Below are 72,089 nucleotides of genomic sequence, written 5' to 3' on the forward strand. Positions count from 1 at the left end.
GAAAAGTGGTATGTCCTGATAGGAGGCCTAAGTAAAAAGTAAAAGCACTTACCCTTCATATTCCATTTTTCAGCACTTTTGCACTTTAATTGCACGGCTTGGCAACAAACAAGCGCCACTACAGGGATCTTCCTCCTAATACTACCCCATACGGGTAAGTAACCACGTGCTTTAGCGCCACTGTCATACATCCCCTTATTGAAACATATTTAGATTTGAGAGTTCTCAGTGGTTGATACCTTTTAATGGCTAACAGAAAAAATGGTGACAAATTGCAAACTTTTGAGACTACGCAGGTCTCTTCATCAGGCTAGTATAACACAAAATCTGAAGAGTCACATATTTATATGTAGCACCCTGAGGATTCGGCTGCTACAGGGGTATTGCACCTCAACCCAGAGGTGTGATATTCCACTCCCGGGTAAGGATGGAGTGTGGAACTGAGCTCGGTAGGCTGCATGCACTACATACATCCCATTTCCGGGGAACAGGCCGACGGTACTCCCACTTAGAAATGTGCAGGTACGACCGAGTCTGTTCCTGGCTGGAGTGGGAGGGGGGTGGTACATCCCAAGTAGTGTAGGGGCAGATAGGGGGAGCAGCCTGGGTAAAGATAGGAGCTCATTGGGTGCTGGTCACCTGAGCTCACACATAGAGGGTGTATATAAGGTGGGCACCATCAAAGAACAGGGTCAGTCTGTCAGCCTTTGCAGAGAAGTAAGAAGCAGAGGAGCAGAGCAGCCCCAGAGAGAGGGAGAGGAGAAAGCAAGAGAGACCCAGAGGGGGAAAGAGAAGAGAGGACTCCGAGACCCCAAATCCAATCCACGGGTGAAGAGTCGGCATCAGGGTACCGGAACCCAAGCTGGTGGGGGCAAAAACTCACCCCAGCCAGAGACCGGAGGCCGTGGGCAGCGTCTGCCACGGCCACCCACCACATCCACCACGAAGGCATACCACGTGGAGGGTCAGGGAACCCAAGGCCAAGGGTCTCCCAACAGAAGGCCCGAGGGAGCTGGACCTGGGTGGATCACTAGTGGGGACGGCCAGAGAAAGGACAGAAGGAGAGCTCAGGGTCACGCTCCGGACTCGCTTGAGGGTTGGCTGGATCCAGGACCTGGTGGATGCAGCACGGCTCGGGAGGTCACTTGAAGCTGGAGTGACCGGAACATCAGCAGTGAGTAAATACCCTAAACTGCATAACCCGACTCTGTCTTCCTTTAACACCTATGCTGCACCACCACAACCCCCATCCTCTGCACCTGACCCCCTGAGGCTATACCCCACCCGTTGGGGGTTATACCACCAAAAGCTGCACCAACACCATCAGCCTCAGCGGACCCTGCTGCAGCGGCGGCCATAGTGACCGCAATACAACGGGTGGCGTAGTCGACATTAAGAACTTAATAACATCTGTAGGACTGCCACATACAACTGAGTTTGACACCCTGGGCACGGACCGGGTCACAGCCACTCGGAAGACTACAACTCCCATCTGATCCGGCTCCGGATATTCCCCCTAAAGAATATGGCCCAGGGGGCGCGTCAACTTTGGCGTAGTCGGCAGGATTACGTGCCCGCAACACCCGGGTACTGCGTGCCTGAAGAAAAGAACGAGTTTACCTCAAAAAGAAGTCTCCTGCCGGTTCCGGAGGGTCCCCGCCATCGGACCCCATCACCAGTCGATTCCAGCCGGTTGTCCGCCATTAACAGCGTTTTCCCGCCATCTGCAGAGTTTCCCGCCACTGGGAAGCGATTCCCGCCATTTCCAAAGGTTTCCCGCCTTGGAAGAGCGGACGCCATTATGGGCGTGCCAGAGGGTGGTGAGAGGCCGCCTCCCATCGTGGGCCAGGACCGAAAATGGCGCCAAAAGTGGAAACCGCCCCCACCAACAGAGACTGTGATGCTAGAGGTGTCTGTCAGCGTGAAAGAACTGCCCCTGGAGCTGACAGTCACCAAGTGGCCCCGGGACCGCCCTAGGGGTGGGAGGAGACGAAAGGAGAGAGAAAAGATGGGTGCCGCCTGGAGCAGTCTAGAGCGAGCGCACCCGGAGGCAAGAAGCCTGGAGAAGAGTATCGGAGGAGCTTACCCGGAGATGGCGAGAAAGCAGAGCAGCACCGGCCCGTTGGCCAGGAGCCTGCTAGAAACCGAGGAGGGAGAGCAGAGCAGCACCGGCCCGCTGGCCAGGAGCCTGCTGGAGACGACTGCAGGAGAGCAGAGCAGCACCGACCCGTTGGTCAGGAGCCTGCTGGAAACAACGACCCCACTAGGCCTAGTGGAGGTCCTAGCACAGCTCCCCCGAGACCGGGAGTGTGCACAGACCGCTCTGGAGGGCCTCGCAAGGAGGATGGCCCGGGTGCAGCGAGAGACGTTGGCGGAGTGGAGCCGTGAGATGGCCCAGCAGACCGAGACCTGTCAGCGGAGCACGCCACCCGAGACGAGGAGACAGACCGCCTCTGAGGATGGCGCGGGAGGACTGAAGGCTGGAGACGGCGCCGAGAAGGGAGCCGAACGAGTGGAGGCAGGTAAAGGGGACGTCTATACCCCAAACCGGGAAACCGCGTACCTGCCCCAGCTCCCCGTCACAGAGCCCGAAGTCTATCCTGCCGTGCCCGTCGCTGCAACGTCACCGCCGCCGACTAGGCCTCAAACGGGAGCCGCGACCCCTGTGACGTCACACGCCTCGACCCCGAGCGTGACCAAGCAGGAAGTACCACCAGCCTGGTCGCAAGGCCTAGTACCCCCGGGCGCCGCAATACCAACAGCGCCCCCTACCTCCGCGGAGCCCCCGGCCTGGTCGCAGGGCCAAGTAGCCCAGGGTGCCGCCGTCCTTACGGTGCCCTTCACCTTCCAGATACCCCAGGCCTGGCCGCAAGGCCCGGGCAACCCGGGCGCCACCACCACCGCGCCCATAAGACCAAGAGTGCCGCATCTGGGAGAGGACCTGTACGCCCAGCATACGTGCCCGGATGGGCAGCCATTTATATGGCCACCGGAGTTCCACCATCCCCGACTCCGGAGAGAGAGACCCCTGGATGAACCCCTGATCCCGGCTCCAAAGCCCGTAAAGAGGATCTCGCCCCCGCTAGCGGAAGCACAGTTTGAGTGGGACCCCACCGGAGAAGATCTTATGGGGTTCACTCAAGAGACTCGGGCAGCTGCAGCGGAGCGTGCTGAGTGCTGCCGCCAACAGCTCGAGGACTTTGAGAGGGAGCGGAGAGAGAGGCGGGTCCGGGAACAGCAAGCTCAAATAAGGAGCGCGGAGCAGAAGAGCCGGGCCAGGAGAGACCCCCGTGCAGCGCATAGTCCCCGCACCACCGGGACTGTGATAAAGTTTAACCTGCAGCATGGGTGGGGCTTCATCCGAGACCACCACACCCTAGGCGACGTCTTTGTGACCAGGAGAGACGTTGAGTCCCACCTACCGGAGGGACACAGAGGTCGTGACCTTTACATCAGGGACGAGGTCACCTTCACCCGGCACAAGTGTGCCAAAGGTCCCTACGCCCTCCATGTGCATCGCCTGACGGAGGAAGAGCTGCGGTGTGAGGAGGAAGAGCAAGAGGACCCGGACGGGTCTGAAGCCAAAGGTAACCATAAAGCAAGAGCAGGAGGACGCCGTCGCTAAGTACAGCGAAGCAGAAGCTGTATATAGTTGCCCGTCGGGGCACCGTGAACTGGAACTGAAACTGAAATTGAAACTGTTGCTGTTGCTAATATAGTCCCCGTTGGGACCAGCCAAAAGTGAACTGTTAACCCCGTGTGTCCCTATTCCCACTGACCGAGGACTGAGAGCGGTCATTCCTCCCTAATACCTGGCCGAGGACTGAGAGCGGCCATAATCCTTGTATATAGTTGCGCTTCCTAAAGCGCCCCCTACCGGTTTTATAGGAAAACCAGTTTTCCAGAGAGACTGTCGCACTTTACCCGGTCACACGTTGCACAGTGACCGGAGGAGGAGCCAGAGGCGACGAGAATGTTTTAATATTGAAATATATATATATAATGTTTTTATATGTTTTATATGTTTATGCAAAAAGTTGTATGTTTTTGGTGTTATGTCTTACAGCCCGAGGACGTGCTGTGATTTACCAGGGGGGAATGTAGCACCCTGAGGATTCGGCTGCTACAGGGGTATTGCACCTCAACCCAGAGGTGTGATATTCCACTCCCGGGTAAGGATGGAGTGTGGAACTGAGCTCGGTAGGCTGCATGCACTACATACATCCCATTTCCGGGGAACAGGCCGACGGTACTCCCACTTAGAAATGTGCAGGTACGACCGAGTCTGTTCCTGGCTGGAGTGGGAGGGGGGTGGTACATCCCAAGTAGTGTAGGGGCAGATAGGGGGAGCAGCCTGGGTAAAGATAGGAGCTCATTGGGTGCTGGTCACCTGAGCTCACACATAGAGGGTGTATATAAGGTGGGCACCATCAAAGAACAGGGTCAGTCTGTCAGCCTTTGCAGAGAAGTAAGAAGCAGAGGAGCAGAGCAGCCCCAGAGAGAGGGAGAGGAGAAAGCAAGAGAGACCCAGAGGGGGAAAGAGAAGAGAGGACTCTGAGACCCCAAATCCAATCCACGGGTGAAGAGTCGGCATCAGGGTACCGGAACCCAAGCTGGTGGGGGCAAAAACTCACCCCAGCCAGAGACCGGAGGCCGTGGGCAGCGTCTGCCACGGCCACCCACCACATCCACCACGAAGGCATACCACGTGGAGGGTCAGGGAACCCAAGGCCAAGGGTCTCCCAACAGAAGGCCCGAGGGAGCTGGACCTGGGTGGATCACTAGTGGGGACGGCCAGAGAAAGGACAGAAGGAGAGCTCAGGGTCACGCTCCGGACTCGCTTGGGGGTTGGCTGGATCCAGGACCTGGTGGATGCAGCACGGCTCGGGAGGTCACTTGAAGCTGGAGTGACCGGAACATCAGCAGTGAGTAAATACCCTAAACTGCATAACCCGACTCTGTCTTCCTTTAACACCTATGCTGCACCACCACAACCCCCATCCTCTGCACCTGACCCCCTGAGGCTATACCCCACCCGTTGGGGGTTATACCACCAAAAGCTGCACCAACACCATCAGCCTCAGCGGACCCTGCTGCAGCGGCGGCCATAGTGACCGCAATACAACGGGTGGCGTAGTCGACATTAAGAACTTAATAACATCTGTAGGACTGCCACATACAACTGAGTTTGACACCCTGGGCACGGACCGGGTCACAGCCACTCGGAAGACTACAACTCCCATCTGATCCGGCTCCGGATATTCCCCCTAAAGAATATGGCCCAGGGGGCGCGTCATATACACAGTAGGGCACAGAAATAATGCAATAGATGAGACAGGTGACGTAAAGCAGAGCTATCATTATGGGAGAGGGATAAACAGTTATGGACGTAAATATTGGAATAGTTCATAGATAAGGACTGTGAAAGTTTTATTGTCCTGTGATTGAGGTCTGCTCCGGGGCTTTGATACCTATTAATCCCATCTAATCTGCTGGAACTGTAAACTGCTGCATTTTTGACCCAGCGAAAGTCAGCAGCATCAAAAACTCATCGTGTGAACACGGCCTAACAGCGCCAGCAGCTTTGTATTCCTAGACGCCCAGCTAAAGTCTGGCCTCCATAGGAGACTGTTATTTGCATTAAATACTAAAAAGTAAAAAATACATGTGATTTTTTGTTTTGTTTTCATTTTTTACTTTTCTTTTTTTATTTGAAAAATTAAAGTTTATATCAGCCGCAATCTCTTAGTTGAAAAATAAATGTAATAAAGGCATATTTGTCACAGTTGTGTCTGTAAAGGTCCCATCTATGGAAATATACCATATGGATATTGTAGAGATAAAAGACTCCACAGCTGCCGGCTTCCAGTCTCTACACATTATATGCTAAAATGTATGATGTTCATCAGAACTACAACTCCTCCTGCAAAAAAAACAAGCCCTCGTAAGGAAATGTCAATGGAGAAATAATAAAGTTATGGGTTTTTGAAGAAAGGTTAGGAAAAACAATGAGCCGGTCATGAAAGTGTTAAGGACGCAGATAATATGAAGTCATCCCTTTAAATGCATAGGTGACAGAGTTGACCCCGCCCCCTGCTACACAGTCTGACCCCGCCCCGTCCTGTCTGTGACCTGACCTCACTCCACAGACTCCGGCCCCGCCACTGACGTCACCAAGGCAAACCCCGCCCACTAAATCACACACTTCCTCTTCCTTCCCCTGCAAGGCCGAACACCCGCCCCTCTGCGTAATTGTCATCTGGAATTCACCAATCAGAGCCCAGAATAGGTTTTCCTCACTCGTCTAACAGCCAATGGGCTGCCGGCCTGTTGTGCAGGGGGCGGGGACTAGAGGCGTGTGCAGCCGGGTTCGGAGAAACAAAGAGAAAAAAAAAAAGAGGGAGTGGAAAGAAAGGAAAAGTGGAGCGGCCGGGCGCAGGCGGAGGAGCCGGTGCGGGCGGGAGGGCGATGTCTGCGGGATCCATGAGTTGATTGTCCGCAGTGTGAGCGCGCTGTGATCGCCATGCCGGGCGGCGGGGGAGGCGGCACTGCGGCCTCCTGGAGCCCGGAGCTGGAGGAGATCCGGGTGAGGCTAGCCGCACTGGAGGCCCCGGCGGAGGCTGAGGAGGAGGACAGGCCCGGGGAGGAGGAGGCGGCCGTGTATCCCGAAGAGCTGCTGCTGCTGGGGGCGCAGTACCCGGAGCAGGCCGCCGTCACCGTGCGCAGGAAGAGCGTCAACACCAACGAGCTGGTCCCGGTGCCCAGCTCCGAGCACGTCGCCGAGATCGTGGGGAGGCAGGGTGAGTGCGCCCGGAGAGGGGGCCGAGATCGTGGGGAGGCGGGGTGAGTGCGCCCTGAGAGGGGGCCGAGATCGTGGGGAGGCGGGGTGAGTGCGCCCGGAGAGGGGGCCGAGATCGTGGGGAGGCGGGGTGAGTGCGCCCGGAGAGGGAGCCGAGATCGAGGGGAGGCGGGGTGAGTGCGCCCGGAGAGGGAGCCGAGATCGAGGGGAGGCGGGGTGAGTGCGCCCGGAGAGGGGGCCGAGATCGTGGGGAGGCGGGGTGAGTGCGCCCGGAGAGGGGGCCGAGATCGTGGGGAGGCGGGGTGAGGGGGCCGAGATCGTGGGGAGGCGGGGTGAGTGCGCCCGGAGAGGGGGCCGAGATCGTGGGGACGCGGGGTGAGTGCGCCCGGAGAGGGGGCCGAGATCGTGGGGACGCGGGGTGAGTGCGCCCGGAGAGGGGGCCGAGATCGTGGGGACGCGGGGTGAGTGCGCCCGGAGAGGGGGCCGACGTCGTGGGGACGCGGGGTGAGTGCGCCCGGAGAGGGGGCCGACGTCGTGGGGACGCGGGGTGAGTGCGCCCGGAGAGGGGGCCGACGTCGTGGGGACGCGGGGTGAGTGCGCCCGGAGAGGGGGCCGACGTCGTGGGGACGCGGGGTGAGTGCGCCCGGAGAGGGGGCCGACGTCGTGGGGACGCGGGGTGAGTGCGCCCGGAGAGGGGGCCGACGTCGTGGGGACGCGGGGTGAGTGCGCCCGGAGAGGGGGCCGACGTCGTGGGGACGCGGGGTGAGTGCGCCCGGAGAGGGGGCCGACGTCGTGGGGACGCGGGGTGAGTGCGCCCGGAGAGGGGGCCGACGTCGTGGGGACGCGGGGTGAGTGCGCCCGGAGAGGGGGCCGACGTCGTGGGGACGCGGGGTGAGTGCGCCCGGAGAGGGGGCCGACGTCGTGGGGACGCGGGGTGAGTGCGCCCGGAGAGGGGGCCGACGTCGTGGGGAGGCGGGGTGAGTGCGCCCGGAGAGGGGGCCGACGTCGTGGGCAGGCGGGGTGAGTGCGCCCGGAGAGGGGGCCGACGTCGTGGGGAGGCGGGGTGAGTGCGCCCGGAGAGGGGGCCGACGTCGTGGGGAGGCGGGGTGAGTGCGCCCGGAGAGGGGGCCGACGTCGTGGGGAGGCGGGGTGAGGGGGCCGACATCGGGGAGGGGGGCGGCCGACATCGTGGGGGGGGGGCGGGGAGAGGGGGCCGACATCGGGGGGGGAGGCGGGGTGAGGGCGCCCGGAGAGGGGGCCGACATCGGGGGGGGGGAGGCGGGGTGAGGGCGCCCGGAGAGGGGGCCGACATCGGGGGGGGGAGGCGGGGTGAGGGCGCCTGGAGAGGGGGAAAGGGCCGAGGAGAGAAGGAGGGGGCCTGGGGAGAGAGGGAGGGGGCCGGGTGACAGGAAGAGAAGGGGGTCGAGGGAGAAGGCCCATAAGGAGAGGGGGAGAGAAGGGGCTGAGGGAGGGGGTCCGTAAGGGGAAAGGGGGGCCCGAGGAGGGGGAGAGGACCCCTAAGGAAAGAGAAGGCGAGGGGGGTCGGGGAGAGGGTAGAGAAGGAGCTGACTGGGGAAGAGAAGGAGGGAACTTGGGGGGGGGGGGGGGGGTGGTTAGGATAGAGAAGGTGGGGGTCCCGGGGACATGAGAGGAAGGAGGGAGGGGGAGATAGATTTAAAATAAAAATGGTGGAAACTGGCACAAAGCTTCTAATTATGATGATTATTTTCTTTACATAATGGTATAAAAGTTGCAAAATTTTCCGTAACAGCCGAGCGGCCACCATTGTGGCTGATAAGAGAATCCAAAGCGTGCTGGAAGTTGTGGTGTAGACGAGAGCTACTGCAGAGGCCCCAATATGTCACATGTAGGGGGGCAGCATAGTCCTGACCTCACGTTGTGGATTTCTGCAGCAGATCTCGGGCGCTTGTGGCCTCTGTCATGGGTTTTGCCCGATGGCCTCTTGTTACCGCGGCTCGGTGATTCCCGCTACGTTTTTCCCAAATTCTTTTGTCTCCTCTTCATATTATTTTGGTCACTGGCATTAACTGGGTCGAGGGGGCACATTTTGTCATAGACTGGAGACCTTTAGAAGGTTCTGTTTCAAAACTTAAAAGGTGCCCCCAATCTCACTGCAGCAGTGATGTCCCGTAGTGACTGATAGCAGAGATTGGCAGCAGGGGTCATGGGCTGGGGGCTTCATCACGACACTGTAGAAGGGGATCGGTCCCATACAGCCCCCACTTTAATGGTTCAGTAAACCCCTTAAAAGACTATTGAGAACAAAGTTCCTCTCTCTAGTCCCAGGTCTATGATGACCGAATACTTCTCACAGCTGAGGTTCTGCTACAGCTGTATCCAGTCTAAAGAAAAAAGATCCTCTGGAAATTCCAAATTTACAATTTTTCCCCCAGGGAAATTGTTTTTGTACCGTGTTAGCCAGTAGATAGAAAAATATTTAGATTTGAGAGTCCTCAGTGGTTGATACCTTTTAATGGCTAACTGAAAAGATGGTAACAAGTTGCAAGCTTTCAGACTACTCAGGTCTCTTCATCAGGATAGTATGATGGCCTCACAAGTCTGAAGGGCATAACACTGGACCTAGTCACAGGACAATAAAACCTTCACACTCCTTAACTGCTAAAATATTTATAGCCAGAACGGTTTATCTCTTCTGCTTTCCGTCACCTGTCTCATCTATTGTATTATTTCTGTGTCTTATTGTGCATAAATATGTGACTCTTCAGATTTTGGGTTATACTAGCCTGATGAAGAGACCTGCGTAGTCTCGAAAGCTTGCAACTTGTTACCTTTTAATGGCTAACTGAAAAGATGGTATCAGCCACTGAGGACTCTCAAATCTAAATATTTGTAAATTTTTCCCGGCAATGATACAAATATGTGGACCGCAATTGGGAACCTTGAAAACAGTGTTGAATTGAAAGATGCAGCGATGTGTGCCCGCACCCGGGGGTCTGCGTGTAGATGAGGGTGGCTCGGGGAAGGGTCGGCTGCTGAGAATTCGTTGATCATTCACTTAGGATGAGATGATGTCATCGTAGTTTTACAGCATGACATCGTTCTGCTGCCCAGAAGTCGCCGGCTCGTATCATTGATGATGAGATTTCCCGGACTGATGACCCATTCCCTGTAAATGGATAAAAATTGTCTCAAGGACATGGGAATTTTTGATTCTATAGTTTGCTGCTCTTTGCTTATGTTACCGGCCACCTCTATCAGTTTTCATCCTCTGATGCTTTATTAACCCCTTTAATATTTTCTTTTTTCTTTCCCCCTTAGGCTGTAAGATCAAAGCTCTGAGGGCGAAGACTAACACCTACATTAAAACTCCGGTCCGAGGGGAAGAGCCAGTATTTGTCGTCACTGGAAGAAAAGAGGACGTTGCCATGGCCAAAAGAGAGATCCTCTCGGCAGCCGAACACTTTTCTATGATCCGAGCATCTCGTAACAAAAACGGCCCCGCCGTAGGCAGCACTCAGTGTACCCCCAACCTTCCAGGTCAAACTACAGTTCAAGTGAGGGTACCCTACCGGGTGGTCGGCCTCGTGGTGGGGCCAAAGGGAGCTACCATAAAACGCATCCAGCAGCAAACCCACACCTACATCGTCACTCCAAGCCGAGACAAAGAGCCGGTATTCGAGGTCACCGGGATGCCGGAGAACGTAGACCGGGCCCGGGAGGAGATAGAGATGCACATAGCCATGCGCACCGGCAACTTTATCGAGCTGAACGAAGAAAACGATTTCCACTATAACGGTACCGATGTGAGCTTTGAAGCATGCGGCCTGGCATCCAACTGGTTAAACGCCAACGCCACCGCTCCAGGCCGAAATAAAATGGTCTCCAACTATCGCAACGATAGTTCCAGTTCTTTGGGCAGCGGCTCTACAGATTCCTACTTCGGAAGTAACCGGTTGGCTGATTTTAGTCCAACGAGCCCGTTCAGCGCAAGTAATTTCTGGTTTGGGGAGACCATGCCCGCCATGGGCTCTGAAGAGCTCACCGACACTTCTGCCTTCGATCCAATACCATCTCCTTCCGAGACTATCTGGGCTCCTTTCGACCCAGCAAATTCCCTCTCCGGCTTTGGAAACGAGGTCAGCGCAAAATCTCAGCGTCGTGGCAGCATGTCTCCCACTTTTGCCGAGGGTATGGAGTACCCTCTCCCGAGAAGTATTAGAAGTGACCTTTCAAGCACAAACGAGGGTGGGCTTCCCATCTACATCCCAGCCTTCTCCAATGGTACCAACAGCTACTCTTCTTCCAGCGGCGGCTCCACTTCCAGCTCTCCACCCGAGACACGGCGGAAGCACGACTGCGTCATCTGCTTCGACAACGAGGTCATCGCCGCCCTGGTTCCCTGCGGCCACAACTTCTTCTGCATGGAATGTGCTAACAAGATCTGCCAGAAGGACATGCCCCTCTGCCCGGTCTGCCAGTCTCCGGTCAACCAGGCCATACAAATACATTCTTAAATGTATCACAGATATTTATCTCAAAACAAAACACTCTATAGCAATCTTCCTCTAACACGTATATATAAATCTATATAGTCGCATATATGGAACAGGCGAGAGTCAGGCTAAATATAGAGAAAAAACTGCTGCTACCACCTTCTTATAAAAAGTTACCGCATGCCCAGGATGACTTTGGTGGTGTCCAGCTAATTGGCATTAACATGTTCGATGTCGGTATAGTATACACGGTAAATTATGATTTCCGGTTAGTTTACATTCACAAATATGTTTACATAGGTGGAAACAAGCGTCTAGATTTCTATTGTCAATTCCACTGCCTTTAAGAAGTAATTAAGACAAGGAATGAAAAGAAGCCGCTCCTCATCTGAACGTCCCGTTATAATTCACTGATGACCGATCTTCAGTCAGATCCAGAGCTGCATTCAGAATTCTGCAGGTTGGCGGCTCTGGCACGCCCTGCTTAGTTTAGTGTCCGCAGTTCTAGCTCTGGACATCGTTTTGCTTTTATTAAACTCGTGTAAAGTTATTGTACTTACATCAGTAAAGAAAATATGACTATAGTGTACGATTGGTTGGGACAGCCTTATAGGAAAGGTGGCAGCCTGCAGAACTCTGAATGCAGCTCTTGATGTGATGAGAGCCAATTCACAATATTGTTTAATTCCACAACTAGAGAATGGGGAAAAGTTATGCCAGTCAAGAAAAAAAAACTGGCAGTGTTAGACATTCTTTAGAGAAAAATTTAGACAGGAAATTATGAATAGAATGTTTTCTACCCATTGATTTGGATCAGCTTCAAATTTTGGAAGAAATTTTAGGAGTAACAAAACTCTGCAAAGTTATGAATCTTTGTAATCTACGTCATCACCTTATTCCTAAAATTCCATCCTGAAAGTCCTGTTTTATCTGCCTTAATTTATGCGCTTCAGTAGCTGATTTGAACTACAGCCGTACCAAGAATCTGTCCTCAATTGTGAAACCCACAGGGTGAGTGTGAATAGTGGTTGAGAAGCTCACACTGGAGGACGGCTCCTTGCAGATCAAATCAGCTTCTCTAAGTGCATGAACGAGGCAAATAAAACAGCTCCATCAGCGCAGAGTTTGGAAGCAAAATGAGGGATATTACAAATATTTATAACTTTTACAAAGGTTCAGTAATTTATAATAAAAGTTTAATCTTTTAAGTACCACCAACCCCAAATATGGCCGCCTGATCCCCCGACCACTTATTAAACATTCAGTGTGATTATAAAAGATGTTCAGATTTGGAGATGAGCGTCAGAAACTAATGTGGCAGTATTTGCAATTTTTTTTTTTTCTGCCCCCACCACCGTGGGGCGCTCTAGTGGAAACACTACCACAAGGACTGTATCGTTTGCCAGTTTATAGAAATCTCTGGATTTATTTTGAAAGCTTTACAATGCACAACGCAGCTAATAGCGGAGCCTCCATTCCTTCTATTAGTCTGATCAAGTCATTCAATCTGTCGGGGAGAAGAGAGAAAAAAAATTTATTGTAAATGTGAATAGTTTTTATGAGCCAGCCGTGACTTGAATGAAAATTTAGCTTTATGTAACCAAGGGAAAGGCTGGGAATTTCTTGACTATATTCTCCTATATTATATATATCTATAATTTTTATTTTTTAGAGACACTACTTGACCTGCTCTGTAATAAGTGAGTTACCATCGGCACCATATTGTGAATTACGGCAGGTGTAGTTCTATATTTTTATGTTTTTAATTTTTACATTTCAGCCTGTGGATTTATTTAGTTAAATCATTTAAGTCCAGAATATTTATTTTTTTTTTTTGTGGCTAGACCAACAACAAAAAAAACAAAAAAAAAATAAGGATTTTTATATTTTTTAAAACTTTATTTTTCTTTTCCCTTTTTTATTTTTTTTTCACAAATACAAAACTGAAGCTGTATAGTCCGTGTTCTGACTATTAAATATAAATCTTTATTTTTTATTTCCACTTGAAGTTACATTTCGTATAAATATATATATAAAAAAAAAGTTTACAGATTTATTGTTCTGGGATTATTTTTATTTTAGACTTTTTTTTTGGGGGGGGGGGTTCTAATATTTGCCTTGATGGCATATTATTATTATAATGTATTGCAAACTTTTGATGCTAATCGCTTGTAGAATAGCGCGAGTCAGTATTGGAACATTTTAGCTGCCGTCTTAGCAAGTTCGCACGAGCGTTCGCCAAGCATGTGTTTTATATATTTTAAAAAAAATAATAATAAAAATCTATTATTGCATCGTACACGGCAACTAACAAGCCAAGGAGTTACCCGATACATTAGGTGCGTGTACCATTTATATTAACTACAAAACGTTAGTAGGGAAAATCTATTAATATAGTTTAGTATTTGCTAATTTTACTACACTTTTGTTATGTATATGTAGGGACGTCTAGGGATTATAAATTCAGTTTGAGTAAAGGTTAAAAACCATATATTTTATGATAAAGGGCCTTTAACTTATTACGGCCAAAGCACTGATATTATATATTTGCTGTAAAGAGAATTATAAGAGTTTTATTTTTTGGATATTAAACGTTAATAAAGACATGTTTCCATTAACTTATTTCTGCCTTTTATTGACGCTGTATACTGCACCACATGGGACACGTCCTCTATATACTACACCGCACGGGACACATCCTCTATATACTGCACCACATGGGACACGTCCTCTATATACTACACCACACGGGACACATCCTCTATATACTACACCACACGGGACACATCCTCTATATACTACACCACACGGGACACATCCTCTATATACTACACTAAACGGGACACATCCTCTATATACTACACCACACAGGACACATCCTCTATATACTGCACCGCACGGGACACATCCTCTATATACTACACTAAACGGGACACATCCTCTATATACTACACCACACGGGACACATCCTCTATATACTACACTAAACGGGACACATCCTCTATATACTACACCGCACGGGACACATCCTCTATATACTGCACCACATGGGACACGTCCTCTATATACTACACCGCACGGGACACATCCTCTATATACTACACCGCACGGGACACATCCTCTATATACTACACCGCACGGGACACATCCTCTATATACTACACCGCACGGGACACATCCACTATATACTACACCGCACGGGACACATCCACTATATACTACACCACACAGGACACATCCTCTATATACTACACCGCACGGGACACATCCTCTATATACTACACCACACGGGAGACATCCTCTATATACTACACCACACGGGAGACATCCTCTATATACTACACCACACGGGACACATCCTCTATATACTACACCACACGGGACACATCCTCTATATACTACACCGCACGGGACACATCCTCTATATACTACACCGCACGGGACACGTCATCTATATACTACACCACACGGGACACATCCTCTATATACTACACCTCACAGGACACATCCTCTATATACTACACCACACGGGACACATCCTCTATATACTACACCGCACGGGACACATCCTCTATATACTACACCGCACGGGACACATCCTCTATATACTACACCGCACGGGACACGTCATCTATATACTACACCTCACGGGACACATCCTCTATATACTACACCTCACAGGACACATCCTCTATATACTACACCGCATGGGACACATCCTCTATATACTACACCGCACGGGACACATCCTCTCTATACCGCACCGCACGCACGGGACACATCCTCTCTATACCGCACCGCACGCACGGGACACATCCTCTCTATACCGCACCGCACGCACGGGACACATCCTCTCTATACCGCACCGCACGCACGGGACACATCCTCTCTATACCGCACCACACGGGACACGCCCCCTCTATGCCGCACCACACGGGACACGCCCCCTCTATGCCGCACCACACGGGACACGCCCCCTCTATGCTGCACCGCACGGGACACACCCTCTATATACTACACTGCACATTATCTACAGTTGAAAGCAGAAGTTTACATACACTATATAAAAGACACATCTCCATGTTTTTCACAATATCTGACATGAAATCAGAATAAACCTTTCCCGTTTTAGGTCAATTAGGATTACCATAATTTTTAATATTTGCCAAATACCAGAATAATGAGAGAGAGAGAATGTTTTAAGGCATTTTTATTACTTACTGCAAAGTCAAAAGTTTACATACATTTCATTAGTATTTGGTACCATTGCCCTTAAACTGAATGACTTGGGTGAAACGTTTGGGATCTCCTTCCACAAGCTTCTCACAATAGTTGGTTGGAATTTGGGCCCATTCCTCCTGACAAAACTGGTGTAACTGATCCAGATTTGTAGGTCGCCTTGCTCGCAGCCTTTTCAGCTTTGCCCATAAATTTCCAATAGGATTGAGATCAGGGCTTTGTGATGGACACTCCAAAACATTGACTTTGTTATCCTTAAGCCACTTTGTTACCATTTTGGCAGTATGCTTCGGGTCATTGTCCATTTGGAAGACCCATTTTGGCCCAAGCTTTACTTCCTGGCTGATGTGTTGAGATGTCGCTTCAGTATTGCCACATAATCTTCTGGTGATCAGCCTGTGGCCCTGCTGAGGTGTTATGGAAGCCCAGGTGGCTTTGATAGCAGCCTTCAGCTCGTCTGCATTGTTGGGTCTGGGGTCTCTCATCTTCCTCTTGACAATACCCCATAGATTCTCTATGGGGTTAAGGTCAGGCGAGTTTGCTGCCAATCAAGCACAGTGAAACTGTTGTTTTTAAACCAGGTATTGGTACTTTTGACAGTGTGAACAGGTGCCAAGTCCTGCTGGAGAATAAAATTTCCATCTCCAAAAAGCTTGTCGGTAGAGGGAAGCATGAAGTGCTCTAAAATGTCCTGGTAGACGGCTGCGCTGACTTTGGTCTTGATAAAAGACAGTGGACCTACACCAGGAGATGACATGGCCCCCCAAACCATCACTGATTGTGGAAACTTCACACTAGACCTCCAGCAGCTTGGATTGTGGCCTCTCCACTCTTCCTCCAGACTCTGGGACCTTGATTTCCAAATGAAAATTGGAACTCTGGGACCTTGTGGAGTGTGTCAATGACTGCCTTCTGGACATCTGTCAAGTCAGCAGTCTTCCCCATGATTGTGGAGCCTACTGAAACAGACTAAGGAACCTTTTTAAATGCTTAGGAAGCCTTTGCAGGTGTATTTTGTTAATCTTTTAATTTACTGAAATAATGACTTTTGAGTTTTCATTGGCTGTAAGCCATAATCATCAACATTAACAGAAATAAACACTTGAAATAGATCACTGTTTGTAGTGACTCTATATAATGAGTGTCACTTTTTGTATTGAACTGAAATAAATTAACTTTTTGATGATATTCTAATTTAGTGAGATGCACCTGTATGTAATGCCCACAATAGCAAAGGGAAAAGCAAACAGTGGAATTACAGTAAATTATTATACAGTGTGAATACGATTCAACTATACTGGGTATTAATAGAATTGTTTTAACACTATTGTTCTGTTATTACAAGTAAACAATTTATCATTCGTGATATGTTGGACCTATCTTCTCCATCTGAAGTGCGTCACAGTACTATCGGGCCCGTCACAATCGTCTCTCTGTCACTCCAAGCAATACGGACCGTCATACAGGCCCTAACTGGAGTTTACAATACTCCGCCGCCAGGCCTTTATCGAGTCACTTTGCATTCCCATCATGGTGACCGCCTTCGTCCCCTGAAGCATGGCCCCAATCCACTTTGTACCGTATGTCTACAACAGAAGCTGCGGCTCACACGGTCGTCCCGCTTCTGTGGCCTGGTTGTCTCTCTCAGCCTTGGCCCTGCTCTGGTCTCCCATCTCCGGCTCTGGTTACTTGGTTCTTCACTCGGATTTGGTCACTCGTAATGGCGGCTGTATATCAACTCCGCTGCACCCAACGGTCGACCTGCCACATGTCCAGGTGCCGGCTCTCCCCCTTCACTGCCCTGGGAATTTTATAATCCCTAACTGTGCCACAGCTATCTCCTGACCCAGTGTCTCCTCCAATCTATTCACTTCACTTTTCAGTTTCTACTAATGTAATTCTCTCTGTTTTCTCTTTTCCTATCATCTTTGATCAGCAGATGCCGGTGATCGCTTGCAGACACCCAGTTAGGCATTAACTGTGAATCTTCTCACTTGTCCATCTCTTTACACTCCTACCTTCTTTAAACTCGCCAGTCCTCGAGTGAGAAAGATTGGGTCTCGCCTTAGATGCTCCTTGGGACGGCCCCAGCATTGGTAATATCCGGCACTGGGGTCACATCAGGATGACTCCTCTCCTGGAGTCACTCTCTAAGCAATACAGACCAATGTACAGGCCCTAACGGGAGTCTACGATACTCCGCCGCTAGGCTGCAAGTCCCGTATCGATAAGTCATTTTGCACACCCGTCATCCTAGTGTCCCCTAAAGCACGGGCCTCATTCCCCTTTGTACCGTACATCTACACTAGAAGCTACAGCTCACACAATAGTGCCTCTTCTGTGGCCTGGCCGTCTCTCTCAGCCCTGGCCCTGCTCACTGAACTCATCTCCCGGCTCTGGTGACTCGGCAGGGGATCTCATTACTTGGTTTTTCACTCAGGTCTTGTCACTCAGGTCTGGTCACTTGTAATGGCAGCTGAAAGCCCACCTTCAAACAAAGGGTTTGACCACCAGGATCGTATACATGTATAATTGAATAAATCAGGACAAAATTACACTGTTCAATGTCAATCAAAAGGCAAATAAAAAAAAACGTATAACGAACAATATCTGAAAATACCATAAATTTTTATTGATGCATAGAAAATTCCAATGGCAACAAATATATTCGTGGTGCGCCAAGAAAGGCACCACAGATATCCACATGAGGAGGAAGCTTATAAATAACGGTACAGACAATCAAGAGGGGTGTAACAAAGTATCCGCTCAAAAATTAATATATACTTCCTATGTCTGGACCATAGATAGGTGTTAAAGTGCACAGTGCATTGTACAATTTCAGAAAAACCATCCCACACCTAAATACATATACAAGTATGCTACCACTACTCACATGTCTTAGTCAGTCTATGGTGCCGCCGCCCCTACGCACGTTTTGGCCCTGTGCCTTCTTCCGGGGGTATGGCATTATTAGGATCGGTATCCCTTAAGTATTGCATACTGCCCAATAGCAAAGCCATCCCACAAACACTCCCAGTGATAGGTGCGTAACACGTACACCTAAACCCCAGCACTCACATTCGGGTACGTCTAGTCAGAACACTAGATCACATGGGCGGAATCCCGCCCACTAGGTCACATGAGTGGGAGTCCCGTGACATCACAGATCCGCCCACCGTGAAATAGCGTCATCGGCGCCATAGCCATGCGCACTAGTGCAGTAAACCACACACACACTGCGCATACACCATAAAATCCTAGTGACGCCAGAAAGACGCATCGCCATCAAACACACAGAAGGATGCCAAACATCTCACAGGTAAGGCGATTGTTCTTATAGCAATGAAAGCTGAACGTAATGTCCCTGTAATTCACATGGACAGAAATGTCTAAACAGAAACGGGACTAATCAACGGGATGACCATAAACAGTATCCAAACAATAAGATGTGTAAAGAATAAACATAAAAAAAGTATACACTATAAGAGTCCTTGGTACACAAGTTCAAAATATTCAAAATAAATCTAATAAAGAAAAACAAAACAACAACAACAAAAAAATAATAATTTGTTGCCATTGGAATTTTGTATGTTTTTAATGATTTGCTTCAATAAAATTTATGGTATTTTCAGATATTGTTCGTTATTCGTTTTTTTTCCTTTTTGATTTGAAAGCCCACCTTGCTGCACCGCACGTCCAATCTGTCAAAGGTCCAGGCGCCAACTCCTCTTCACTGCCCTCCTGAGCCTTTTATAATTACACCTGACCTGGTGTCTCCTCCAATCCCGTCCCCAGGGAACATGCACTTCACTCTTCAGTTCCTACTAATGTAATTTTCTCTGCATTCCCTTTTCCTATCATCTTTGACCAGCAGATGGCGGTGCTCGCTTGCAGACACACTGTTAGGCATTAAATGCTTGAATCTTCACACCTGCCCATCTCCTTATATATACATCATATAGGAGACACTGTGACTGGTGAATATAGTAATGCCACATGCCACCTAAAATGAAGTACACTGTACCCCCTATTGCGATCATGTATAGATCCTTCCGCACCCTAGATATATATTATATATAGTGCCCCCTACCTGGATGAAGTAGGGTACAGCTAGTTTATTCAGCATATAATGAACTGGTTTGCAGTTCAGAAGTCATAAAAAGATGGGTACGTATTCGTAGGGAGCCAGAGTGGCCGGTTGTCACCAAACTTTCCTCAAATCTGATATAATAATACTTTTACTGAACTTTTTTTTTTTAAACAATGTCAAAATATTCTATAACGTGATTTTAGTAGTCGGTGCTGTTTTACTGCTATAGAGCTCCAACTTTGCATTCATAGGGCTGAATTAAAAAAATTCTGTCCACCTGCTTTCACCACTAGAGGGAGCCTATGGCATATGGTTTTATATAGTACATTTCTAAGCTCCACCTAGTGGTGGATGCAGAGATTCCAGTCTGTCTCTGCAGAAGCTTCTGAGTTCTGTATATTTAAAGTGCTATAAAAATAAAGACATTGATCAACACATAACTATGAGCCTGTATGGTGTAGAAATTCAGAGATTCACTTTAAGTCTGCAATATTGGTGATGGAAACATGTTATTACTACTTTATGTAGATATAAGTCTGAAGCCTTTGTAGTGAACTCGTCGTCTTAAGTCACCGCTGAGTATTTCACCTGCTCCGTGTTACATCCTGCACTGCTGACCTAGTTCTTACTCCCTTCTAATGTACCAATGGCTTCCTGCCAGCTGTGCATTTATTGACGTGTTTTACATCGACATCAGATTGCTTTGCACAGTTTTACCATGTGATGGTATGTGTCATACAGCAACGTCCATACATAATTTACTCTCAGCTCCCTATTAATGCCCTGAAGATCAGAACATATTGATTTTCTTCATCTAAAGTGCTGCAATCCAGTGTAACAAAAGCCATACGTGCTGACGGAAGACGTCACTGACTGCTTTACAGATCACTTACCTAATGGACGGCACATCTCTTCTTTTGTATACCGGGGTAGGGGGTAGGCAAGAGGCAGTATTCATATAGAGCCCCCACTGCACACATAGTGCACAGATACCAAAAGCACAAAACCTTAAATTGATGTACATGATAGTATAGTACTTATATTCTTGTACATAGGAGCAGTATTATAGTAGTTATATTCTTGTACATAGGAGCAGTATTATAGTAGTTATATTCTTGTACATAGGAGCAGTATTATAGTAGTTATATTCTTGTACATAGGAGCAGTATTATAGTAGTTATATTCTTGTACATAGGAGTAGTATTATAGTAGTTATATTCTTGTACATAGGAGTAGTATTATAGTAGTTATATTCTTGTACATAGGGGGCAGTATTATAGTAGTTATATTCTTGCACATAGGAGCAGTATTATAGTAGTTATATTCTTGTACATAGAGGGCAGTATTATAGTAGTTATATTCTTGTACATAAGGGGCAGTATTATAGTAGTTATATTCTTGTACATAGGGGGCAGTATTATAGTAGTTATATTCTTGTACATAGGGGGCAGTATTATAGTAGTTATATTCTTGTACATAGGGGGCAGTATTATAGTAGTTATATTCTTGCACATAGGAGCAGTATTATAGTAGTTATATTCTTGTACATAGGGGGCAGTATTATAGTAGTTATATTCTTGTACATAGGGGGCAGTATTATAGTAGTTATATTCTTGTACATAGGGGGCAGTATTATAGTAGTTATATTCTTGCACATAGGAGCAGTATTATAGTAGTTATATTCTTGTACATAGGGGGCAGTATTATAGTAGTTATATTCTTGTACATAGGGGGCAGTATTATAGTAGTTATATTCTTGTATATAGGGAGCAGTATTATAGTAGTTATATTCTTGTACATAGGAGCAGTATTATAGTAGTTATATTCTTGTACATAGGAGCAGTATTATAGTAGTTATATTCTTGTACATAGGAGCAGTATTATAGTAGTTATATTCTTGTACATAGGAGCAGTATTATAGTAGTTATATTCTTGTACATAGGAGTAGTATTATAGTAGTTATATTCTTGTACATAGGGGGCAGTATTATAGTAGTTATATTCTTGCACATAGGAGCAGTATTATAGTAGTTATATTCTTGTACATAGAGGGCAGTATTATAGTAGTTATATTCTTGTACATAAGGGGCAGTATTATAGTAGTTATATTCTTGTACATAGGGGGCAGTGTGATGAACCTGTAGCCGCCATCTTGGTAATGATAAATCATATCCAGGGATGGCCACACTTCAGCAGCCCCCACCCTTGGGACCTTCTGTTAAAACGTCAACTAGATAGTTTCCCCCCATCCAGGCTCCTGTAAGATAAGAAGCCTACTTAACACTTGAATGCTAGGAGCTTCAAAGACTTCGAGAGGAAACACAGCCAGCAGGGGGGGGTGCTTCGTCTATCTGTACCTGACCATTTGTCCCATAGGACTAGTTTCTTTGTCTGTCACAAGCATGGAGGCATAAGATATAGAAACATGAATAGTACACGCATGTTGCGTGGGATGGGCCAATAAAAAAATATCACGGCGTCCCGGAGCCATTGCGCACACAAGCCTCCGCGGTAGACGTTTGTACGTGCTCTGGAAGCCAAGATATAGCGCGGAGCCATTCCTGAGGACCGTATGGTATCATAATTGATATCAAAAGGTCGGTTACGGCGGCCCGAATCCATGGGAACCCCTGGGGGTATCATGAGACCATCCCAGAAGAAGTTATTGGGTTCCATAGAATTTGGGCTTCTGATCGAAGTTAGACCTGAGGGTGGAGACTGAGCCAGCTGACCTCACCAGCAGTGGGCGGGACGGGGCAGGTAAGATAGCAGGACAGACAAGAGACAAGTCAGTTTTTGACCCAAGAGTGGTGTGCTGAACATCTGAGCACCAGCTGAGGCCACCAAGGGGAGGAGCAGTTTGACCATGCGGTGGTAGGCCTCAGCCTGTAACAAAGAACCGTGCCTGCGACCGCAGAATCCTCTCCCTGCGTCACAAGAAAATCAAGAAACCGGTAACTGATATGCTGTGGTGATTCTGTGTGTTGTATTCCATTGTTGTATAGTTTAGCCTGACCTTATACCTGTGTATATTTAGTTGTATATCGTGTATCTAGTGTATTATTATAATCAATTACCTCAAGTAATTGTGGGCCTGCCTTTTATTCTGCATAACGAACGCACGTCCGTGTGAGCTCGGCTCAAGCCAAAACGCTACCCAGGGTTGGTTCCTGACCCGATATAGGCCCATTCACGGACTGGGCGTATATCTAAAATAGGGACTGGTGGCAGCATACCAACTGGGGATTGGGGAAGGCTGGTAGTGACGGTCGGAGGTTCAGATATATATATTCCTGGCGCGGCCAAGGAAGATATATATACCACCCTCACTACAGAGGGCCCCGATACCCAGTAGGTTACAGGACAGTCTCTCTGGCGACCGCTTATCCTAGGTGCAGTTCCTTGACTGACCTGAGGCTAAGAGGGTGCTAGCGAGTTGTGCTGTGTAGTGACGTTACGGTTTAGTGACGTTGAAGGGAACACTCTACCGTGTTCCCTGCGCTGGTTGCAGCTTCCTGGCACTACTTTCTCTAGGTGCAGTACCTTGACTGACCTGAGAGGTAAGGGGGCGCCAGAGAGCTGCACCCACCGGCCGGCTTTCATCACATTGGTGGCAGAGCGGTGGGATTGCAGAATAATAGTGTTGTGGGACCCCTACTCCCAGGCACTAAAGACTGCCAGTGGTAACTTCCACTGCTGGAGTCTTAAGGTCAGCCCAACGTTAGACGGTCAGGCTAAAAGTATAACAAGGTGTGTGCAAACTCAGGGTTGCAGCGGTGTCGGTTACCAAGATGGCAGACGGCACCAGGAGCAAGACCCTGCAGGAGGCTAATGCTACGGTCCGTGTGGCAGGAGGGGAGGACATTGTTACTCATGGCGAGGAGGAGTCCAGCCCGGGCACCTCAGGGAGCCAGTCCCCAGTATACGGTCCCGCAGTGGGCTGCCCACCACCTACCCAGCCCAGCCTGTCCAGATCACAAGCCCTTTTACAAGCGGCTATGGCAAGTCTCCAGTCTCATGGCGATGCCGTCTACAAAACCCTCCTGGCAGCATCAGAGAAGGCAGCGGAGGAGGAGCGCGAAGCTGCAGAGCGCCGGGAGGCTGCGGAGCGTGAAGCTGCAGAGCGCCGGGAGGCTGCGGAGCGTGCAGAGCGAGCTGCGGAGCGCCAGCACCAACTGGACCTGGCCCAGCGGGGGCTTCCGCTAGAGCAACCAACCCATCAGGAGACCAAGTCGTCCAAAGTCCGAGCTGAGGACTTCCCTCTACTGGAGAAGGATGGGGACCTGGACTCCTTTCTGGTGGCATTTGAACGGACCTGTCTTCAGCACCATCTGGCCCGGGATCAGTGGGCCAGATACCTGACCCCCCGTTTGAGGGGTAAGTCCCTGGATGCCTTGGGGGACTTACCTGCCGGGGAGGTACAGAACTACGACTGCATCAAGCGGGCCCTGATCCGGCAGTACAACCTCACTCCCGAGTCGTACCGCCAGAAGTTCCGGAGCCTGCTGCGTGGCCCCAAGGACACCTGGACCGATCATATGCGGGCGCTGTTGAGAGCCGCAGAGCACTGGACCTCGGGTCTAGCGCTTACTACCCGCCAGGAGGTCCAGGAACTGTTCGTCACGGAGCAGTTCTTGTGGAACTGCCCAGAGGACCTCCGACAGTTCCTCCGTGACCGAAAACCAACAGGGGCTTCTGCTACAGCCGCCCTGGCAGACGAGTATGCCAATAACAGGGCGCCTGAGCTGAAGAAGTCTGCCAGCAGCACCTGGAGAGGGGGTAAGCCCAGTCATGCCCCTGTTTCCCCGGCCCCTAGAACACAAGGGGTGTATCCCCCTGTTGCCCTCTCCAGGCAAGGACCAGACGTAAGACGTTGTCATCTATGCAACAAACCAGGACACTTTAGGGCTGAGTGTCCCCAGCGCCAAAAGACCCCATCCCAGTCCCAGAGAGCGCCCAATGTTTTGTGTGTGGGAGGGGGTGGTGGTAGGTCCCTGGACAACATCCAACCCGTCACCATAGGCCGTTCTGCGGTCATGGGACTGCGGGACACGGGCGCTGAACGAACACTGGTACGGCCTGAGGTGGTGTCCCCCCAGGACTTGGTACCAGGAAAGACTCTTTCCGTCTCCGGGGTTGGAGGCGTGGAGCCGGCACTTCCCGTTGCCATGGTGTATTTGGACTGGGGTGCCGGAAGGGGGATGCGGGAGGTGGGAGTAACGCCAAATATTCCCGCAAATGTTTTATTAGGGACCGACTTGGGGCGTCTAGTATCGCAGTATGTACCCTCTGAACCCCCAAGTTCGGCCCCCCAAGAGTGTATTGATTTGTCTGCTGCTAATGCCAACCATGTTGTATGTAGTGTGCGTCCTGCTGAGGAGGAGGGAGTGAAACCTGAGGGTAACACCTGCACAGACACAACACAAACAGGGTTAGTGAAAGCAGGTGGGGAGTGTGGGGATGCCCGCAGAGGTGCTCAGCCGGCGTGCCGTGACCTCTTGTCCTCCGGTGAGGGAGGGGGCGGGCAGGATTCTGTAGAGGGAAGCTCAGGGATGGAGAGGGGGGCAGCTACCGGCAGTGTAGGGCTCCCAGGGGTATCCAGGCTGCTGAGTATAGGCCCACTGCAGGGGGAGGAACAGGCCATGGGAGGTGGGGGTGTCCCAAGAGAGGAGCCGCCAGGTAAGACCCCAGGGCAGGAGTTCCCCACATCCGAGATGTCCAAAGGCCTAGGAAGCCTGCCTGATCGGGCGGCTTGGTCAGAAACAGAGGGGAAGCAGGCACTACCCACGGTCACAGCGGTCATAGCCGCTGTCACCAGGAGTGGGAGCGCCGGAGCCCAAGGAGCCTTGCAGAGGTCCGACGGCTTCCCCACTTCTGACCAAGTGTCTGCCGGGTCAGACAGCGGCCAGGTGACATGCCCGGAGGGGCTGACAGAGGATGTGGCAGTTTCGTCGATTCTGGCCACATCAAGTCAGGAATTTCAGGCTGCGTTGGAAGCAGACGACAGCCTGAAAGCTCTCAAGGAACAGGCGGCACAGCCTCCCATGGAGTCAGACTGCGAGCGTGTGGTCTGGGACCAGGGACGGCTGTACCGGGTAACGGTCCAGCAGGGTTCACCGGAGGCGTGGCCCAGGGACCGACAGTTAGTGGTACCCTATCCGTTCAGGGCGGAATTGTTGCGGATCGCACACGAGATTCCGATGGCCGGACACCTAGGGATCGCTAAAACCAAGGCCAGGATAGCTCAGCATTTCTACTGGCCTGGGATGGGAGCCGCGGTGGGTGCCTACTGCCGTTCGTGTGACACCTGTCAGAGGGTGGGGAAGGCGGGGCCGCGCCCCAAAGCCCCACTGGTAACTCTGCCAATCATCGAAGAGCCTTTCTCGAGGGTCGCTGAGGATCTTATTGGACCTCTGTCCACTCCCAGCCACTCCGGGAAATGCTTCATACTCACGGTAGTGGACTATGCCACCCGGTACCCGGAAGCGGTAGCTTTGTCGTCCATTCGGGCCGACAAGGTGGCTACCGCCTTACTGGAGATCTTCTCCAGAGTGGGTTTCCCCCAAGAAATGCTCACCGACCGAGGGACCCAGTTCATGTCGCGGCTGATGGAGTCCCTCTGTAAGCAAATGCAGGTGCAACATCTGGTGGCCAGCCCGTATCACCCACAGACTAATGGCCTGTGTGAGCGGTTCAATGGCACCTTAAAGCAGATGCTTAAGATGTTGGTCGACTCCCACGGGAGAGACTGGGAGCGTTACCTCCCACACCTCCTATTTGCTTACCGGGAGGTTCCGCAGGCCTCAACGGGGTTCTCCCCCTTTGAGCTCCTGTACGGGCGATGGGTACGGGGCCCCCTGGCTCTGGTGAAGGAAGCATGGGAAGGGGATTTGGCCACCCCCGAGGTGTCGGTCATCGAGTATGTCGTGCGCCACCGGGACAGGATGATGGCCTTGGCAAAGCTGGTGCAGGACAATATGGCCCAGGCCCAGGCCGACCAGAAGCGGTGGTACGACCAGAATGCTTGTGAGAGGACCTACCAGGTGGGTCAAAAGGTGTGGGTACTGGTCCCCGTACCACAGAACAAGCTTCAGGCAGCCTGGGAAGGTCCCTACTTCGTGCACCAGAAACTCAATGCCGTCACCTATCTGGTCACCCTGGATCACGCCCGTGGAAGGAGGAAGGCCTTCCACGTGAACATGATGAAGGCTCATCATGAGCGGGAAGCGACTGCCCACCCAGTGTGCAACCTTCCCGAGGAAGGAGAGGTAGAAACCCTCCTGGATCTGCTCACCCAAGCCAAGGCGGGTGGGTCCATCGAGGATGTGGGGGTTGGCCACCAGCTCACGGAGGACCAACGGTCCCAGCTGGGGACCACCCTGCACCCCTTCCGGGGGCTGTTCAGCAGCCTGCCCGGAAGGACTGAGATGGCTGTCCACGACGTGGACACTGGCGATCACCCGCCGATCCGGCGTTCAGCATATCGGGTCTCTTTCGAGGTGCAGGGAAACATGCGCCAAGAGATAGACGAGATGCTGAAGCTGGGGGTGATCCAGGCATCCAGCAGCGCGTGGGCCTCGCCTGTAGTCCTCGTACCAAAGAAGGACCGAACTACACGGTTCTGCGTGGGCTACCGGGGGCTCAACGCTGTAACGGCCACCGATGCGTTCCCCATACCACGCATCGATGACCTGCTCGATCGGATGGCCGGGGCTAAGTACCTGACCCTCATGGATCTGAGCCGGGGGTACTGGCAGATTCCTCTGACCCCCGCGGCAAGGGAACGCTCTGCCTTTATCACCCCTTTTGGACTGTACGAGTCCACAGTGATGCCATTCGGCATGAAGAATGCCCCTGCCACTTTTCAGCGGATGGTCAATACGCTGCTTGAGGGACTTGAAGGGTACGCGGCTGCGTACTTGGACGATATTGCAGTCTTCAGTCCCACTTGGGAGGATCACCTAGAGCACCTGCGGCAGGTGCTCGGTCGGATCCACCGGGCAGGCTTGACCATCAAGCCGGAAAAGTGCCAGCTGGGCATGAGTGAGGTCCTCTACCTGGGTCACCGGGTAGGCGGGGGGGTTCTGAAGCCAGAACCGGGGAAAGTGGATGCCATCGCATCCTGGCCCACTCCTAGGACCAAAAAGCAGGTGATGTCCTTCTTGGGGACCGCCGGGTACTATAGGAGGTTCGTCCCACACTATAGCACCCTGGCCAAGCCCCTGACGGACCTCACCAAGAAGAAGCTGCCCGTCGCAGTCGACTGGACAGTCGCCTGCGAGACAGCTTTCGGGGCACTCAAGGCCGCCCTAAGTAGCTCCCCTGTACTGCAAGCTGCCGACTTCGACCGGCCGTTTGTGGTACAGACCGACGCCAGTGACTTTGGCCTCGGTGCTGTGCTAAGTCAGGTCAACACGACAGGCCAGGAACATCCTGTCTTGTACCTGAGCAGGAAGCTACTGCCCCGGGAGGTGGCTTACTCCACGGTGGAAAAAGAATGCCTGGCAATTGTATGGGCCCTGCAGCGTCTGCAGCCCTACTTGTACGGGAGCCATTTCACCGTGGAGACGGACCACAACCCCCTCAGCTGGTTACACACGGTCTCTGGGTCGAATGGCAGGTTGCTACGCTGGAGCCTCGCTCTCCAGCAGTACCACTTCTCCATTCGCCACAGAAGAGGCCGTGACCACGGTAACGCTGACGGGTTATCCCGGCAAGGGGAGGGTGCAGAAGGACGCACGGGGGAACACAGGAATGTGCTACCCCCTCGCGCCCTCGTATAGGGGGAGGTGTGATGAACCTGTAGCCGCCATCTTGGTAATGATAAATCATATCCAGGGATGGCCACACTTCAGCAGCCCCCACCCTTGGGACCTTCTGTTAAAACGTCAACTAGATAGTTTCCCCCCATCCAGGCTCCTGTAAGATAAGAAGCCTACTTAACACTTGAATGCTAGGAGCTTCAAAGACTTCGAGAGGAAACACAGCCAGCAGGGGGGGGGTGCTTCGTCTATCTGTACCTGACCATTTGTCCCATAGGACTAGTTTCTTTGTCTGTCACAAGCATGGAGGCATAAGATATAGAAACATGAATAGTACACGCATGTTGCGTGGGATGGGCCAATAAAAAAATATCACGGCGTCCCGGAGCCATTGCGCACACAAGCCTCCGCGGTAGACGTTTGTACGTGCTCTGGAAGCCAAGATATAGCGCGGAGCCATTCCTGAGGACCGTATGGTATCATAATTGATATCAAAAGGTCGGTTACGGCGGCCCGAATCCATGGGAACCCCTGGGGGTATCATGAGACCATCCCAGAAGAAGTTATTGGGTTCCATAGAATTTGGGCTTCTGATCGAAGTTAGACCTGAGGGTGGAGACTGAGCCAGCTGACCTCACCAGCAGTGGGCGGGACGGGGCAGGTAAGATAGCAGGACAGACAAGAGACAAGTCAGTTTTTGACCCAAGAGTGGTGTGCTGAACATCTGAGCACCAGCTGAGGCCACCAAGGGGAGGAGCAGTTTGACCATGCGGTGGTAGGCCTCAGCCTGTAACAAAGAACCGTGCCTGCGACCGCAGAATCCTCTCCCTGCGTCACAAGAAAATCAAGAAACCGGTAACTGATATGCTGTGGTGATTCTGTGTGTTGTATTCCATTGTTGTATAGTTTAGCCTGACCTTATACCTGTGTATATTTAGTTGTATATCGTGTATCTAGTGTATTATTATAATCAATTACCTCAAGTAATTGTGGGCCTGCCTTTTATTCTGCATAACGAACGCACGTCCGTGTGAGCTCGGCTCAAGCCAAAACGCTACCCAGGGTTGGTTCCTGACCCGATATAGGCCCATTCACGGACTGGGCGTATATCTAAAATAGGGACTGGTGGCAGCATACCAACTGGGGATTGGGGAAGGCTGGTAGTGACGGTCGGAGGTTCAGATATATATATTCCTGGCGCGGCCAAGGAAGATATATATACCACCCTCACTACAGAGGGCCCCGATACCCAGTAGGTTACAGGACAGTCTCTCTGGCGACCGCTTATCCTAGGTGCAGTTCCTTGACTGACCTGAGGCTAAGAGGGCGCTAGCGAGTTGTGCTGTGTAGTGACGTTACGGTTTAGTGACGTTGAAGGGAACACTCTACCGTGTTCCCTGCGCTGGTTGCAGCTTCCTGGCACTACTTTCTCTAGGTGCAGTACCTTGACTGACCTGAGAGGTAAGGGGGCGCCAGAGAGCTGCACCCACCGGCCGGCTTTCATCACAGGCAGTATTATAGTAGTTATATTCTTGTACATAGGGGGCAGTATTATAGTAGTTATATTCTTGTACATAGGGGGCAGTATTATAGTAGTTATATTCTTGCACATAGGAGCAGTATTATAGTAGTTATATTCTTGTACATAGGGGGCAGTATTATAGTAGTTATATTCTTGTACATAGGGGGCAGTATTATAGTAGTTATATTCTTGTACATAGGGGGCAGTATTATAGTAGTTATATTCTTGCACATAGGAGCAGTATTATAGTAGTTATATTCTTGTACATAGGGGGCAGTATTATAGTAGTTATATTCTTGTACATAGGGGGCAGTATTATAGTAGTTATATTCTTGTATATAGGGAGCAGTATTATAGTAGTTATATTCTTGTACATAGGAGCAGTATTATAGTAGTTATATTCTTGTACATAGGAGCAGTATTATAGTAGTTATATTCTTGTACATAGGGGGCAGTATTATAGTAGTTATATTCTTGTACATAGGGGGCAGTATTATAGTAGTTATATTCTTGTATATAGGGAGCAGTATTATAGTAGTTATATTCTTGTACATAGGAGCAGTATTATAGTAGTTATATTCTTGTACATAGGAGCAGTATTATAGTAGTTATATTCTTGTACATAGGGGGCAGTATTATAGTAGTTATATTCTTGTATATAGGGAGCAGTATTATAGTAGTTATATTCTTGTACATAGGAGCAGTATTATAGTAGTTATATTCTTGTACATAGGAGCAGTATTATAGTAGTTATATTCTTGTACATAGGGGCAGTATTATAGTAGTTATATTCTTGTACATAGGAGCAGTATTATAGTAGTTATATTCCTGTGCATAGGAGTAGTGCTAATAAAAATATGGATATCTTATAGCCTACATATTGTAACATATTGTTTATATGCTTTGATAAAGTGTGGTCATTAGACCAAGTGTGGAATATATTGCAGTATACTGCAGTGTAATATCATTGATATACTCTGATACTGATAAAGTAGTTCTTTCACATGAACTGTCCTTGATGCATGCTATCCACAAAGTGTTTGCTAGGTGTCAATGCAGTAAGACAATGTTAATTGTTCTATGGTCTATGAAGTTGTGTGTTTCAAAGATTCATTATCCTGATTTGTACACAAGTGATCAGTGTTATATTTGCTTTGACAAATAGTGTTATTGTAACCACAATACTGATTCAGATAATGTGTGCACACTTACCATTATGTTCCATAAGAAATACACAGATCTATTGTCTAAAACAATGTTTATAGGTAAACTTCTCGAGATTACAGAACCCGGCCAATTCTGTATTATCGACGACTCATACTTATAAACATTAACCAGTTTTATGCTTCCATTGTCTAAGCCTTATAAAACTCACTGGAATCATGATACAGACAGAAGCCATAAGTTATACCTGCACTGATGTGTAGTGTTGTATGTACCTGCCCATGCAGTGTTGTGAAGACTTCCAGGGGTCTCTCTGTCTTGGTGAAATTGCTTCTCTGATGTTCCAGACGGATGATGTTTAAAAGCTCCTTGGTGACGAAGTGAGTATATATATATATATATATATATATATATATATATATATATATATATATATATATATATATGTGCTTAACCTTTGTATTATAACATATACAAAAGTGTACGCAATATCATCATATCATACTATTCCTTTAATTATGTATTTTACCTTTTAAATCAACTATTATAAATAAAATTGCGTTATATCGCAAAGGGTTGCCTTCTTTAAAGCTGTATCCGAACCTTAGTGTTAAAAACTTGGCATAACAATAGGGGGCAGTATTATAGTAGTTATATTCTTGTACATAGGGGGCAGTATTATAGTAGTTATATTCTTGTACATAGGGGGCAGTATTATAGTAGATATATTCTTGTACATAGGAGCAGTATTATAGTAGTTATATTCTTGTACATAGGAGCAGTATTATAGTAGGTATATTCTTGTACATAGAGGGCAGTATTATAGTAGTTATATTCTTGTACATAGGAGCAGTATTATAGTAGTTATATTCTTGTACATAGGGGCACTATTATAGTAGTTATATTCTTGTACATAGGGGCAGTATTATAGTAGTTATATTCTTGTACATAGGGGGCAGTATTATAGTAGTTATATTCTTGTACATAGGGGCAGTATTATAGTAGTTATATTCTTGTACATAGGGGGCAGTATTATAGTAGTTATATTCTTGTACATAGGAGCAGTATTATAGTAGTTATATTCTTGTACATAGGGGCAGTATTATAGTAGTTATATTCTTGCACATAGGAGCAGTATTATAGTAGTTATATTCTTGTACATAGGGGGCAGTATTATAGTAGTTATATTCTTGTACATAGGGGGCAGTATTATAGTAGTTATATTCTTGCACATAGGAGCAGTATTATAGTAGTTATATTCTTGTACATAGGGGGCAGTATTATAGTAGTTATATTCTTGTACATAGGGGGCAGTATTATAGTAGTTATATTCTTGTATATAGGGAGCAGTATTATAGTAGTTATATTCTTGTACATAGGGGGCAGCATTATTGTAGATATATTCTTGTACATAGGGGCAGTATTATAGTAGCTATATTCTTGTACATAGGGGGCAGTATTATAGTAGTTATATTCTTGTACATAGGGGGCAGTATTATAGTAGTTATATTCTTGTACATAGGGGGCAGTATTATAGTAGTTATATTCTTGTACATAGGGGGCAGTATTATAGTAGTTATATTCTTGTACATAGGAGCAGTATTATAGTAGTTATATTCTTGTACATAGCAGCAGTATTATAGTAGTTATATTCTTGTACATAGGAGCAGTATTATGGTAGTTATATTCTTGTACATAGGGGGCAGTATTATAGTAGTTATATTCTTGTACATAGGGAGCAGTATTATAGTAGTTATATTCTTGTACATAGGGAGCAGTATTATAGTAGTTATATTCTTGTACATAGGAGCAGTATTATAGTAGTTATATTCTTGTACATAGGGGCAGTATTATAGTAGCTATATTCTTGTACATAGGAGCAGTATTATAGCAGTTATATTCTTGTACATAGGGTCAGTATTATAGTAGTTATATTCTTGTACATAGGAGCAGTATTGTAGTAGTTTTATTCTTGTACATAGGAGCAGTATTACAGTAGTTATATTCTTGTACATATGGGGCAGTATTATAGTAGTTATATTCTTGTATATAGGCAGTATTATAGTAGTTATATTCTTGTACATAGGGGGCAGTATTATAGTAGTTATATTCTTGTACATAGGAGCAGTATTATAGTAGCTATATTCTTATACATAGGGTCAGTATTATAGTAGTTATATTCTTGTACATAGGAGCAGTATTGTAGTAGTTTTATTCTTGTACATAGGGAGTAGTATTATAGTAGTTATATTCTTGTACATAAGGGACAGTATTATAGTAGTTATATTCTTGTACATAGGAGCAGTATTATAGCAGTTATATTCTTGTACGTAGGAGCAGTATTACAGTAGTCATATTCTTGTACATGGGGGGCAGTATTATAGTAGTTATATTCTTGTACATAGGCAGTATTATAGTAGTTATATTCTTGTACATAGGGGCAGTATTATAGTAGTTATATTCTTGTACATAGGGGCAGTATTATAGTAGTTATATTCTCGTACATAGGGGAAGTATTATAGTAGTTATATTCTTGTACATAGGAGCAGTATTATAGTAGTTATATTCGTGTACATACGGGGCAGTATTATAGTAATTATACTCATGTACATAGGAGCAGTATTATAGTGGTTATATTCTTGTACATAGAGGGTAGTATTATAGTAGTTATATTCTTGTACATAGGAGCAGTATTATAGTAGTTATATTCTTGTACATAGGGGTAGTATTATAGTAGTTATATTCTTGTACATAGGAGCAGTATTATACTAGTTATATTCTTGTACATAGGGGACAGTATTATAGTAGTTATATTCTTGAACATAGGAGCAGTATTATAGTAGTTATATTCTTGTACATAGGAGCAGTATTATAGTATTTATATTTCTCATGGGTGTATCATGTTTGACAGACAGTCGTTCTGGATCCAGCTGTAGAAGGTCGCTGCGCTTGGTCTTGCAGACACCTTCTTGATCCTTTCATCATCCTTCCCTCGCTAGTAACCAGCGGTGATCTCCACCTTCTGCTGCTAATTAACACACCCTTGCCTGATCTCTAAATACCCTTAGTATCTCCAGAGAGTCGCCAGTGATAGAGTAAATTCCTCTGTTCAGGTCTAGTGTGCTAGCAGTCAGCTAGATTCGTCTTGTAGTTCCTTTGAGGATTGTTGTCATGATCTCTCTGATGTCTTCTCAAAGCTAAGTGTTTGCACTTGTCTGTTTCCCTTGTTTGTCTTTAGTTGCAGTGGGGCTGACTAGTGTTCACCCCTCCCCCACCCTGCCTAGGGCCCAGTTCTAGGGACAGCCAGGGTTTAGATATCCTTCTCGGCGATAGGTGAGGAACCTATCTAGGGATGATAGGGGAGTCAGAGTGTTGTTGGATCTACCTAGGGGTCTCCACTCTCACTTTCCCTAGTTGCTGGGCTTCCCTCCTTTTCCCATCGTTGTTCACTGGCCCTTCCCATACCTGTATGGCAGTATTATAGTAGTTATATTCTTGTACATAGGGGCAGTATTATAGTAGTTATATTCTTGTACATAGGAGCAGTATTATAGTAGTTATATTATTGTACATAGAAGCAGTATTAGAATAGTTACAGTATATTCTTGTACATAGTAGCAGTATTATAAAAGTTAATATCTTGTACATGGGGGCAGTATAATAGTAGTTATATTCTTATATATAGGAGATCCATAAAGACCCCCAGAGAAGGGACATATCGCTCTCACATTGAACATATGGGATTAATTATAACAGGGGAAGTGGAAAAATAATTATAACTGGGTAAGTGAGAAAGAACTGACACTTCCATTGAAGTAGGGACCTCCTGCAGTGACCTTGTAATTACAACAGGAGATTGCTCTAAAAGCCAGACACTAAGCTTGGGATTTGTTTATTCACAGGCGGAGAAGTACACTTCCCAGGTGTTAGAACCTTGCTCTTAGGTTTTTTTTTTTCCTTTGCTGGTCACATGACCTTGTTGGCCTATTTAATCCTGCTCCACCCTTCTGGCTTTGCTGGACTTCATTGTTTAACTACTTTCTAGCTAGCCTGTGCTCTGTATCTATCTAACTCTGTTAGTTTGCTTGGTCTACGGACCTCTTTGTTCTATATATTTTGTTTGTTCGTCTGTCTGCTACTATTTCTGTTAGGAGGTGTCCCATTTTCCTCCCAGTCCTTAGTACTTGTAGGGATTCCTTCCCCACATCTATAGGTCTCCGTACAGACTAGCTTAGGACTTTAGCAGGTCTGATCGCAGGATCAGGTCCCCTGTTACATCGTAGGGATTAAGCTGAGTTCTATCGTAGGGACAGATCTCCTCTCTTTCCTTAGCTCTGGTAGCAGAACATAACAGTAAGTCCAGCCCAGCAAATGCTCTAAGGAAAGATTTTTTTCTGTTCCATCATGGTGTCGGTTCTGGATTTGGCAAAACACCTGCAGGGACTCTCTTTGGAGGTGACTGAGCTCCATCAACACGTGAGTAACTGTCCTGGAGCACATTTCTTGGAGCCTAAGGTACGTTTGCCGGATTTATTTTTTGGTGAACACCGAGAATTTTTTTCATTTAAAAATGCTTGCTTATTGTATTTTCGTTTGAGACCCAAGTCCTCTGGGGATGATTCCCAGCGCATAGGGTTTATAATGTCACTTTTGCGCAAAGAGCCTCAGGAGTGGGCCTTTTCTTTGCAACCTAGTGATACATGCTTCAGTTCAGTGGATAGTTTTTTTTCTGCTTTGGGACTATTATATAATGATCCTGATCGTGTCTCATCAGCTGAGACTGAGTTAAGACGTTTGAGACAGGGATCAGGTAATGTGGAAAAATATTGTACTCATTTCCGTCGATGGTCTACTCAAACAGGGTGGAACGATTCTGCTCTGAAAAGTCTATTTCTTGCTGGGCTCAGTGAAAGGGTTAAAGACCTGCTAATTGCTTATCCTACACCTGAAGATTTGCAACAGGCTATGCAATTAGGTATACGGGTGGATAGGAGACTGCGTGCAAGGGTTAATGAGAGCAAATCCTCTGCTATGTCAGTTTCTGGTTATGAGAATGTGTGTACTAACAGTGGTGAACCGATGGAGATTGGAGCGATGGCACCTCGCTCTCAAGAAAAAGATCGCAGATTTTCTGAAGGCTTGTGTTTCTATTGCGGAAAATCTGGTCATTTAATTAAAGACTGTGAGCTTCGTATCAAGAAAGAAAAAAAAATGGTCAGTCATGCCCATATTGCCTGTTTAAATTCCAAGGGTGTATTTTTAGCTGCTTCCACGATTGCTCAGGAAAAATTAATGGAATTTCGGGTGTTTGTTGATTGTGGGTCTACTCTGAATGTTATTGATGGGGGATTCTTGGAAAGACTCAATTTAAAATCCGAACCTTTATCATCGCCCATTGCTGTGGTTTCGGTGGATGGTTCCCCTTTGAAGAATATTACTCTCAAGGTCTGTGAATTTCCTCTCACTATTAATGGTGTTCACCACGAGAAATTGGATTTGGTAGTTTTGAATAACTTGCCTTCTCCAGTAATATTGGGATTGCCCTGGTTAAAATTTCACAATCCTGTACTGGATTGGTCTACCAGTGAAATTAAATCCTGGAGCCATAAATGTTATGACAAGTGTTGTAACGGGCGTATTGCAGCTTTGGATAGGGGAGAATTGCCTGTTCCTATTCAGGATTTTTGGAGAGTTTTTTCTGAGAAGGAATCGCAGGTTTTGCCTCCCCATAGAGACTATGATTGTTCTATTGAATTTGTCCCTGGAGCGACTCTTCCTAAAAGTCGTTTATTTAACCTTACTATTCCTGAGAGGAAGGCTTTGGAGGAATACATACAGACAAGTTTGGCCGCCGGTCACATTAGGCCCTCTAAGTCTCCTGTGGCGGTTGGATTTTTTTTTGTAAAAAAAAAGGACGGCGGTTTACGTCCTTGTCTGGATTTTCGTGAGATTAACAAAATTACTGTACGCAATCCTTACCCACTGCCATTGATTCCTGATCTGTTTAACCAGTTAATGGGGGCCAAGTGGTTCTCTAAAATTGACCTTAAGGGGGCATACAATCTGTTGCGCATGAAGGAGGGTGACGAATGGAAGACTGCTTTTAACACTCCTGTGGGTCATTTTGAGAATCTGGTTATGCCTTTTGGTCTTACTAATGCTCCTGCATTTTTTCAGAATCTTATTAATGACATCCTTAGACCTTTGATCGGCAAAAATGTGGTTGTGTATTTGGATGACATTCTGATTTATTCGCCTGATCTGGAGTCTCATTGGCGGAGCGTACGTGAGGTATTACAGTTATTAATGGACAATTCGCTTTTTGCTAAGCTGGAGAAATGTGAGTTCGCTGTACAGAGAATTAGTTTTTTGGGTTACATTATCTCCAGCGAAGGTTTTGAGATGGACCCGGTTAAAGTTCAAGCTGTACAGGAATGGCCTAGGCCTATTGGTTTGAAATCGATACAGAGGTTTTTAGGTTTCGCCAATTATTACAGAAAATTCATAAAAAATTTTTCTAGTATTGTCAAACCTCTGACCGATCTCACCAGGAAAGGTGCTGATGCGGTTCAGTGATCTTCTGAGGCCATTGAAGCTTTTGTGTATCTCAAGGAGAGGTTCACCTCTGCTCCCATCCTTATGCAGCCTGATGTGACTAAGCCGTTTTTGGTTGAGGTTGATGCTTCCTCTGTGGGGGTTGGCGCAGTATTGTCTCAGGATAACGGGGATGGATTACATCCCTGTGCCTTTTTTTCAAAAAAATGTTCGGAGACTGAACTGAATTACGATATTGGTAATCGGGAATTATTGGCTATAAAACTCGCATTTGAACACTGGCGCCACTTCTTGGAAGGTGCGGAATTTCCCGTTCAGGTTCTTACGGATCATAAAAATCTGATATATCTTGATGCTGCCAAGTGCCTGAATGCCCGTCAGGCTAGGTGGGCACTGTTTTTCTCGCGGTTTAATTTCTCCGTTACTTACATCCCTGGTACTAAGAATGTTAAGGCGGATGCCTTGTCTCGCAGTTTTTCTCCCATAGTCGGTGCTGAGAAAGAGGAGAACATTTTACAAGAAGGTGTTGTGATAGCTGCTTTGGACTCCGTTTTGGAAGATGAGATTCTTAAAGCACAGGAGAATGCCCCATCTAACACTCCTCATGGGAGGTTGTTTGTGCCTGGGACCTTTAGGAGAGATTTGTTTGTTGAGTGTCACGAATCTCGGTTGGCAGGTCATCCCGGAATCTCTGAGACCAAGAGACTGGTGGGTCGCAGTTTTTGGTGGCCTTGATGGCAGAAGGAAGTCATTAAGTGGGTGCGTCAATGTACTATATGTGCTAGATCTAAGTCCTCACATACTCCTGCTGCGGGGTTGCTTTGTCCTTTGGAGGTTCCCAGTGCTCCTTGGACACATTTGGCTATGGACTTTATAACTGACCTTCCCCCCTCTGAGGGTTTTACTGTCATCTGGGTGGTCGTGGACCGTTTTAGCAAGATGTGTCACTTGGTTCCCTTCGTCAAACTGCCCTGCGCTAAAACTCTCGCTAAGGCCTTTGTCAAGGAAATTGTCAGACTTCATGGCGTTCCTACTGACTTTGTTTCTGATAGGGGTCCTCAGTTCGTGGCTCGTTTTTGGCGTGCCTTTTGTGACAGGTTGGGAGTTCATTTATCGTTCTCGTCCGGATATCATCCTGAATCTAATGGCCAGACAGAAAGGAAAAACCAGGATGTTGAGCAGTTCTTGCGTTGTTTTGTGGCAGACAATCAAGAGGGGTGGTCTGAGTTTCTGCCACTTGCTGAATTTGCTCTGAACAATCATACATCTTCTTCTGCTGGTTGTTCGCCTTTTTTTTGTTGTTCTGGGAGACATCCGTCGTTTGGGTCGTTCTCCAAGTTGGGATCTGCCGTGCCTGAGGAGGAGAATTTTTCCGGTGATTTGGAGAGAGTTTGGACGGATGTGCGTGGTAATCTTCAGGAGGCCAACAGAAAATCTAAGGACTACTTTGATAGGAAACGACAGGAGGTTTTGTTCGCTGTTGGTGACATGGTTTGGTTGTCCTCTAGGAATCTGCGGGTGAGGATTCCTTCTAAGAAATTGGGTCCCAAGTTTGTAGGGCCCTTTAAGGTGCTTCAGGTTGTCAACCAATCTGCTGTTAGGTTGGAGGTTCCTACCTCCTGGAGAATTAATCCGGTATTTCATGTCTCTCTGTTGAAAAAAGCTGTTGTATCAGATTGTGACGCCTCTGCCTCTGTTCCTCTGGTGGTGGAGGACGGGGAATATGAAATTTCTCGCATCCTTAACTCTAGACTGTATAGAGGTAGTTTGCAGTATCTTGTGGCCTGGAAAGGTTTCGGACCCGAGGATAACTCTTGGGTGAGGTCGGATGATGTTTCCGCGTCCAGACTTATCAGAGCGCTTCACAGGAGATTTCCTGATAAGCCTGGTCCTAGGGGATCCGGAAGATCCTCTTAGAAGGGGGGGTACTGTTAGAACCTTGCTCTTAGGTTTTTTTTTTCCTTTGCTGGTCACATGACCTTGTTGGCCTATTTAATCCTGCTCCGCCCTTCTGGCTTTGCTGGACTTCATTGTTTAACTACTTTCTAGCTAGCCTGTGCTCTGTATCTAACTCTGTTAGTTTGCTTGGTCTACGGACCTCTTTGTTCTATATATTTTGTTTGTTCGTCTGTCTGCTACTATTTCTGTTAGGAGGTGTCCCATTTTCCTCCCAGTCCTTAGTACTTGTAGGGATTCCTTCCCCACATCTATAGGTCTCCGTACAGACTAGCTTAGGACTTTAGCAGGTCTGATCGCAGGATCAGGTCCCCTGTTACATCGTAGGGATTAAGCTGAGTTCTATCGTAGGGACAGATCTCCTCTCTTTCCTTAGCTCTGGTAGCAGAACATAACACCAGGCAAAAGCATCCTCTGTTCAAAGTACTGGTCCCAGACTTTTTAGAGCCAGTGGTCTGTAATGAATATTAGGGTTTGTATAAATCCAATATTTACGGGATATATTTTCAACGTCATAGCAAAGGGATAAACATAACGTATTCACCCACATAATCATAAGGCTATTCAAACTCCTCCAACTTAATATCGTCCGATGGATGATGCTATCCACGTCATGTTTCATTTCTATAGAAAGGTAAAGTCGCTATAGGAAACATGACGACATTATCTACCTCCTGGGACCTCCAGGGGCGAAGATATCCTAAAAGTCAGAACTCTCATAAAATTCGAACAGAACTGGCACATCCCATAACCAGCCCCCATATGAGCTCACAAAGAGAAAGTATGCGGGCGTAACCTTGAGCTAATAAAAATCGGAGCTTAGGTTTCTGTCATTGCTTATTCTGGAAGACATAGTTCTCTGTGAGATTGTACCATTTTCCTAATCAAAGTTCTTCCCTCCATAAAGATAAGAGCCATTCCTGCAATATCAGGTTTTGTACTTCTCTTTCGGTATATCCTTTTTATTTTATGTAATTGTATATACTAGTGTTGAGCGAGCATGCTCGACACTGCTCGGTACTCGCCCGAGCATCTCACTACTCGGGATGTTCGGCGAGCACCGAGCATTTCCGGGTTACACGGGCGGGAGCTCGGGTCTCCGCCCTGCACGTTTGGCGCTCTTTACAGAGCCAATGAACATGCAGGGATTGCCAGCCAGTCACTGGAATGCCGCAGCCATGTTGATTGTGGGCATTACAGTGATTGGCTGGCCGCACAGCGTCACCTCGAGTATTTAAAACCAATCTTGGACACAGTCACTCCGGATCAGACAGTGTAGGGAGAGTGCTGCTGAGTTAGGGAGAGATATATCCTGCGAAATAGGTAGTGTAGGGTCTCTAAAGCCTGCCAAGTCAAACAAACAGTCCTTCTCAGGACTAATATCCATCCCAGATATCAGGCAGGCAGGCAGGCTGTATAGGAGACGCAGTGGTTATACCAGCAAATGCTGCATTACAGTCCTGTGTGCTCCTGTTGGTCAAATTGCTAGACGTATCCCCCGGTCTCAGGGGCCAGGAAAAATCCTTTTTTTTTTTCATCTAAATCCTGTATTTTTTTTTCCCTCAGTCAGACTGTACAAATACGCGTCTTATTAATCTTTTGGTATCCCCCCCCCCCCTCAAAAAAAAAATTGAGTGTGTCTGTGAATGTTCAGACACCAATATATCTGTTTAAAAGAGTCTGGTGTAGGCCAGAAAAATAGAACTGCGGTTTTGCAGTTCCACGGGTCAAATCTCTGTATTATCCTGCTTTTGGCATTTTTTGCCGTAAAAAAAAACTGTAACAGTGTCTCCCTGACTGTTCAGACACCAATATATCTGTTTAAAGAGTCTGGTGTAGGCCAGAGAAATAGAACTGTGGTTTTGCAGTTCCACGGGTCAAATCTCTGTATTATCCTGCTTTTGGCATTTTTTGCCGTAAAAAAAAACTGTAATAGTGTCTCCCTGACTGGTCAGACACCAATATATCTGTTTAAAAGAGTCTGGTGTAGGCCAGAGAAATAGAACTGTGGTTTTGCAGTTCCACGGGTCAAATCTCTATATTATCCTGCTTTTGGCATTTTTTGCCGTAAAAAAAACTGTAATAGTGTCTCCCTGACTGGTCAGACACCAATATATCTGTTTAAAAGAGTCTGGTGTAGGCCAGAGAAATAGAACTGTGGTTTTGCAGTTCCACGGGTCAAATCTCTGAATTATCCTGCTTTTGGCATTTTTTGCCGTAAAAAAACTGTAATAGTGTCTCCCTGACTAGTCAGACACCAATATATCTGTTTAAAAGAGTCTGGTGTAGGCCAGAGAAATAGAACTGTGGTTTTGCAGTTATACGGGTCAAATCTCTGTATTATCCTGCTTTTGGCATTTTTTGCCGTAAAAAAAAACTGTAATGGTGTCTCCCTGACTGGTCAGACACCAATATATCTGTTTAAAAGAGTCTGGTGTAGGCCAGAGAAATAGAACTGTAGTTTTGCAGTTCCACGGGTCAAATCTCTGTATTATCCTGCTTTTGCCATTTTTTGCCGTCAAAATAAAACTGTAATAGTGTCTCCCTGAATGGTCAGACACCAATATATCTGCTTAAAAAAGTCTGGTGTAGGCCAGAGAAATAGAACTGTGGTTTTGCAGTTCCACGGGTCAAATCTCTGTATTATCCTGCTTTTGGCATTTTTTGCCGCAAAAAGCTGTAATAGTGTCTCCCTGACTGGTCAGACATCAATATATCTGTTTAAAATAGTCTGGTGTAGGCCAGAGAAATAGAACTGTGGTTTTATAGTTCCACGGGTCAAATCTCTGTATTATTCTGCTTTTGGCATTTTTTGCCGTAAAAAAACTGTAATAGTGTCTCTGACTCGCCCCCTGGGCCGTGGGGCACTCGGATCCGGGCAATAGGGAGCGATGGGAGTAGTAGTGGCAACCCGGTTCCGTGGCTCAGGGTGGTCAGGCCAATGGTAGTCCGTTATATTGATTATGTCCGACTACGCCACCCGTGGATTGCGGTTATTAGGAACCGCCGCTGCTTGCAGACCGCTGGGGCTGATGAGGTGTGCAGCTAGGGTAGTGTGACTCCCCACGGGAAGAGTGCGGCCCCAGGGCAGTATAGTGGATGGTGGGAGTGATGATATTGAGAGTCCCAGTGATGATAGTTCTGGAGGAGCAAGGAGCACACAGACAACAGGTTGCAGTCCAGGGTCTTTACTGAAACAGGTAAACTGACTCATAAACAGTCCCAGCTAGGAGGGGACCTGGATGTCTGAGAGCAACGGGGAAATTGGCCCTGGTCAGGGTGAGGGTGTAGGCCTACCTTGCTTTCTGCGCTCCTTCTGACTATCTCCTCCTGATAGGATAACAGCCCACGTGTCCGAGCTTTCCGTGCTTTCTCGCCTGTATGGCCTGCGACGTGGGTTCCTTTTTGCTCCCAGCCTTGAACGGCTTTACTGGTCCCTTCGGTTGTGGCAGGGCCTCCAGGCTTCTTAGGCCAAGGAATGTACAGTCCCTTGCGGACTGGTTCTCTGCTGGGGGATGTGGAATCCTTCCAGCCTCAGACACCAAAGTCTGGTAAAATTAAGTCTTTTCTCTGCCAAGACAGGCTCTCTTCGCCTCTTGTCTCTGGCTTGTGGCTCTCTCCTACTGCCACACTTCCTCTTAGGTGCAACACAACTTTCTGTCCCTGCTCCACTCTGGGACACGTCTCAGAGCTGAGACAGGCAATCCAGTTCTCTCTAACCCTGTCCCCAGTACCAGCTTTTATAGGGACAGCCTGCTCCCCCTACTGGCCTGAGACAGGAGGCATTGCATGCTAATGTTCCCCTAACCAGAGAACCTCCCCCTTGCTCTCAGACACAGCTTTATTACACTTGTGGCATCCAGGTAGGGTGACACATCTCCCTCACTGGTCAGACACCAATATATCTGTTTAAAAGAGTCTGGTGTAGGCCAGAGAAATAGAACTGTGTTTTTGCAGTTCCACGGGTCAAATCTCTGTATTATCCTGCTTTTGGTATTTTTTGCCGTAAAAAAAAACTGTAATAGTGTCTCCCTGACTGGTCAGACACCAATATATCTGTTTAAAAGAGTCTGGTGTTGGCCAGAGAAATAGAACTGTGGTTTTCCTCTTCCACGGTTCTAATCTCCTTTTTGTTACCCTTTTTCCATTCATAGTGCGAGTGTAAGCTATTTTACTTCATTTACAATGGGCAAGGCGCGTGGCAAGGGACGTGGAACTGGACGTTCTAGTGATGGTGCGTGCAGAGGACGGGGCCGTGGCCAAGGTGAAAATGTGCCACAACCAACAGCCAGATCTTCTGGCTCCCACTTCTTGACCGAATTACTAGGGAAGCACACTACAACACCAGTATTGCGAACTGATCAGTGTGAACAGGTTATTAATTGGATAGCAGATAATACTTCCAGTTACCTGGGCACCACCACCTCCGGTCTGTCTTCCACACGGTCAAGTTTTAGTAGACGTGAGTCTCGACCACATACTCCTCCTCACCCTGATGCTCCTTCCTCCCACCATGCCGAGTCGTCAGACAGCAACTGATCCCACATTTGGACACTCTGAAGAGCTGTTCACTGGTCCATTTCCATATTTATGCCCCTCACCTGCTCCGCTTGAAATGGTGGAAGAGGAGATCCCATGTAGCGATGCCCAAATATTTGAACAGCCATGGCCACAGGAAGTCGACGCTGGCAATTTGTCACAAGAAGTGGACGACGACGAGACACAATTGCCATGAAGTGAGGAGGAGGATCGTGGTGCGCAAGTGGAAGAGGAGGAGGTGGTGGATGATCTAGTAACTGACCCAACGAAGCAGGAGGACACGCAGAGCGAGGCCAGCAGCACACAGGGGAGGGAGGCAGAGTACCCCAACAGGCAGGAAGAAGCAGTGTGGTGTCCGCACACTGAAGGCGGGCAGCAGTTCCCCGTAACACCAACACGAGGGACATTGCCAGTACAACCGGTAGGTCTTCCAGAGTCTGGAATTTTTTTAAAGACTCTGCTGATAACCCCAAAAAGGCCATTTGTACCACCTGCCATGTCAGCATCAGCAGGGTGACAAAACTACCAGCCTGACCACCACCAGCATGATCAGGCACATGGCAGCAAAGCACCCGACTTTGTGGGGCGAACCCCAGGGTCCACGACCAGTGTCAGCGGGTGTCACCACTGCTTCTTCCGCTGTTGTGCGTGTAGTGGAACCCCCTGTTGTGCGTGCAAGGCAATCCCCTGTCCATACTGCATGCAAAGATGCCCCCTCCTCTCAGTCTTCACTTTCTCAAGAAACAGCATCAACGTCCACGTCCACGTCCAACCGCAGCGTTCAATTGTCCATATCCCAGAGCTTTGAACGAAAGCGCAAATTCGCAGCCAACGCCCCACAGGCCACAGTCCTAAATTTGCACATTTCACGACTGCTTGCGTTGGAAATGCTGCCTTTTAAGCTGGTGGAGATGGAATCCTTCCGTAACCTTATAGCGGTGGCCGTCCATCGGTACTCGGTACCCAACCGCCACTATTTTGCCTGGTGTGCCATCACCGTACTACACAAGCACGTGTCCCAAAACATCTGCCGTGCCCTCAACAACGCAGTAACTGGGAGAGTCCACCTGACAACGGACACGTGGACCAGTGCTTGTGGCCAGGGACGGTACATCTCCCTGACGGCACACTGGGTAAACATAGTGGAAACCGGGACCCAGTCGGACCTTGGGACGGAACACATCCTCCCCACACCGAGGATTGCGGGCCCTATGTCAGTCAGAGTTGCCCCCACAGTGTACAGCTCCTGCGCATCATCCTCCTCCTCCTCCTCATGTTCAGCCTCCATCTCAGATATCACCACATCAGTTACAAGCTGGAAGCACTGCAGTACTGCCTCAGCCAAGCGGCAACAGGCTCTGCTGAAACTCATAAGCTTAGGTGACAAACCTCACACTGCTTGTGAGTTGTGGACAGCTGTGAAAGAGCAGGCAGATCTGTGGCTGAGACCGCTGAACCTACATCCAGGCATGGTCGTGTGTGACAATGGCCGTAACCTGGTGGCGGCTCTGAGGCGAGGCGAGATCACACACGTACCATGCCTGGCTCATGTGCTTAACCTTGTGGTTCAGCGGTTTCTTAAATCGTACCCCGAGTTGCCAGATCTGCTCGTCAAAGTACGCCACCTGTCAGCTCATTTTCAGAAGTCGGCTACAGCTTCCGCCGCCCTTGCTGTGTTGCAGCAGCGTTTGCAGCTTCCGGCACACCGACTGATGTGTGATGTCCCCACATGTTGGAACTCTACCCTCCACATGTTGCAAAGGATTTGTGAGCAGAAGAGAGCAGTTGTGGAGTACCAGCTGCAACAAGGCCATCGATATTCAGGTCAGACTCCACACATAAGACCTCAGGAGTGGACCTGGATGTCTGACATATATACCATCCTGACAAACTTTAAGGAGTCCACCAAGATGGTGAGTGGCGATGACCCCATCATTAGCGTCAGCATCCCTCTTGTCTGTCTTTTGCAACGCTCTCTGCAGAGAATTAAAGAGGAGGCATTTCAGCCAGAGTATGATGAGATGGATCAAGAAGCCATAATGGGCAATTACACACAGCCCAGCCTCATCTCATCCCAGCGTGCATTGGGGGACAATGAGGGAGAGGAGGAGGAGGAGGAAGAACAGTGTAGCACCCCGAGGGCTCGGCTGCTACAGGGGTATTGCACCTCAAACCAGAGGTGTGATGTTCCACTCCCGGGTAAGGATGGAGTGTGGACCAGGACTCGTTTAGCTGCATGCACCACACACACCCCATTTCCGAGGGACAGGTCAACGGTGCTCCCACGAGACAGGAGTGCAGGCACGACAGCATCTGTCCCTGTCTGGAGTGGGGAGGGGAAGGAAAACCCAGTGGTGTAGGAGCAGATAGGGGTGGGTCTCTGGGCATAGGTAGGAGCCCATTGGTTGCTAGTCACCTGGGCTCACACATAAGGGAGGTATATAAGGTGGGCACCATCTTAGGACAGGGTCCAGTTCAGTGCAGTCTGTGAGGAGAGCAGACAGGGAGCAGCAGCTCAGGCTGGGTGCTGCTCCAGAGGCAGGCCTAGAGAAGAGGCCAGAGCCTGAGAGGAGAAGGAGAAGTAGGAACTGGAACTGGAACAGAAAGGAGATAAGGGAACTGGAACACAGAGAAAGGCCCTGAGACACGAGGACAGAGGGAACCCCAAAGGCCCAGGAGATTGCGGGTGAAGGGTTGGCAGAGCAGGGTACCGGAACCCAAATTGGTGGAGGCAACAGATTCCTCAGCCAAAGACCGGAGGTTGTGACCACATCTTGGTGCGACCCCTCACTACATCCACCAGGAAAGCATACCACATAGGGTCAGGGAAACCGGAGATAGGTTTCGCCAAGAGAAGGCCCGAGGGAGCTGGACAAAGGTGGGTCACTGGTGAGGACGGCCAGAGAAGGGAAGAGAAGGGAGCCCTGTGCCACGCTCTGGAATTGCCTGGGAGTTGGTCGAGCCCCTTGCCTGGTGGACGCAGCACGGCTTGGGCAGTCATCGCCTGCAGGATTGACACGAATAACAACTGTGAGTAAAGCATTGGAAACTGCAGCCCCACGTCTCTGTGTTTCATCGCCGCACCAGCACCATCAGTACTGGGACGCTCACACCATCACTCCCATCATCTCCACACTAACTGCCCTGAGGCTATACTCCTCCCATTCTAAGCTGCACACATAATACCAGCCTCAGCGGTCTGCCCTGCAGCGGCGGTCCCCATTGACCACAATCCACGGGTGGCGTAGTCGGACACTTGTTACAACATTAAGACTGCCACTGGTTTGACCGCCCTGGGCATGGACCGGGTCACAGCCACGGAGGACTACAACCCCCAGCGATCCGGCTCCGGGTATCCCCTGCACAGCACAGGCCCAGGGGGCGCGTCAACAGGAGCTGGTATCATGCGCTGTAGACGGTAGTACCTGTACAACTGTCATACAGTCGGTTCAGCGTGGGTGGCCTGAGGACAGGGGGGAGGAGGAGGAGGAGAAGGAGAGCATGGTCAGTCGTCATCTTGGTGAGGACACGGAAGTCTTGCCCATTACCAGTCTGGCACGCATGGCTGACTTTATGTTACGCTGCCTTAACCGTGACCCTCACGTTGTCAAAATGTTGGGTGACAGTCATTACTGGTTGGTAACACTTTTAGACCCTCGCTACAAGGAGAACTTTCAATCTCTTATTCCCGAGGTGGAGAGGTCTACAAAAATGTGGCAGTACCAGAAGGACCTTGCTGCAGGACTGTTAAAAAAATTCCCATCTGAACACGCTAGTGGCAGAGGTCACAGTTCGTTGACCAAGCAAGGCGTACAGGCGAGAGAGACGCAACTCCAATCCAGCAGAGGCAGGGGAACACTGTCAACTTTCTGGGACAGTTTTCTGAGACCAGCCCAGCTTACAGGCCCTGAGGCACGGGGTACTCTCACAAGGAGTGGAAAGTTTCAAAAGATGGTGAGGGAGTACCTTGTTGACCGTACCAGCGTCCTCCGTGATTCCTCTGTGCCTTTTAATTATTGGGTATCCAAGCTGGACACTTGGAATGAACTAGCTCTGTACGCCTTGGAGGTCCTGGCCTGCCCTGCCGCTAGTGACTCGCCCCCTGGGCCGTGGGGCACTCGGATCCGGGCAGTAGGGAAACGATGGGAGTAGTAGTGGCAACCCGGTTCGGGGGCTCAAGGCGGTCATACCAATGGTAGTCCGTTATGTGCTGATGATTATGTCCAACTACGCCACCCGTGGATTGCGGTTATTAGGAACCGCCGCTGCATGCAGACCGCTGGGGCTGATGAGGTGTGCAGCTAGGGTAGTGTGACTCCCCACGGGAAGAGTGCGGCCCCAGGGCAGTATAATGGATGTTGGGAGTGATGGTAGTGAGAGTCCCAGTGCTGATAGTGCTGGAGGAGCAAGGAGCACGCAGACAACAGGTTGCAGTCCAGGGTCTTTACTAGAACAGGTAAATTGACCCACAAACAGTCCCAGCTAGGAGGGGACCTGGATGTCTGAGAGCAACGGGGAAATTGGCCCTGGTCAGGGTGAGGGTGTAGGCCTACCGTGCTTTCTGTGCTCCTTCTGGCTATCTCCTCGTTATAGGGTAACAGCCCACATTTCCGAGCTTTCCGTGTATTCTCGCCTGTATGGCCTGCGACGTGGGTTCCTTTCTGCTCCCAGCCTTGTACGGCTTTGTTGGTCCCTTCTGTTGTGGCAGGGCCTCCAGGCTTCTTAGGCCAAGGAATATACAGACCCCTGCGGACTGGTTATCTGCTGGAGAATGTTGAATCCTCCCAGCCTCAGACACCAAAGTCTGGTAAATTAAGTCCGTTATCTGCCAAGACAGGCTCTCTTCGCCTCTTGTCTCTGGCTTGTGGCTCTCCTACTGTCACACTTCCTCTTAGGTGCAATACAACTGTCCCTCTCTGCTCTGGGACCTGAATCCTGAGACAGGTCGTCCAGCTCTCTCTAACCCTGCCCCCAGCACCAGCTTTTATAGGGGCAGCCTGCTCCCCCTACTGGCCTGAGACAGGAGATACTGCATGCTAATGTTCCCCTGACTAGAGAACCTCCCCCTTGCTCTCAGACACAGCTTTAATACACTTGTGGCATCCAGGCCAGGGTGACACATTCCCCCCTAGTGAAATTTAGTACTCCGGGACTTAGCAGTAAATAAAGAATAACATGCATAACCATAAAACATTATCAGGAAAGTGACGCACAAATTGAGTTCTTAAGGTCACAGTGTGGCCTGTGACCGGGTGTCCATATCACCAATACAACGAGGAGCCTTAACCAGGTGGGGGTCTGTCCTACCCCAAGTCCTTTACAGTCTTAGTTCATTCCTTGGTTAGGCTCCGAACGCAGTCCATACAAGGTCCCGGTTATAAAAAGTCCATAACCTGTGAGTCCTTACGGTAACTGCAAGAAACTAAAACACGCTATTAATAATCACGCAGGTAACTTGGAAAACAATTCAACATTTGGCAACAGGGTTATTTACAATTTTAGCGCACTCTATATTTTTCAGCGAGCGGGTATCTGCCCCTTTGTGCTCCTGGTTGATCTCCTTAACCCACTGTCTGGTGGTGGGTCCTTTGGCTTACCGCAGGCATGGCAGGCTCACTGTCAGCAGAGGGTTGACTCTCCTGGGCTGCTGATACAGGCTCTTCTGCCTCTGGAACCGCTTGCTCCTCTTCACCTTCCGGCTCTGGTGTTGGTTGTTGCTGTGCCGGTTGCAGGAAATGCAGGACGGGTACCACTATGGCATCATTTATTCGAGTCCAGGACTGAGGGAACTCTCCGAGAACGGTGCTGATCATTTCTTCCTTGTCCTCTGCGGGTTCAAGGTCACTTTGATCCTCTTCTGCACTACGGAGTTGCTCGGGGCACCTCTTTAGGTGGTCTCTGGAGATGGTACTAGTGGTTTCTCCTCCGTCCTTGGTGATCACCCACACCTTCGGGTTATCGTGGTCAGACTGCAGTACGGTGTAGGGTTCCCTTTCCCACTGGTCGTCCAACTTATGTAGCCTTCTTTTTCGCTTTAGGACTTGCTCACCAGGTTCTAGGGGACCAGCAGGGGCGTGTTGGTTGAAGAGTCTTTCTTGCCGTTCTCTCACCTGGGCCAGGCTCCTCTCCACACTCTCCTGTACCTGCTTGTACTGCAGTTGCCTTTCCGTATCCCAGTCCGCATCCGGGGAGGTGTCCTCAGGTATTAGGACTCCCATCTCCAGGTCTACGGGCAGCTTACCTGGTCTGGCTCGCATCAGGTAAGCCGGGGTGCAGTTTGTAGCATTCACCGGGATATTGTTGTATAGGTCTATCAGGTCCGGCAGTTTTTCTGGCCACAGGCTGCGTTCCTCCAGGGGCAACGTCTTCAGGAGGTCAATGACTATATTGTTCATTTTCTCACACATCCCGTTGGTTTGTGGGTGGTAAGGCGTTGTCCGAATCTTCTTACAGCCATAGAGGTTGCAGAACTCTTGGAACATTTCAGCCTCAAACGCTGGACCCTGGTCTGTCAGGACCTGTTCCGGATACCCGTGTGGATAGCAGAAGTATTGCTGGAAAGCTCTGGCCGCTGTTTGGGCTGTCAAGTCCTTTACCGGGACCACCACTAGAAAACGGGAATAGTGGTCCACGATTGTCAGGGCATAGATGTATCCTGACCGGCTTGGAGCCAATTTGACATGGTCCAGAGCTACCAGCTCAAGAGGCTGTGTGGTGACGATGGGCCTCAAGGGTGTCTTCTGGCTGGTGCGGTCCTTCTTCCTCAGGTGACAAGGGCCACAGTCTCTGCACCACTTTTCTACAGCTCCTCTCATGCCGACCCAAAAGAACCTTCCTCTTAGTAGGAACTCCAGTTTCTTCCAACCGAAGTGTCCCGCTCTGTCATGGTAAGCCCCCAGGACCATAGCTGCATCCCGCCTTGGGACCACGACTTGCCAGGTCAGCTCGTGCGTCCGGTGGTTGACAATCCTTCTGCACAACTTGCCTTCGTAGAGGAACAGCTTGCTCTTCTCTTTCCATAGCTGCTTGACTTCCTCTGGGGCGTCCGGATCCATGCGGGCATCTTCCTGGGTCAGCAGATCTTTCACCAGGCGGATGGCAGGGTCACTATCTTGGGTCTCGGCCCAGCTGTGGTGAGGTAGGGGATTGATCATCACGGTTGTTAGATCCTCCTCCTTCACGCGGTGGGAGTATTGAGCGGCTCCATACCGGTGAAACGCGGGGAGTTCTACCTCCTCCAGCTCTTCTGGGTCTTCGTCACCTTCAGGTAAGTGAGGCATTCTTGATAGGGCTTCCGCGTTGGCATTGGTTTTGCCTGGCCGGTACTAGATCACGAAGTCATAGTTGGAGAGACGGGCCATCCACCGCTGTTCCAGGGCACCCAGTCTTGCATTGTCCAGGTGTGTCAACAGGTTGTTGTCTGTGTACACGGTGAACTTTGCGGAGGCCAGGTAATGCTTGAAGCGTTCCGTCACGGCCCACACCACCGCCAAGAATTCTAGCTTGAAGGAGCTGTAATTCTCCGGGTTCCTCTCAGTGGGCCTCAGCTTCTGGCGTATGCGATCACCCTTTCTCTGCCATGTTTGTTTTGGGACAGTACGGCTCCCAGTCCCACATTACTGGCGTCTGTGTGGAGAATAAAAGGCTGGCCATAGTCAGGGTAGGCCAGGATCTCATCCCCCGTGAGAGCCATCTTCAACTGGCGGAAGGACTCCTCTTCCGGTTTATCCCACTTGAAGGGTGGCTTTTGACTTCGGGACTTAGACTGTCCAATCAGGAGGTCCTGCATAGGAGCTGCCATCTTAGTGAACCCGGGGATAAACCTTCGGTAGTAGCCTACCAACCCGAGAAACTGTCTCACCTCTTTGATGTTCGAGGGGCTTGGCCAGCTCTTGATTGCCGTCACCTTGTCAGGGTCGGGGGCCACTCCTTCCGCGCTTACCACGTGCCCTAGGTACTGGACCTTTGGTTTCAACAGGTGACACTTTGATGGTTTCACCTTCAGGCCGTAGCCTGCCAGGGCTTCGAACACCTCGGCCAGGTGCTTGAGATGGTCCTCGTAGGTCTTCGAAAAGACGATCACGTCGTCCAGGTAAAGGAGGACCGTCTCGAAGTTTCGGTGCCCTAGACAGCATTCCATCAGCCGCTGGAAGGTCCCTGGTGCGTTGCAGAGCCCGAAAGGCATACAGTTGAACTCACTCAGTCCCATCGGGGTGGTGAAGGCGGTCTTCTCCTAGTCAGCCTCTGCCACAGGAACCTGCCAGTACCCGCTAGTAAGGTCCAAAGTAGAAAAGAAGTTAGCTGATTTTAGTGCGGCTAAAGACTCCTCTATTCTAGGCAGCGGGTATGCGTCTTTGTGGGTGATACGGTTGATTTGTCTATAGTCCACGCACATTCTCATGGTGCCGTCTTTCTTTTTGACCAGAACCAAGGGGGCTGCCCAGGGGCTACAGCTGTCTCTAATGACCCCAGCTTCTTTCATCTCTCTTAGCATGCCCTTTGCGTTCGGATAATGTGCAGGGGGTACAGGTCTGTGCCTCTCTTTTATTGGTGGGTGGCTCCCTGTGGGGATGTGGTGTTCTATCCCTTTTACTCTGCCGAAGTCTAGCGGGTGCTTACTAAAGACTCTCTCGTACTCCTGTACCACCCGGTAGACTCCTTGTTTTTGGTGCAGGGGAGTGGAGTCAGCACCCACATGGAGTTTCTGGCACCAGTCCTCCTTTTGTTTCTGGGAGCCATTACCCTCCGCCTGTGGAGATGGAGGCAAGGGTTCCACGGCCCTGATGGCTTTGTGTTCGACAACAAACAGTTTGGCGAGTGTAGCGTACCTGGGTAAGTGTACTTCCCTCTCCCCAATGTTGAGGATGCGGACGGGCACCCTCCCATGACGGACATCAACCACCCCCCGGGCTGTCAAAATGGTGGGTCTGCTGTCTGAGTACACGGGTTCTACCATGGCTTGGTAGTCTCTACCTCTCAACCCGATTGCAGTCCGACACCAGATCATCATTTCACTTTTAGGAGGCATGGAAATGGGGAATGGGTCACTCAGTCTTACGCTACCGATCTCACCACCAGACAGTTCTACCTGCTGCCGTCTCATCAGGGCTTTTATCTCCTTGTTGAGGACTCTCTGTTGGCTGGAACTAGCATTCACCACCACCTGTTGTAAGATTACAATTACCTCTGAAAGACAATTTTCAATCACGTTAGTACCCACAGTTATTTTAGGGTGACTTTCACGACGGTCAATGTCCACAATAATCACTCCCTGTGCCGGTAGTTCAACTTTACCAATTTTAATGGTCATCTCCTTGAACCCCATCTGCGGCACGGGTAAGCCATTACTGGCGATGATGCTCAAGTTACTGTCTGGATACCGTGTGATATCAGCATCAGTCCAATACTGCTTAAAAAGTACATAAGGGATAGTGGTTACTTGCGACCCAGTATCCAGCAAGGCGCTCATGGGGATACCATCCAGCACCACGGGTAAAACCGGGCGCCCCCCAATGTACTTATCACGCCAATTATAAGGGCCTGGTGATCTTATGCCTGGGGGTTAGCCCTCTGCCCCAGGTTGGACCCGTTTAAATTACAGTACCTGGAAATGTGTCCGGGCTGGTTGCATCGACGGCAAATGGGCTGTCCATCCTCTGCGTAGCGGTCTGCGGGCCTCCCTCGGAACGACGGGATCCTCCTCTGTCGACGCCACGGGACATCCTCCGGACTTGAAGCAAGCTCAATGGGTCTTGACGGGTCCACTTGCAACGCCTGGACGGTCCTGGTCAACGCCGCGATGCTCCTGGTCAGCTCCTGGACTTGGTGGTGCTGGTCTTTTGACGGGGCTTGGTTCAGGGCCTGTGCATCAGCCCCCACAGAGTCCATAGAGGAGGGCGCCGCCTCCTGGTGGTAGGTGAGAGCAGGGCGCCGGGGGTTTATAGCGCCACTGGTTGCAGGTTCACGGAGCACCCTTATGGCCCTGTCCTTGAATTTGGGCAAAGGTCAGGTCAGGGTTCTGGAAGAACATGAGGCGCAGCTGGGTCCTGTGGGCGCTAGACAGCAGACCTTCTATGAATTGTTCTGTTAGCAGCTTATCCGTTTCCTGCACGCTGCCAGGGTCAGCTTGTTTGATGGCCCTCAAGGCTTCCTGCAAGTTTAGGGCATAGTCTCTGATGCTGTCCTGTGCCCGCTGCTTACATCCATAGAACCTCATTTTAATCTCAGCGGAGGTACGTGTGTCAAAGGTACCCCGCAGCCGGGCCAGAATACCCTTCACAGTCCTTTTCACCTCAGTGGGCCATGATTTTACCTCCCTTTGGGCTGCGCCAGTTAACTGCCCTGTTAGTATGCTGACCTTCTGTTCCTCTGTCAGGGGGTAGACTTGGAACAAACTGTACAGCCTTTCCTTAAAGTCAGTTAGGGCATGGGGCTCCCCTGAGTACTTGGGCAGCCAGGCCACTCCAGGGATGTAGGGCAGGGAAAAGGGCATCACCGCTGCTGCAGCTGCGTTGGTGGTAGTGGGCGCCTACCTTTCGACGATCCTCTTCTGTAGGCCGCGGCTCCGCTGCTGCTGCTCTGGACGAGGAGCTTGCTTCGCGTCCTGATGACGTCAGCGTCGCTCTCTCTCTCCCTTCCAGGACCTTGCGCAGCGTCGTTGCGTGGGGCGCAGCTTCAGGTCTCGCACGCTTTCGGCGTCCACGCCCCTCTTCTTCCCGCGCGGCGTCCTGAAGATGGCGTCCGACGGCGGGAAAACGACTTTGGATGGCGGAAAAACAGCTGAAGATGGCGGGAACCGACTGAAGATGGCGGGAACCGACTGAAGATGACGGGAAACGGCTCCGGATGGCGGGAAACCTCTTTTCAGGTAAGTGCAAAGTCTCTTTCAGGCACGCAATACCCATTTGTGGCGGGTTGGTTGCAATCCTGCCGACTACGCCAAAGCTGACTCGTGGGGCACTCGGATCCGGGCAGTAGGGAAACGATGGGAGTAGTAGTGGCAACCCGGTTCCGTGGCTCAGGGCGGTCAGACCAATGGTAGTCCGTTATGTGCTGATGATTATGTCCGACTACGCCACCCGTGGATTGCGGTTATTAGGAACCGCCGCTGCATGCAGACCGCTGGGGCTGATGAGGTGTGCAGCTAGGGTAGTGTGACTCCCCACAGGAAGAGTGCGGCCCCAGGGCAGTATAATGGATGTTGGGAGTAATGGTTGTGAGAGTCCCAGTGCTGATAGTGCTGGAGGAGCAAGGAGCACGCAGACAACAGGTTGCAGTCCAGGGTCTTTACTAGAACAGGTAAATTGACCCACAAACAGTCCCAGCTAGGAGGGGACCTGGATGTCTGAGAGCAACGGGGAAATTGGCCCTGGTCAGGGTGAGGGTGTAGGCCTACCGTGCTTTCTGTGCTCCTTCTGGCTATCTCCTCGTTATAGGGTAACAGCCCACGTTTCCGAGCTTTCCATGTATTCTCGCCTGTATGGCCTGCGACGTGGGTTCCTTTCTGCTCCCAGCCTTGTACGGCTTTGCTGGTCCCTTCTGTTGTGGCAGGGCCTCCAGGCTTCTTAGGCCAAGGAATATACAGTCCCCTGCGGACTGGTTATCTGCTGGAGAATGTGGAATCCTCCCAGCCTCAGACACCAAAGTCTGGTAAATTAAGTCCGTTATCTGCCAAGACAGGCTCTCTTCGCCTCTTGTCTCTGGCTTGTGGCTCTCCTACTGCCACACTTCCTATTAGGTGCAATACAACTGTCCCTCTCTGCTCTGGGACCTGAATCCTGAGACAGGTCGTCCAGCTCTCTCTAACCCTGCCCCCAGCACCAGCTTTTATAGGGGCAGCCTGCTCCCCCTACTGGCCTGAGACAGGAGGTACTGCATGCTAATGTTCCCCTGACTAGAGAACCTCCCCCTTGCTCTCAGACACAGCTTTAATATACTTGTGGCATCCAGGCCAGGGTGACACACTAGCGTGTTATCGGAGCATGTTTTTAGTGCCGCTGGGGGAATTATAACTGATAAGCGCACTCGCCTGTCAACTGACAATGCTGACAAGCTGACCCTTATCAAAATGAACAAGGGCTGGATTGGGCCAGACTTCTCATCACCACCAAATGACAGCAGAGTAACATAAAGTCAAATCCACTGTGTTATTTTGGGAGGTGTATTCCCGTGCACCGCTTCACACCCACACATGGGTATACGCTTCCTCATTTCGGCTGTATTTTGCTCTTCTCCTTATCCTCAGCCTCCAACACCACTATACCACCAGGGTGACCGTGGTCCATGTTGCCAGCATTGCAAGTTCCTCCGTCCTAATTTTTGGCAGCTTTTGCTTGGAAGGCATAGGCAAAGACTATGGGAGACCCACTCCCCAATAATGGGAATAATGTTTTTAATATGCTGTACTGCATGGCTCTTGTTTGCCAGTATTGCAAGTTCCTCCATCCTAATTTTTGGCAGCTTTTGCTTGGAAGGCATAGGCAAAGACTACGGAAGACCCACTCCCCAATACTGGGAATAATGTTTTTAATATGCTGTACTACATGGCTCTTGTAAGGGGCATGAAATCTGTCTTGTTAAGCTACTCTGAACTCCACGTCTCTTCCAAGGGGCATTAAAACCATCTTGTTAAGCTACTGCGACCTCCACCACTTTTCCAAGGGGCATTGATATTATCTTTTTATTCCACTGCGATCTCCACCATTCTTCCAAGGGGCATTAAAACCGTCTTGCTAAGCTACTGCGACCTCCACGTCTCTTCCAAGGGGCATTAAAACTGTCTTGTTAAGCAACTGCGACCTCCACGTCTCTTCCAAGGAGCATTAAAACCGTATTGTTAAGCTACTGCGACCTCCCCCATTCCTCCAAGGGGCATTAAAACTGTCTTGTTAAGCTACTGCGACCTCCACCACTTCTCCAAAGGGCATTGATATTGTCTTTTATTTCCACTGCGACCTCCAACATTCTTCCAATGGGCATTAAAACCGTCTTGTTAAGCTACTGCGACCTCCACGTCTCTTCCAAGGGGCATTAAAACCATCTTCTTAAGCTACTGGGACCTCCACCACTTTTCCAAGGGGCATTAAAACTGTCTTGTTAAGCTACTGCGACCTCCAACACTTTTCCAAGGGGCATTAAAACTGTCTTGTTAAGCTACTGCGACCTCCACAACTTTTCCAAGGGGCATTGATATTGATTTTTTATTCCACTGCGACCTCCACCATTCTTCCAAGGGGCATTAAAACCGTCTTGTTAAGCTACTGCGACCTCCACCATTCTACCAAGGGGCATTAAAAGCGTCTTGTTAAGCTTCTGCGACCTTCACCACTTTTCCAAGGGGCATTGATATTGTCTTTTTATTCCACTGCGACCTACACCATTCTTCCAAGGGGCATTAAACCCATCTTGTTAAGCTACTGCGACCTCCACGTCTCTTCCAAGGGGCATTAAAACCGTCTTGTTAAGCTACTGCGACCTCCCCCATTCCTCCAAGGGGCATTAAAACCGTCTTGTTAAGCTACTGCAACCTCCACCACTTTCCAAAGGGCATTGATATTGTCTTTTAATTCCACTGCGACCTCCACCATTCTTCCAATGGGCATTAAAACGGTCTTGTTAAGCTATTGCGATCTCCACGTCTCTTCCAAGGAGCATTGAAAACCATCTTGTTAAGCTACTACGACCTCCACCACTTTTCCAAGGGGCATTAAAACCGTCTTGTTAAGCTACTGCGACCTCCACCACTTTTCCAAAGGCATTAAAACCGTCTTGTTAAGCTACTGCGACCCCCACCATTCTTCCAAGGGGCATTAAAACCGTCTTGATAAGCTACTGCGACATCCACATCTCTTCCAAGGCGCATTAAAACCGTCTTGTAAAGCTACTGAGACCTCCACCACTTTTCCAAGGGGCATTAAAACCGTCTTGTTAAGCTACTGCGACCTCCACCACATTTCCAAGGGGCATTAAAACCGTCTAGTTAAGCTACTGAAACCTCCACCACTTTTCCAAGGGGCATTGATATTGTCTTTTTATTCCACTGCGTCTTCCACCATTCTTCCAAGGGGCATTAAAACCGTCTTGTTAAGCAACTGCGACCTCCACATCTCTTCCAAGGGGCATTAAAACCGTCTTGTTAAGCTACTGCGACCTCCACCACTTTTCCAAGGGGCATTAAAACCATCTTGTTAAGCTACTACAACCTCCACCACTCTTCCAAGGGGCATTAAAACCGTCTTGTTAAGCTACTGCGACCTCCACCACTTTTCCAAGGGGCATTAAAACCATCTTGTTAAGCTAATGCTACCTCCACCACTTTTCCAATGGGCATTAAAACCGTCTTGTTAAGCTACTGCGAACTCCACGTCTCTACCAAGAGGCATTAAACCGTCTTGTTAATCTACTGCGACCTCCAACATTCTTCCAAGGGGCATTAAATCCGTCTTGTTAAGCTACTGCGACCTCCACCACTTCTCCAAGGGGCATTGATATTGTCTTTTTATTCCACTGCGACCTCCACCATTCTTCCAAGGGGCATTAAAACCGTCTTGTTAAGCTACTGCGACCTCCACCACTTTTCCAAGGGGCATTAAAACCGTCTTGTTAAGCTACTGCGACCCCCACCATTATTCCAAGGGGCATTAAAACCGTCTTGATAAGCTACTGCGACATCCACGTCTCTTCCAAGGGGCATTAAAACCGTCTTGTTAAGCTACTGCGACCGCCACCACTTTTCCAAGGGGCATTAAAACCGTCTTGTTAAGCTACTGCTACATCCACCACTTTTCCAAGGGGCATTAAAACTGTCTTGTTAAGCTACTGCGACCTCCACGTCTCTTCCAAGGGGCATTAAACCGTCTTGTTAAGCAACTGCGACCTCCACCATTCTTCCAAGCGGCATTAAAACCGTCTTGTTAAGCTACTACGACCTCCACCACTTTTCCAAGGAGCATTGATATTGTCTTTTTATTCCACTCCGACCTCCACCATTCTTCCAAGAGGCATTAAAACCGTCTTGTTAAGCTACTGTGACCTCCACGTCTCTTCCAAGGGGCATTAAAACCGTGTTGTTAAGCTACTGCGACCACCACCACTTTTCCAAGGGGCATTAAAACCGTCTTGTTAAGCTACTGCTACCTCCACCACTTTTGCAAGGGGCATTAAAACCGTCTTGTTAAGCTACTGCGACCTCCACCACTTTTCCAAGGGGCATTGATATTGTCTTTTTATTCCATTGTGACCTCCACCATTCTTCCAAGGGGCATTAAAACCGTCTTGTTAAGCTACTGTGACCTCCACGTCTCTTCCAAGGGGCATTAAAACCGTCTTGTTAAGCTACTGCGACCGCCACCACTTTTACAAGGGGCATTAAAACCGTCTTGTTAAGCTACTGCTACCTCCACCACTTTTCCAAGGGGCATTAAAATTGTTTTGTTAAGCTACTGCGACCGCCACCACTTTTCCAAGGGGCATTAAAACCGTCTTGTTAAGCTGCTGCTACCTCCACCACTTTTCCAAGGGGCATTAAAACTGTCTTGTTAAGCTACTGCGACCTCGACGTCTCTTCCAAGGGGCATTAAAACCGTCTTGTTAAGCTACTGCGACCTCCACCACTTTTCCAAGGGGCATTAAAACCGTCTAGTTAAGCTACTGCAACCTCCACCACTTTTTCAAGGGGCATTGATATTGTCTTATTATTCCACTGCGACCTCCACCATTCTTCCAAGGGTCATTAAAACCATCTTGTTAAGCAACTGCGACCTCCACGTCTCTTCGAAGGGGCATTAAAACCGTCTTGTTAAGCTACTGCGACCTCCACCACTTTTCCAAGGGGCATTAAAACCATCTTGTTAAGCTACTGCAACCTGCACCACTCTTCCAAGGGGCATTAAAATCGTCTTGTTAAGCTACTGCGACCTCCACGTCTCTTCCAAGGGGCATTAAAACCGTCTTGTTAAGCTACTGCGACCTCCACCACTTTTCCAAGGGGCATTAAAACCGTCTTGTTAAGCTACTGCGACCTCCACGTCTCTACCAAGGGGCATTAAACCGTCTTGTTAATCTACTGCGACCTCCACCATTCTTCCAAGGGGCATTAAAACCGTCTTGTTAAGCTACTGCGACCTCCACCACTTTTCCAAGGGGCATTAAAACCGTCTTGTTAAGCTACTGCGACCCCCACCATTCTTCCAAGGGGCATTAAAACCGTCTTGATAAGCTACTGCGACATCCACGTCTCTTCCAGGGGGCATTAAAACCGTCATGTTAAGCTACTGCGACCGCCACCACTTTTCCAAGGGGCATTAAAACCGTCTTGTTAAGCTACTGCTACATCCACCACTTTTCCAAGGGGCATTAAAACTGTCTTGTTAAGCTACTGCGACCTCCACGTCTCTTCCAAGGGGCATTAAAACCATCTTGTTAAGCTACTGCGACCTCCTCCACTTTTCCAAGCGGCATTAAAACCGTCTTGTTAAGCGACAGCGACCTCCACGTCTCTTCCAAGGGGTATTAAACCGTCTTGCTAAGCAACTGCGACCTCCACCATTCTTCCAAGCGGCATTAAAACCGTCTTGTTAAGCTACTGCGACCTCCACCACTTTTCCAAGGAGCATTGATATTGTCTTTTTATTCCACTCCGACCTCCACCATTCTTCCAAGAGGCATTAAAACCATCTTGTTAAGCTACTGTGACCTCCACGTCTCTTCCAAGGGGCATTAAAACCGTGTTGTTAAGCTACTGCGACCGCCACCACTTTTCCAAGGGGCATTAAAACCGTCTTGTTAAGCTACTGCTACCTCCACCACTTTTCCAAGGGGCATTAAAACCGTCTTGTTAAGATACTGCGACCTCCACCACTTTTCCAACGGGCATTGATATTGTCTTTTTATTCCACTGTGACCTACACCATTCTTCCAAGGGGCATTAAAACCATCTTGTTAAGCTACTGTGACCTCCACGTTTCTTCCAAGGGGCATTAAAACCGTCTTGTTAAGCTACTGCGACCGCCACCACTTTTCCAAGAGGCATTAAAACCGTCTTGTTAAGCTACTGCTACCTCCACCACTTTTCCAAGGGGCATTAAAATTGTTTTGTTAAGCTACTGCGACCGCCACCACTTTTCCAAGGGGCATTAAAACCGTCTTGTTAAGCTGCTGCTACCTCCACCACTTTTCCAAGGGGCATTAAACTGTCTTGTTAAGCTACTGCGACCTCCACGTCTCTTCCAAGGGGCATTAAAACCGTCTTCGTAAGCTACTGTGACCTCCACCACTTTTCCAATGGGCATTAAAACCGTCTTGTTAAGCTACTGCGACCTCCACGTCTCTTCCAAGGGGCATTAAACCATCTTGTTAAGCTACTGCGACCTCCACCATTCTTCCAAGGGGCATTAAAACCATCTTGTTAAGCTACTGCGACCTCCACCACTTTTCCATGGGGCATTGATATTGTCTTTTTATTCCACTGCGACCTCCACCATTCTTCCAAGGGGCATTAAAACCGTCTTGTTAAGCTACTGTGACCTTCACGTCTCTTCCAAGGGGCATTAAAACCGTCTTGTTAAGCTATTGTGACCGCCAACACTTTTCCCAGGGGCATTAAAACCGTCTTGTTAAGCTACTGCTACCTCCACCACTTTTCCAAGGGGCATTAAAACCGTCTTGTTAAGCTACTGCGACCTCCACCACTTTTCCAAGGGGCATTGATATTGTCTTTTTATTCCACTGCGACCTCCACCATTCTTCCAAGGGGCATTAAAACCGTCTTGTTAAGCTACTGTGACCTCCACGTCTCTTCCAAGGGGCATTAAAACCGTCTTGTTAAGCTACTGCGACCGCCACCACTTTTCCAAGGGGCATTAAAACCGTCTTGTTAAGCTACTGCTACCTCCACCACTTTTCCAAGGGGCATAAAAACTGTCTTGTTAAGCTACTGCGACCGCCACCACTTATCCAAGGGGCATTAAAACCGTCTTGTTAAGCTACTGCTATCTGCACCACTTTTCCAAGGAGCATTAAAACTGTCTTGTTAAGCTACTGCGACCTCCACGTCTCTTCCAAGGGGCATTAAAACCGTCTTGTTAAGCTACTGCGACCTCCACCACTTTTCCAAAGGGCATTAAAACCGTCTTGTTAAGCTACTGCGACCTCCACATCTCTTCCAAGGGGCATTATACCGTCTTGTTAAGCTACTGCGACCTCCACCATTCTTCCAAGGGGCATTAAAACCGTGTTGTTAAGCTACTGCGACCTCCACCACTTTTCCAAGGGGCATTAAAACCATCTTGTTAAGCTACTACAACCTCCACCACTCTTCCAAGGGGCATTAAAACCGTCTTGTTAAGCTACTGCGACCTCCACCACTTTTCCAAGGGGCATTAAAACCATCTTGTTAAGCTAATGCTACCTCCACCACTTTTCCAATGGGCATTAAAACCGTCTTGTTAAGCTACTGCGAACTCCACGTCTCTACCAAGAGGCATTAAACCGTCTTGTTAATCTACTGCGACCTCCAACATTCTTCCAAGGGGCATTAAATCCGTCTTGTTAAGCTACTGCGACCTCCACCACTTCTCCAAGGGGCATTGATATTGTCTTTTTATTCCACTGCGACCTCCACCATTCTTCCAAGGGGCATTAAAACCGTCTTGTTAAGCTACTGCGACCTCCACCACTTTTCCAAGGGGCATTAAAACCGTCTTGTTAAGCTACTGCGACCCCCACCATTATTCCAAGGGGCATTAAAACCGTCTTGATAAGCTACTGCGACATCCACGTCTCTTCCAAGGGGCATTAAAACCGTCTTGTTAAGCTACTGCGACCGCCACCACTTTTCCAAGGGGCATTAAAACCGTCTTGTTAAGCTACTGCTACATCCACCACTTTTCCAAGGGGCATTAAAACTGTCTTGTTAAGCTACTGCGACCTCCACGTCTCTTCCAAGGGGCATTAAACCGTCTTGTTAAGCAACTGCGACCTCCACCATTCTTCCAAGCGGCATTAAAACCGTCTTGTTAAGCTACTACGACCTCCACCACTTTTCCAAGGAGCATTGATATTGTCTTTTTATTCCACTCCGACCTCCACCATTCTTCCAAGAGGCATTAAAACCGTCTTGTTAAGCTACTGTGACCTCCACGTCTCTTCCAAGGGGCATTAAAACCGTGTTGTTAAGCTACTGCGACCACCACCACTTTTCCAAGGGGCATTAAAACCGTCTTGTTAAGCTACTGCTACCTCCACCACTTTTGCAAGGGGCATTAAAACCGTCTTGTTAAGCTACTGCGACCTCCACCACTTTTCCAAGGGGCATTGATATTGTCTTTTTATTCCATTGTGACCTCCACCATTCTTCCAAGGGGCATTAAAACCGTCTTGTTAAGCTACTGTGACCTCCACGTCTCTTCCAAGGGGCATTAAAACCGTCTTGTTAAGCTACTGCGACCGCCACCACTTTTACAAGGGGCATTAAAACCGTCTTGTTAAGCTACTGCTACCTCCACCACTTTTCCAAGGGGCATTAAAATTGTTTTGTTAAGCTACTGCGACCGCCACCACTTTTCCAAGGGGCATTAAAACCGTCTTGTTAAGCTGCTGCTACCTCCACCACTTTTCCAAGGGGCATTAAAACTGTCTTGTTAAGCTACTGCGACCTCGACGTCTCTTCCAAGGGGCATTAAAACCGTCTTGTTAAGCTACTGCGACCTCCACCACTTTTCCAAGGGGCATTAAAACCGTCTAGTTAAGCTACTGCAACCTCCACCACTTTTTCAAGGGGCATTGATATTGTCTTATTATTCCACTGCGACCTCCACCATTCTTCCAAGGGTCATTAAAACCATCTTGTTAAGCAACTGCGACCTCCACGTCTCTTCGAAGGGGCATTAAAACCGTCTTGTTAAGCTACTGCGACCTCCACCACTTTTCCAAGGGGCATTAAAACCATCTTGTTAAGCTACTGCAACCTGCACCACTCTTCCAAGGGGCATTAAAATCGTCTTGTTAAGCTACTGCGACCTCCACGTCTCTTCCAAGGGGCATTAAAACCGTCTTGTTAAGCTACTGCGACCTCCACCACTTTTCCAAGGGGCATTAAAACCGTCTTGTTAAGCTACTGCGACCTCCACGTCTCTACCAAGGGGCATTAAACCGTCTTGTTAATCTACTGCGACCTCCACCATTCTTCCAAGGGGCATTAAAACCGTCTTGTTAAGCTACTGCGACCTCCACCACTTTTCCAAGGGGCATTAAAACCGTCTTGTTAAGCTACTGCGACCCCCACCATTCTTCCAAGGGGCATTAAAACCGTCTTGATAAGCTACTGCGACATCCACGTCTCTTCCAGGGGGCATTAAAACCGTCATGTTAAGCTACTGCGACCGCCACCACTTTTCCAAGGGGCATTAAAACCGTCTTGTTAAGCTACTGCTACATCCACCACTTTTCCAAGGGGCATTAAAACTGTCTTGTTAAGCTACTGCGACCTCCACGTCTCTTCCAAGGGGCATTAAAACCATCTTGTTAAGCTACTGCGACCTCCTCCACTTTTCCAAGCGGCATTAAAACCGTCTTGTTAAGCGACAGCGACCTCCACGTCTCTTCCAAGGGGTATTAAACCGTCTTGCTAAGCAACTGCGACCTCCACCATTCTTCCAAGCGGCATTAAAACCGTCTTGTTAAGCTACTGCGACCTCCACCACTTTTCCAAGGAGCATTGATATTGTCTTTTTATTCCACTCCGACCTCCACCATTCTTCCAAGAGGCATTAAAACCATCTTGTTAAGCTACTGTGACCTCCACGTCTCTTCCAAGGGGCATTAAAACCGTGTTGTTAAGCTACTGCGACCGCCACCACTTTTCCAAGGGGCATTAAAACCGTCTTGTTAAGCTACTGCTACCTCCACCACTTTTCCAAGGGGCATTAAAACCGTCTTGTTAAGATACTGCGACCTCCACCACTTTTCCAACGGGCATTGATATTGTCTTTTTATTCCACTGTGACCTACACCATTCTTCCAAGGGGCATTAAAACCATCTTGTTAAGCTACTGTGACCTCCACGTTTCTTCCAAGGGGCATTAAAACCGTCTTGTTAAGCTACTGCGACCGCCACCACTTTTCCAAGAGGCATTAAAACCGTCTTGTTAAGCTACTGCTACCTCCACCACTTTTCCAAGGGGCATTAAAATTGTTTTGTTAAGCTACTGCGACCGCCACCACTTTTCCAAGGGGCATTAAAACCGTCTTGTTAAGCTGCTGCTACCTCCACCACTTTTCCAAGGGGCATTAAACTGTCTTGTTAAGCTACTGCGACCTCCACGTCTCTTCCAAGGGGCATTAAAACCGTCTTCGTAAGCTACTGTGACCTCCACCACTTTTCCAATGGGCATTAAAACCGTCTTGTTAAGCTACTGCGACCTCCACGTCTCTTCCAAGGGGCATTAAACCATCTTGTTAAGCTACTGCGACCTCCACCATTCTTCCAAGGGGCATTAAAACCATCTTGTTAAGCTACTGCGACCTCCACCACTTTTCCATGGGGCATTGATATTGTCTTTTTATTCCACTGCGACCTCCACCATTCTTCCAAGGGGCATTAAAACCGTCTTGTTAAGCTACTGTGACCTTCACGTCTCTTCCAAGGGGCATTAAAACCGTCTTGTTAAGCTATTGTGACCGCCAACACTTTTCCCAGGGGCATTAAAACCGTCTTGTTAAGCTACTGCTACCTCCACCACTTTTCCAAGGGGCATTAAAACCGTCTTGTTAAGCTACTGCGACCTCCACCACTTTTCCAAGGGGCATTGATATTGTCTTTTTATTCCACTGCGACCTCCACCATTCTTCCAAGGGGCATTAAAACCGTCTTGTTAAGCTACTGTGACCTCCACGTCTCTTCCAAGGGGCATTAAAACCGTCTTGTTAAGCTACTGCGACCGCCACCACTTTTCCAAGGGGCATTAAAACCGTCTTGTTAAGCTACTGCTACCTCCACCACTTTTCCAAGGGGCATAAAAACTGTCTTGTTAAGCTACTGCGACCGCCACCACTTATCCAAGGGGCATTATAACCGTCTTGTTAAGCTACTGCTATCTGCACCACTTTTCCAAGGAGCATTAAAACTGTCTTGTTAAGCTACTGCGACCTCCACGTCTCTTCCAAGGGGCATTAAAACCGTCTTGTTAAGCTACTGCGACCTCCACCACTTTTCCAAAGGGCATTAAAACCGTCTTGTTAAGCTACTGCGACCTCCACATCTCTTCCAAGGGGCATTATACCGTCTTGTTAAGCTACTGCGACCTCCACCATTCTTCCAAGGGGCATTAAAACCGTGTTGTTAAGCTACTGCGACCTCCACCACTTTTCCAAGGGGCATTGATATTGTCTTTTTATTCCACTGCGACCTCCACCATTCTTCCAAGGGGCATTAAAACCGTCTTGTTAAGCTACTGTGACCTCCACGTCTCTTCCAAGGGGCATTAAAACCGTCTTGTTAAGCTACTGCGACCGCCACCACTTTTCCAAGGGGCATTAAAACCGTCTTGTTAAGCTACTGCGACCTCCACCACTTTTCCAAGGGGCATTGATATTGATTTTTTATTCCACTGCGACCTCCACCATTCTTCCAAGGGGCATTAAAACCGTCTTGTTAAGCTACTGCGACCTCCACCATTCTACCAAGGGGCATTAAAAGCGTCTTGTTAAGCTACTGCTACCTTCACCACTTTTCCAAGGGGCATTGATATTGTCTTTTTATTCCACTGCGACCTTCACCATTCTTCCAATGGGCATTAAAACCGTCTTGCTAAGCTACTGCGACCCCCACTTCTCTTCCAAGGGGCATTAAAACCGTCTTGTTAACCTACTGCGACCTCCACCACTTTTCCAAGGGGCATTAAAACTGACTTGTTCAGCTACTGCGACCTCCACCACTTTTCCAAGGGGCATTAAAACCATCTTGTTAAGCTACTGCGACCTCCACCGCTTTTCCAAGGGGCATTAAAACCATCTTGTTAAGCTACTGCGACCTCCACCACTTTTCCAAGGGGCATTAAAACCGTCTTGTTAAGCTACTGCGACCTCCACGTCTCTTTCAAGGGGCATTAAAACCGTCTCGTTAAGCTACTGCGACCTTCACCATTCTTCCAAGGAGTACTTAAAAAGGTCTTGTTAAGCTACTGCAATCTCCACCACTTTTCCAAGGGGCATTGATATTGTCTTTTTATTCCACTGCGACTTCCACCATTCTTCCAAGGGGCATTAAAACCGTCTTGTTAAGCAACTGCGACCTCCACGTCTCTTCCAAGGGGCATTAAAACCGTCTTGTTAAGCTACTGCGACCTCCACCACTTTTCCAAGGGGCATTAAAACCATATTGTTAAGCTACTACAACCTCCACCACTCTTCCAAGGGGCATTAAAACCGTCTTGTTAAGCTACTGCGACCTCCACGTCTCTTCCAAGGGGCATTAAACTGTCTTGTTAAGCTACTGCTACCTCCACCACTTTTCCAATGGGCATTAAAACCGTCTTGTTAAGCTACTGCGACCTCCACGTCTCTACCAAGGGGCATTAAACCGTCTTGTTAATCTACTGCGACCTCCAACATTCTTCGAAGGGGCATTAAAACCGTCTTGTTAAGCTACTGCGACCTTCACCACTTTTCCAAGGGGCATTGATATTGTCTTTTTATTCCACTGCGACCTCCACCATTCTTCCAAGGGGCATTAAAACCGTCTTGTTAAGCTACTGCGACCTCCACCACTTTTCCAAAGGGCATTAAAACCGTCTTGTTAAGCTACTGCGACCTCCACATCTCTTCCAAGGGGCATTATACCGTCTTGTTAAGCTACTGCGACCTCCACCATTCTTCCAAGGGGCATTAAAACCGTCTTGTTAAGCTACTGCGACCTCCACCACTTTTCCAAGGGGCATTGATATTGTCTTTTTATTCCACTGCGACCTCCACCATTCTTCCAAGGGGCATTAAAACCGTCTTGTTAAGCTACTGTGACCTCCACGTCTCTTCCAAGGGGCATTAAAACCGTCTTGTTAAGCTACTGCGACCGCCACCACTTTTCCAACTGGCATTAAAACCGTCTTGTTAAGCTACTGCGACCTCCACCACTTTTCCAAGGGGCATTGATATTGATTTTTTATTCCACTGCGACCTCCACCATTCTTCCAAGGGGCATTAAAACCGTCTTGTTAAGCTACTGCGACCTCCACCATTCTACCAAGGGGCATTAAAAGCGTCTTGTTAAGCTACTGCTACCTTCACCACTTTTCCAAGGGGCATTGATATTGTCTTTTTATTCCACTGCGACCTTCACCATTCTTCCAATGGGCATTAAAACCGTCTTGCTAAGCTACTGCGACCCCCACTTCTCTTCCAAGGGGCATTAAAACCGTCTTGTTAACCTACTGCGACCTCCACCACTTTTCCAAGGGGCATTAAAACTGACTTGTTCAGCTACTGCGACCTCCACCACTTTTCCAAGGGGCATTAAAACCATCTTGTTAAGCTACTGCGACCTCCACCGCTTTTCCTAGGGGCATTAAAACCATCTTGTTAAGCTACTGCAACCTCCACCACTTTTCCAAGGGGCATTAAAACCGTCTTGTTAAGCTACTGCGACCTCCACGTCTCTTTCAAGGGGCATTAAAACCGTCTCGTTAAGCTACTGCGACCTTCACCATTCTTCCAAGGAGTACTTAAAAAGGTCTTGTTAAGCTACTGCAATCTCCACCACTTTTCCAAGGGGCATTGATATTGTCTTTTTATTCCACTGCGACTTCCACCATTCTTCCAAGGGGCATTAAAACCGTCTTGTTAAGCAACTGCGACCTCCACGTCTCTTCCAAGGGGCATTAAAACCGTCTTGTTAAGCTACTGCGACCTCCACCACTTTTCCAAGGGGCATTAAAACCATATTGTTAAGCTACTACAACCTCCACCACTCTTCCAAGGGGCATTAAAACCGTCTTGTTAAGCTACTGCGACCTCCACGTCTCTTCCAAGGGGCATTAAACCGTCTTGTTAAGCTACTGCTACCTCCACCACTTTTCCAATGGGCATTAAAACCGTCTTGTTAAGCTACTGCGACCTCCACGTCTCTACCAAGGGGCATTAAACCGTCTTGTTAATCTACTGCGACCTCCAACATTCTTCCAAGGGGCATTAAAACCGTCTTGTTAAGCTACTGCGACCTTCACCACTTTTCCAAGGGGCATTGATATTGTCTTTTTATTCCACTGCGACCTCCACCATTCTTCCAAGGGGCATTAAAACCGTCTTGTTAAGCTACTGCGACCTCCACCACTTTTCCAAGGGGCATTAAAACCGTCTTGTTAAGCTACTGCGACCCCCACCATTATTCCAAGGGGCATTAAAACCGTCTTGATAAGCTACTGCGACATCCACGTCTCTTCCAAGGGGCATTAAAACCGTCTTGTTAAGCTACTGCGACCGCCACCACTTTTCCAAGGGGCATTAAAACCATCTTGTTAAGCTACTGCTACATCCACCACTTTTCCAATTTGCATTAAAACTGTCTTGTTAAGCTACTGCGACCTCCACGTCTCTTCCAAGGGGCATTAAAACCATCTTGTTAAGCTACTGCGACCTCCTCCACTTTTCCAAGCGGCATTAAAACTGTCTTGTTAAGCTACTGCGACCTCCACGTCTCTTCAAAGAGGCATTAAACTGTCTTGTTAAGCAACTGCGACCTCCACCATTCTTCCAAGCGGCATTAAAACCGTCTTATTAAGCTACTGCGACCTCCACCACTTTTCCAAGGAGCATTGATATTGTCTTTTTATTCCACTCCGACCTCCACCATTCTTCCAAGAGGCATTAAAACCGTCTTGTTAAGCTACTGTGACCTCCACGTCTCTTTCAAGGGGCATTAAAACCGTGTTGTTAAGCTACTGCGACCGCCACCACTTTTCCAAGGGGCATTAAAACCGTCTTGTTAAGCTACTGCGACCTCCACCACTTTTCCAAGGGGCATTGATATTGTCTTTTTATTCCACTGTGACCTCCACCATTCTTCCAAGGGGCATTAAAACCGTCTTGTTAAGCTACTGTGACCTCCACGTCTCTTCCAAGGGGCATTAAAACCGTCTTGTTAAGCTACTGCGACCACCACCACTTTTCCAAGGGGCATTAAAACCGTCTTGTTTAGCTACTGCTACCTCCACCACTTTTCCAAGGGGCATTAAAATTGTTTTGTTAAGCTACTGCGACCGCCACCACTTTTCCAGGGGGCATTAAAACCGTCTTGTTAAGCTACTGCTACCTCCACCACTTTTCCAATGGGCATTAAAACCGTCTTGTTAAGCTACTGCGACCTCCACGTCTCTACCAAGGGGCATTAAACCGTCTTGTTAATCTACTGCGACCTCCAACATTCTTCCAAGGGGCATTAAAACCGTCTTGTTAAGCTACTGCGACCTTCACCACTTTTCCAAGGGGCATTGATATTGTCTTTTTATTCCACAGCGACCTCCACCATTCTTCCAAGGGGCATTAAAACCGTCTTGTTAAGCTACTGCGACCTCCACCACTTTTCCAAGGGGCATTAAAACCGTCTTGTTAAGCTACTGCGACCCCCACCATTATTCCAAGGGGCATTAAAACCGTCTTGATAAGCTACTGCGACATCCACGTCTCTTCCAAGGGGCATTAAAACCGTCTTGTTAAGCTACTGCGACCGCCACCACTTTTCCAAGGGGCATTAAAACCGTCTTGTTAAGCTACTGCTACATCCACCACTTTTCCAAGGGGCATTAAAACTGTCTTGTTAAGCTACTGCGACCTCCACGTCTCTTCCAAGGGGCATTAAAACCATCTTTTTAAGCTACTGCGACCTCCTCCACTTTTCCAAGCGGCATTAAAACTGTCTTGTTAAGCTACTGCGACCTCCACGTCTCTTCCAAGGGGCATTAAACTGTCTTGTTAAGCAACTGCGACCTCCACCATTCTTCCAAGCGGCATTAAAACCGTCTTATTAAGCTACTGCGACCTCCACCACTTTTCCAAGGAGCATTGATATTGTCTTTTTATTCCACTCCGACCTCCACCATTCTTCCAAGAGGCATTAAAACCGTCTTGTTAAGCTACTGTGACCTCCACGTCTCTTTCAAGGGGCATTAAAACCGTGTTGTTAAGCTACTGCGACCGCCACCACTTTTCCAAGGGGCATTAAAACCGTCTTGTTAAGCTACTGCGACCTCCACCACTTTTCCAAGGGGCATTGATATTGTCTTTTTATTCCACTGTGACCTCCACTATTCTTCCAAGGGGCATTAAAACCGTCTTGTTAAGCTACTGTGACCTCCACGTCTCTTCCAAGGGGCATTAAAACCGTCTTATTAAGCTACTGCTACCGCCACCACTTTTCCAAGGGGCATTAAAACCGTCTTGTTAAGCTACTGCTACCTCCACCACTTTTCCAAGGGGCATTAAAATTGTTTTGTTAAGCTACTGCGACCGCCACCACTTTTCCAGGGGGCATTAAAACCGTCTTGTTAAGCTGCTGCTACCTCCATCACTTTTCCAAGGGGCATTAAAACTGTCTTGTTAAGCTACTGCGACCTCGACGTCTCTTCCAAGGGGCATTAAAACCGTCTTGTTAAGCTACTGCGACCTCCACCACTTTTCCAAGGGGCATTAAAACCGTCTAGTTAAGCTACTGCAACCTCCACCACTTTTCCAAGGGGCATTGATATTGTCTTATTATTCCACTGCGACCTCCACCATTCTTCCAAGGGTCATTAAAACCGTCTTGTTAAGCAACTGCGACCTCCACGTCTCTTCCAAGGGGAATTAAAACCGTCTTGTTAAGCTACTGTGACCTCCACCACTTTTCCAAGGGGCATTAAAACCATCTTGTTAAGCTACTACAACCTCCACCACTCTTCCAAGGGGCATTAAAACCGTCTTGTTAAGCTACTGCGACCTCCACGTCTCTTCCAAGGGGCATTAAA

At 48.6% G+C, this 72,089-nt stretch overlaps 1 protein-coding gene across 1 annotated transcript; it reads left to right on the forward strand.

Moving 5' to 3' along the window:
* Positions 1–6,311: 6,311 nt before the first annotated feature.
* Positions 6,312–13,532, forward strand: MEX3C (mex-3 RNA binding family member C). Its single transcript, XM_073681334.1, has 2 exons — positions 6,312–6,800; positions 10,100–13,532. Exons 1-2 carry the CDS (start codon positions 6,524–6,526, stop codon positions 11,293–11,295), a joined length of 1,473 nt encoding a protein of 490 aa, XP_073537435.1. The 5' UTR covers positions 6,312–6,523; the 3' UTR covers positions 11,296–13,532.
* Positions 13,533–72,089: the final 58,557 nt, after the last annotated feature.

This window comes from Phyllobates terribilis, unplaced genomic scaffold (assembly GCF_046119375.1).
Source record: "Phyllobates terribilis strain yellow unplaced genomic scaffold, ASM4611937v1 Scaffold_1__5_contigs__length_1240528914, whole genome shotgun sequence".
Taxonomy (NCBI): Eukaryota; Metazoa; Chordata; class Amphibia; order Anura; family Dendrobatidae; genus Phyllobates; species Phyllobates terribilis.

Bases quoted from the DNA above. Each gene is read 5' to 3' on its own strand.
- MEX3C (XM_073681334.1), top strand. From the start codon at position 6,524: ATGCCGGGCGGCGGGGGAGGCGGCACTGCGGCCTCCTGGAGCCCGGAG. The intron at 6,801-10,099 runs GTGAGTGCGCCC...TTTCCCCCTTAG, and splicing joins CGAGATCGTGGGGAGGCAGG to GCTGTAAGATCAAAGCTCTG.